Genomic DNA, 72,089 nt, shown 5'->3' on the forward strand with positions numbered 1-72,089 from the left:
TTGTGAGTACTTTTTGTTAAATATAGGAAATAAGTACTTAGTATCCCACTTTTGTGTACTTAATAACCTTTCCATTTCAATTTCAGGTAAAATAAGCAAGTTTGTGGAAGTGCTAATTTTGAGCCGCTCGCTAAGCCAATTATCTGGCTTAGCGAGCCATCCGCTAAGTGTAACATCCCAATTTTCGTCAACTAGATTAAAAAAGATTATTATTTATAAATAAATAGAGTTTAAAAAAATGATGAGATTTTATAAATAAATAAATAAAGAGATATAATTATTAATTAAAATAATGATTTGAGAGAAAATAAAAAGGATATTTTATTTATTTGTTTGATAGAGAATAAAATAAAGTTTGTTTTTATAAAATAATAAATAAATAAATAAATAGAGTAAACCTAGCTATAAATAGCGTTAGGTCAGTTTTCACACTGACGGTGTCTCTTCTTTCCCTCATTTTCGTTTTCTCTCTTCTCTTCTCCAAAACCCTTTCTTTTTCCCGCAGCCCACAAAACCTGTCTTAGAAAAACAATAATCTCAGACTCATTCACCGTTGGATCATCGTGAAATTTGAGTACCACGTTCGCAGCCCAATTTCGAGCATCCTAACCGTTGGGAATTGCAAAAACATATCAGAGCTAAGAGAAATACCCTTCGATCCCGGTTTCTTTAACCGTTGGATTTTCATGAAATTTGGATATGTTGTTCGAAATTCAATTGCGCACACTTTCACCGTTGGGATATGCGAGATAATATTTATAGAGGGAGAAAAAGGAATCGCATGAAGACAGTACAAGTGGAGGCTTCAATCTCTTCTTCGTCTCTCTGATGTTTGAGAATTCTATCGGAGCAGTCAGAGGAATAACTGAAGGAATCTCAAGGAACCGCTAGAGATGTTACTATTGCTAGCTGAAGACACGTGAGTCCGCTCAGAGGTAAGGGATGAGTTTATCGCAATTGGGGGTTAGAATGAACATGTGTTGGAATCCTTAGAGAACTAAATTTGGGTTTATTTTGGGATGTTTATTGAATTATAATTTTTCTTTATGATTATGAATACAATATTATTGTGTTCTATGTACCAATTGATGTCCTGATGAGAATTGATTGATAAACTTGAGTGCTCTTGATGTCTTTGTGTTAACCTATGATTTTGATTAATTGATTTTGATACAATTGTGAGGAACTATTTCAGAGGTTTTACATTCCATGTTGTGATAAAATCTTTTGTATAAATTGTTATGTTGAGGTTATGAAATGATGATTCAAACTGTGAGTATGTGATAAATTGAACATGTGACGGATGATGAAATACATGTGTATTGAGATGAGATGTGTGTATTGAGTTGTGAATTATGAACTGTGCAATCACACAATTGTAAGACCCTTTAAGGGCGACGAGTATTGTGATGGGATCCACTGTGGTAACCCGACGAGTTAAAATGATTTTGAAAACAATTGAGTAGATGCGTGTATTGCATAGTTCATAGGTAAAGTGTATATGATTCATGAGGTGTGATAACATGTTAAATTGAGATTATACCATTGTGATTGGGATTAAGTGTATGTGATAAATTGAGTATGTATATGATTGAGATATATATGTGCATTGAGTTGTGAACTATGAATTGTACAATCAAACGATCATAAGTCCCTTCAAGGGCGACGAGTTAATGCTAAGTCCCTTATAGGGTGACGAGTTGATGTTAAGTCCCTTTTAGGGCGACGAGTTGATGCTAAGTCCCTTTTTGGGCGACGAGTTAATGTTAAGTCTATTTAAGGGCGATGAGTTAATGATAAGACCCTTAAAGGGCGACGGGTTAAAATTATTTTGAGAACAATTGAGGAGTTGTGTGTTTTGTATAGTTCATAGATAGAGTCTGTGTGCTAAAATGTTTTCTGGGTTGGACCTGAATCAGGAGGGAGAGGCCCTGACGGACTCTTCGGAGTGTAGGCCTTGGGGGTCACACGGTTTGAGTGCTCCTTTAAGCCTAGGTTGATCCCATATGGTTGGAGCATTCTCGCAAAACACTGTGACTCTGACTGGTCTCCCTATGATATTACCTAGTGAGAGTGACTTGACTTGCTGGTGTGTGGTTTGTCTTGTCATGTACTCCTAGGCGCTCGACGAGGTTTTTCACTGACATGGTACCACATTGCATATAGGCTTGAGTCTTAGCATAACTGTTGCATACGCTTGCTAATTGTTTATTATGAAATTGATGTGTTATTATGTCTTGATCGAAGTGTGTGATTCTTGTGTATTGTGATTGATGATTGAAAAGTGAATTTTGAATGACAAAGTGATGAAATAATGTGAGATATGCTAAGTAAATTGTATTTGGCTACTATATGTTGTCTTGTTTCTCTCTAGTAGTTAGGAATGTGATAACTCACTCCTGGTTTGTTGTTTGTGTTTGGATCCTGTGATGATCTTGAACTTTGTGTTCGGGGGAGCAGATGGATAGGTGAATGACTATGAAGAACCTCATGCTAGAGGACACGGGAACACAACCCTCTGATAGGATGTGACATTAGGATATAGGTTCTATATTAATTGTATGAAGCTTAGACGACCTTGTTTGAGCCGAGATGACTTTATTATTTATTTGGTCAAGTTTGAATATGATGTTGAAGAAAGTGAATGTGAGCCTTTTGTCCCTTTGAAAGACTTGTATTTAAAAATGTTTTAAAAATACTTTTAATTAATATTTGAATTTTTATTAGTATATATGTGAGGGGTAGAGGGTGCCACACTAAGCACAACAGTTCATGGCTAAGCGCGTAGAAGATCCTGGAAGCAGATGAGTTGTCATGATGCGCTCAGCGAGAATCAGTTAGGTAAGCGCACCGCTTGAACCTCCAAGCTAAGCGAGCATGATTGGCGTTATGCCAGAAGTCACTTACATGCGCTAAGCGAGCCTATCTTCCGCTAAGTGCGCGCCTCTCAATGGACTTGCCTATTTAAAGCTGAATCTCAAAATGGAGGGGGTTGTTGAGTTTTTTAAAAAGTTCTGGATGTGGAAGAGATCGGAGAGAACCGAGCTTGAAGAGAAAGCTATTTTGCAGAGCATTGGAGGAGATTTAAAGTGATTGTGAAGTTTTTAGAGGTGGAGGAGACATCCCCACTACCTGTAATTCTTCGATCTTTCATTTTCTCTTCTCTTTGTTGTAAAAGAAGCCTCCCTGCTATGGAGAGCTAAATCCTCAGTTGGTTCTTCCTACGGGGCACTTGATGTAAATACTCTTATATCTATCTAATGATGTTGCATGTGTTCTCTGTGCTATCAGTATTTCATTTTTAGTATGCTTTTGCCTTGATCACGTAGATGCATGCTCAGTTAGGATCATTCAACATTTGGAAATGGTTTGATCCTAAGAACTTGATAGGACGGGGCTAGATTATTGTATTTTCACGAGGGAATGGGGTACGGTAACTTAGTTGTTGGTATGTATGTCTTAATGCAGTTCTGGTCAAGTTTAGTCCAACAAGAGGGATCTAAGGACAATGCTTGATTAGGATTAAGCTAAACATGCACGAGACATCAGGGTTTAGCAGTCTAGGAGACAACATAGAACACAGAAACATTGTTAGGTAGAGAACATCTTTGATAACATCAATCATCCAATAGGAAGATCAACACGTTCTTTATCTGTCTTCACACACCATTACTCACGTGATTTTCTGTTGAATAGTTTAGTTTACATACTTGTCCATACTACGCACCAAACTTTCATCCAAAGGCACTTATTTACTGAACCACAACTTCACCAAGTAAAACAAGTTCCCCAAGAGTTTGATACTCGGTTCTTACAATTTTATACTACTTGTGCGATCCGGTGCACTTGTCGGCCGTCGAACAGTCCTTCAACACAAGATTCCTTAAAGCAATTCACCTAGTCATCTGCTCCCCTAAACACAAAGTTCAAGATCATCATAGGATCCAAACACAAACAACACACAAGGAGTGAGTTATCACATTACTAACTAATAGATAAACAAGACAACTAGATATACATATCATATAAATGAGATACAACTTACTTAAAAATAACTCACGTAATTTCACCACTTTGTCATTTAAAATTCACTTTTTAATCATCAATCACATTACACATGAATCACACACTCCGATCAAAACATAATAACACACCAATTTCATAATAAACAATTAGCAAGCGTATGCAACAGTTATGCTAAGACTCAAGCCTATATGCAATGTGGTATCATGACAGTGAAAAATCACTCTGGGGCGCTTAGGAGTACATAACAAGACACACCACAACATGGACATGTCAGGTTACTCTCACTAAGTGAAATCATAGGGAGACCACTCAGGGTCACGCTGTTTTGCGAGAATGCTCCAACCATATGGGATCAACATAGGCTTAAAGGAGCACTCAAACCGGGTGTATTTACCCCCAAGGCCTACACTCTGAAGAGCCCGTCAGGGACTCTCCCTCCTGATTCAGGTCCAACCCCTAAAATAATTTTTTTTTGCATGCATACACTGCTCATGAATTATACAATACCAACGATCTCACACTCGTGTTTTAAACACGTTTAACACATTGCACTACAATTTAACACTGGTTCCTAAATAGAAAACCTACACTTTCTCTTTAACACTGGTTCCTAAATAGGAAACCTACATTTTTTCTTTAACACTGCGCATCAACACTTTTCTCAAGATAACATTGGTCAGATTATTGTATAATTCGTAGCTCAAAACACAAGTAATGTCACATCAAGTGTTAACCACACACTTATTCACAACTAAAACTTATTCATAATTTCACATCTCATAATGTCACAATCCACCATCCATTATTTACATGTATATCACAGATTAACACATATTTAACTTTGCACTTATACTCAATCTCAATAATAATATTATAATCTCAAAGCAACATGTTATTCCATAATTCATCACAAATCCAATTTATAGACACTGCTCATGAATTATACAATACCCACGACCTCACACTCGTGTTTTAAACACGTTCAACACATTGCACTACAATTTAACACTGGTTCCTAAATAAGAAACCTACATTTTCTCTTTAACACTGCGCACAAACATTTTCTCAATATCAACACTGGTTTGGCTATTGTATAATTCATAGCTCATAACATAATTATTGTCACATAGGTGTTAAAGACACACACTTATTCACAACCAAATATCATGCCCACAATTTAACATCTCATAATGTCACAATCAATCATCTCATGGTTACATGTATCTCGCAAATTGACACATTCCACTTTGTACTACTAAATCTCCATAATAATATTATAATGTCATTATAATAATTTATTACACCTCATAACTCATATACACAACACACAATAATCATATTTGCATGACACAAAACATATATATATATATATATATATATATATATATATATATATATATATATATATATATATATATATATATATATATATATATATATATATATATATATATATATATATATATATATATATATATATATATATATATATATATATATATATATATATATATATATATATATATATATATATATATATATATATATAGTAAATCAAGCTACATTATTTTTTCATCAAAATAGTTTTTATAACAATTAATTTAATATTACATCAAAAGAAATTACCACTAGGCGTTAACCTTACAACTTTCTTTAGTTTATTATTTTAGTATTACAATAAATATATACACATAACATGTTGATCATTGTCGTGGAAAAATTAGAACAAGAATAATAATTTGTATAAAATAAGTCATTGAATAATGTTATTTAGAATATAATTCATGTTAATAAAAAGAGCTCAATTTTTTTAAGGGTTCACACTCAACACAAGAACACATCAATTTCACAACAATTTCTCATTGGGACATCAACTGGTTCATCAAATATATATAATTCACAGTTATAATTATAAGGATAAAATAAAAAAATTGCGGAAACACCCCAAAACTCATTCTTATTGATACTCTAAGGATCCCTACACATGTTCACACTAATCCCCAATTGTGAATAACTCATCCCTTACCTCAATGTAGTTGCTCAAGTGTTCTCCGTTATCAATTGTGGCATTTCTGGTGCTCTCTAGAGCTCCTCCTCCGGCTGCTCTGTTAGGGTTCCCAAATGTTAGAGAGAATGAGAAGGGATTGAAGCCTCCATTTCATGGTCCTACGTTCGATGCATCTTTCTCCCACCATAGACATTATTTTGCAAATCCCAATGGTGAAGACGTGCGGAAATGAATTTCCAACCAAATATCAAAATTTCACGACAATCCAACAATTAACGAGTTTGGGATCATAGTTTTACCGAGACAACTCTGGGTTTTTGTGGGAAAAGAAAAGTTACAACGCGAAAGGTATTTCTCTCAATGCTAACATGATTTTGTAATTCCCAACAGTGAAAGTATTAGGGAAAGTTCCAAACTTGGTGATCAAATTTCACGATGATTCAACGGTGAATGAGTCCGAAATTGTCATTTTTCTGGGATATGTTTGGTGGTATGCAGGAAAAGAGAGGGTTTTGGGAGGAAGAGAAGGGAAAACGAAATTGAGAGGAAGAGGAGGTTAAGAAGCTATCGTCAATCTGAAAACTGACCTAACATGTCGCTATTTATAGCTAGAGTACTGACAACCTATCATTTACTCTATTTATTTTTTTAATACTAAAAAGCCTTTTTTAATTTATTTACGAAAAAATAGGATGTTACACTCACAATGAAGTCCAAATGTGCGCTTAGCGCGAAAGCTCGCACAAAGTGCAAATTCAGCTTGAAAATTAAGTTACCTTGAGCCTATATGAGGAAGAAGCAGAAGGAAAAGACACACCAAGTCTCAGAGCTACCCAAAGCTTGGGCCTATCCCTTAGGGGAAACCCTATCTCTTTTAGTCATTTCCCTTTTCTTGTTATTAGTCATCCAACCCTTTCTTCCATTAGTCCCTGAAGTGTAAAGTCTTTCATGGCTATGAGAGGCTAAACCCCTTTTGTTGGAAATCTGGAGGCCAAACTCTTGTAATGTAATTCTTCACTATTAACTATTTAATGCAAAATCTTGTTTCTATTATTTTTCATTGTGCTTTTCTGTTGTTATGGCCTAATCACGCATATAATGTTTAGAGGGTAATGCATTGAAAAATGGTTATTTTCTAAAGAACTAGGGAAGGGTATCTGAATAAATTCATTGCTAGAAATAGATTGACATTTATTTTGCCCAAGAATTTTTGCATCTCTTATCTTAATGCGGTTTGTTATCTTATCTCTGCAAAGAAAATTAGGGGAAAAGGATAAATAAACTAGGTCATTTGTGCGGGAAACCAAAGATAAGATAATTCAATAGATGCAGGTGGAAACAAAGATTTCATTAATCAGAGAAAATCTACTACAATACAATATAAGTAGTTTTAGCATACTAGGCCCCAACATCATCACATTCTGATTTCATCTTTTTGCATTGAATTGTTGTTTATTTTTCCTGTTATCTTTTCTTTGCCTTACTCTAAATTTCACACTTACAAATCTTTATCTCTCTTCTTCTCTTACTTCTTATTGCTTAATAATTGAGTTTGCATTACTTCAGTACAACCAAAATCCCTGTAGATGCGACACTTGGACTTCCATTTTAATCTTTACTACTTGTGATAAAACTAGTACACTTGCCAATTAGTTAACAGTGACTCAAGCTTTGTCATTTTTCCAAAAATTCCCACAACATTCCAATGATTCCCCACATGACATGAAAGAGATTCTAACTCAATTTCGGATTTTGAAAGCTTAGAATGAAGAAAATGACAACATAATTTTTGAACTTGAGTATCGATTGAAAATCTTTGAAGATCATGTTAGAGGCCAAACAAGAAAGTCTAACAAAGAATGTGAGGGACTAATTACAAGCACACCAAGAATTGTTGTTCAACAAGTTATGAATGACAAGTCATTCATCAGTGATGCAAAATCTTGTTGTAAGTTGTATTCATTCTACACAATCACCTAGGGGGAGTGACTATAAATGGTACATGTGTATAAATATTTATAAATTTATAAATTATATTTTATATTTTATTATTCAATTAAGACTCATGCATTTGTACTTGTTTTTGTGTATTGTTTTAGTGGAGGTGTATGGGAAAATGTCGACTTGGGAAAACCTGCACACCATGAAGCCAAGGTATTGGTTGGAGAACTTAGTTATTATTTGGTAGAACTAATGTCTCAATTACGTATATTGAAATTCATAACCATGATGCTTTTGGCTTTAATATTTTCATTTTCATCAACTTTGTTAGGTCATGTTGTATGTTACTAGTGTAATGATGTTTGATTAGATTAATGGGGTTGGTGGGTTTGATGGTACCTTACAATGTTTCTTCTTCAATCCTTTATTTGCAGTGAGTAAAAAGTATACTTGTTAAATTCATGACTTATCTTTGTAACCTTATATGATAATGTAATTTTTTTTAATAATTTTATTATTATAGAGTGATGTCATTAAATATAAGCAACCCAAAGGTAAACATGGTCCTTGGCTGAAAAGAAACTATTCACAATATTTCCCCAAATAAGTTACTATACTAAAAAAATTTGTTCTTATGAATTCATGAGTACATCATTCCAATACTTGTATTTTACACTTAAAACTTCTTTGTTTGACACACCCACTTCATTATCTAATGAAAATGATGCAAATAATTAGTTCATTTTATATATTTTTTTCACCTACAATAGATAATGAACATTGGTGGTGCTATGTGCTTAATGTTAAGGAGAAGGAATTGTTTGTTTTGGACTCCTTAAATCATTTTGTTGAAGAATGCAAAGAGGTGGATCAAACAATGATAAATTTTCTATTACATGGTTCAATTACATATTTGATGATAAGGGCGATGTAATTAATAATAATAATAAATACTATCAGGAGTTTGTGTAGTTGGTCTTTTTGAGGATTTAATTTCTTTGTTAGATGGAACATTAGACAAAAATAGAAATCAGTTGACACTTATCGTTGATAATTGTTCAAAGCAACCCAAAAAGTTAATAGTATATTAAACCCACTTTATTAGTGCTTTCTTTTTCTTTGTTTTTTCACATTTAGTGGATCACCTAACATTCATGGAATGAAATAATGAAAATTTTTGTGCAGTTTTGATCGTGGAATATTTACATTGAAATATATGAAGTTGTGGGACGATGTTAAGAAATATTATGGGAAAACAATATCCTTTTACACATTGGTAAAATTCAATGGCTAATAGTTTTCCTTACTTTTTTGGACTTTATGTTGACTTAGTATTAGTAGAGGTCTTCAAGATATTCTTATATGCATCCATTAATTGTCATATAATAAGATGGGGTTTTGAAAGATGTAGGTGTTTCCATCAACTTTGGAGAATGAAGGTAGTATTTCATTACTTGATGGTTAATCAATTAAGTTGGCTTCCTTTCAATTGTACATTTTACTTTAACATTAATGTGTTTTAATCATTGTATGTTTGTAGATTTCTACAAAGTATAAGAACATTTTAATTTTTAAATTGTTACATGCAGATGTCATGGTATCATTATTGACAACTAACATGCAAATTGAGTAGTGTTGTTTAGGATCTTGTTTTTGTCTTGCAATTTGCATTGGATGTTCCATTGGTTGTATCTACCATGATAGATGCAAATTTGGTCAATTTTATTTACCTTTAGTAGACTGTTATTTGTTTGGTCCATGCAAAGTAGTTGTATTTATGTACAAAATAATATAATTAGTAAAATGAGACCTTGTTGACAATTATGTATCAAAATTGTCACATTAATTTTTTGTTATTGATGTGGTGTAATTTTCCAAAGTATACATGAACTGTTAAACCATTTAGACTGGTGATAAGAAGAAACAAGGGTAGTGTCTTTCTTGCCTAATTTATCATAGATTTATTGCCTACAAAGTTCATGATGTAAATACTTCTTCAAGTAGCAATTTCTACAACCTTTAGCAGGGAGGTTTGCTAAGATAATGGATTGCACTTTCTTTTCTATTTTGTATGGTTTAGTAGTTTAGGAGCTTTATTTTTACATTATGATGTATTCATTCTTTTGGTATTATCGGTTATGGTATGGACTCTAAGAAATTCCATTTTACTTTTGATTTGATCATTGTCAAAGGACTAGGGATGATAACAACAACATGAAGAAAAAAAATCTCAATATGTGAAGTTGAGTGTGTTGCAAAAAGAACTAGGGAGAGACTCTCAAATGCCAGTCATAAATTCAGTCTTTCAAATCATGATACTCACTCAATAAACCAAACCTTTATTTATTGATTCACATTAAATTAATTAATATGGTTTTGACTTTGAATTGTCATTTTGAATTTTTTTTATATTTTTGGCTAAAGCTAAAAATGTGGACTGCATTTTGTGTATTACTAGTGGTGTTCATAAGTTGTATCAATACATGTAATAATTGTGACAAAATAATATGCTTGCAAGTTTGTTGCTTTGTACAAATCTAAATTTCATGAATTCTCATTCCTAGCATGTATCATTTAGGATAAGAATAATACAATCATAAGTTGTTAGATTTAGGACTTTAGGTTGAAAATCTACACTAAGAGTCTGTTACTGTTATTATATTAATATATCAAAAGAAGTATAAAATATGCTATATTAGAATCTAACAAGAACTTAAAATAAAATAGAAGAGCACAATGCAAATTTTTAGTGTTTCTTTGATTTTTTTTCCCATGGGAAATTAAATCAAATAAATAGTTACACAGTTTTTGTCCAAAGAAATTTTAATGTTATACCTTTGAAAAAAGTAATGAAGTTGTATTCATCTCAAGATAATTAAATATATCTTATCAGTAACATACATTGAGATAGATATAGTACCATAAAAAAACACAACATAAAAGGATATTATTTGAAGAATTTTTTCCCATATTTCTCTTACATTTTATTATCAAAGAAAGTATCTTAATTGATCAAAATTTGTGGAATAAAATGTTGTTTATGTACTTTGATCCTTTTGAATGAAAGTTATATGAAAAATTAATATCCTTAAACAAGTAGTTTTATAGGGGGAGTCACACTTAAGGGAGGGAGTTCTAATAATTTTTAAGCAATTCTGAAAATTTAAATATGTTCCTTGAATGTGAAATTGACAAAAAATATATTCCCTTATTTGAATGAACCATTTCTTTAAACAAAATAAAATGTCATTTTTTCTTCCAATTGTTTTAGCTAAAGTAATTTATTTCTTTATAACTTGCAATGTGGATGGCAACATATTGCCTATCATTTACATGCACAATTATTGAACTTATATTCATAATTAATTGATAACAAATTGTTTGTTTCACTTTTTAAAAACTCTACAAGGTGGCAAGATAAAAATTACTTCAATTTGGGCATAATTCAAAGATTTATGAATTTTTACCTCTTCCAAAACCAAAAAAGACTTATAATTTTTACAGTGTGAAGCTAACAAAATCCTCTTTTCATCAAGGTAAAAATCACACCAAAATTTGTACTATGTAGCTCCCAATAAAATTTTCTTTCTAACCTTTTTCATTTACATTCATTACCGAAAAATAGTTTTGATCGACATCGGACAAGAAAACCCTAGTCGATCTTGACCGAAAAATAGTCATGGCCAACATCAATATAAAAAATACCCTAGCTTGATGTCGAAAAAAAATGGCTGATGTCATCCAAAAAAAAAGATTTCACTGATATTGAACAAAAAAGCCAGGGTTAACATTGGTCGAAAAAATCCAGGTCAACGTTGACTAAAATTAAACCTAGCTAACATCTGCCAAATAACAGTCTTGACTAAGTCAAATGAAAAAACTATGTTCGGCATTAGTTGAAAAAAAACCTGACCAATGTCGGCAAAAAAAAAACTCGATTGAAAATAGTATTGGTTTATGTTTGCCGAAAATTACCATCGGTAGAGGTCAACTTAAAACAACCTCGACTGACATCGGTTGAACTTGTTATTATTTTAGAAAGTATTATGAATTTTTAAAAATATAATTTTTTAAATTAAAAATAATTAAGTTTCAATTTTTTTGGGATGGATATTCATCAATGAAGAAAATGTTAATGGATGGATCATATTTTTAAATAAGTTTTTAATGGATTAATGGGTTACCCCTAAAATGATCTCAAGTTGGCGAGGCTAAAATGGTAGAGTAGAAAGCTTGTAAAATAGGAGAGAACTTCCATAGAAATATTTGTAGAGAGAAATAACACAAGAAGGAGGCTTAAATTGTGTTTTTAGAAAGTGTAATCTTTTCTTCTAACAAAAACACATGTTATTGTCTAATACGACTTTTACTAAAACCAGATAAAAGATTTTGAGAAAAGCTTGATCAAACTTTGAGGAAATGTTTTTCTTAACACATCAAAATCATATATAAGATCTAAAAACAAATCCAAACCCTTTGTCAGTTAAACACGAAGGAAAGAAATAAAAAAGAACACACAAGGTTTTATACCGGTTTGTCTCTAACACTAAGACTACGTCCAGTTCTTGACAACCTACTATCGCAACCTACCTCACGACGGGATGGGGAAAGCAAAAAGATAAGCCAAAGTACGTTCATCTCCAAGGGAGAAAACGAGCGGAGTTGCCATCAACGTTTATTCGAGTAAAACGTCAGAAAAACCAAAAAGAGGTCTGCAAATTTTGAAAAGAAGAGTTAGGAAATTGTTTACGCATAGGGAAGCTACTAGCACCTCACGCATCCATCACAAGGGATGACAGCCTTTAATCGAGTGTGCAAAAATGTGACTTTAATATTATTTATTTTCCCTTTTTATATTTTTCTATTTTTTGGAGTCGACAAGGGTGTTGCCCTTGCTCCTGTATATCCTCAGGTGCGATGAGGAATTTAGATATACATAGTTCTTTAAGTCTGAATGTTTGTGTATTAAATTGATTTTTATGTTTTTGAAAGATTCATTTTAATTGAGAATAAAAAGTCGTTTAAGGCGTTGGACCTTGAAACGATGTTTTAAATTTTGAAAAGCGGAGAGAATCGTTAATGCATTGGACCTTGAAACGATCTCAATTGAAATTTGATAAAAAGAAGTTAGTTATGAGTTGGTTTTATCTTGGTTTTGTTTATTAACTTTCAATCTCTTTAAATACAACTTTACAACACTAGGGATCGGTTAAGATTGAACTTTACAAAGAAAAATGAGATCGTCGATGATAGATGGAGAAGATAAATGTGCACATAATAACAAGGGGGACCCCTAAGGGTACATAGATCACATTCAATCCTTAAAAACAAAACTAATCGATGGTCGCACGAATAACACAGAAGAAGAAAACAACATAAGGAATGATAGCGATCGCGATTCAGTAGCGCCTTGGCTTCGTTTCCTTTTCTTTCTTCTTCTTCTTTCTTAGTTCTCTCAATTTCCTCCACTTCTGAACCTTGGAACCCTTTAAAACACCCCTAGGATGCCTATTTATAGGCAAAAGGCCACCTTGGGGCGGTTGCAGCTTCCCTAGGCGAGCTGAAACTTAACCCTAAAGCAGTGAGCTCACCCAGGCGAGCTAGTCCCTTAGCCTTGAAGTTATTTGGTGGCCCAGGCGAGCCAAATGCTGGCCTGGGCGGGCTGGGGCCCAGGAAAAACAAGGAAAAGACCCTTTTGCCCTTCTTTCTTGGTATCTTTTGTCTTCCTGATCGAAACACCAAATGGTTCCTTGCTTTGCACTGTAATTGACGTTCAACACCATAAGTCGACTAGCAAGGATCAAAAGATCAACGAACGATAGTTCCCGGACGAAATTAGGGTATGGCACCTACCAAGTTCCACTAACTTATCAAAAGTTACAAGTATTATTCACTATCACTTTTGACTATTATAAAGAGAAGCTCTACTCCAAGGTTGAATTCTTTGTGCTACCAAGTCACAACTGACTCTAAACAAATCAACAAGATTTGTTGTGTAAGATTTATCAATGACTAAAAGATGATTGTCTTACAGAAGAATATCACAACATAAAGCTTTATAAGAAAGAATGAAAAAATATTTCATGCAAGATGATTCGTGATTTGTTCTTCAAAGCTTATTCTATTTTTAGCCTTTATTTTCAAGTGTTTGTTGTCTCTTAATAGATTGATTCTTCACTCAAGTTCTTCGTCTGATGAATTGTGGTCATTGGGACATTTAATGCTTGCATTAAAAGCACATCCCTTCATCATGCAAAGAGTCCATGCTGATAGGTTTGCGTGACAAGCACTTCAGTAGAAAAGTCATCTCTTCCATTATAGTGGGTCTACTCAATTGAGCACACCTTTTGATGAAGATAAGCACTTTCAGACCTTGGACTTCATTTATTCTTCTAGGAGAATGTTTATGTAAAATAAAATCTCAAACCCAGAGTATTAAATGAATGTCCTAAATTCAAAACTTAAATGCTATGCCAGATCATGTTTTTGAGAGATATCATCTAAAACATCAGATGCAAAAATACAAATCATGATATGATAGCACATCAGACACCACTTTTATCATTTGTATTTATTTGCATTTAATCAAAATAATTAGGAGTCATGATTTGTCTTTAAGGCACAAATGTATTTTGACTTAACAATATCACATTAAATTTGAGATGAATGACATCAAATGATTTTGAGCCAATCATTAAAGCAATCAATTCAGTAGTCACTATCATCACATGATTCCCATAATAATGAGATGAATGTCGAAATGGAAATTGATCTAGAAATAATTGTAGGTGACAAAAAGAAGCGCCTCCACCCATTCAACCTTCTCCTGATATCACAAACCCTAACCCTACTCCATAACTACTCATAGCCACTAACACTTTGACCACTATTTTATGTCCAATATGGCGTCGAAGGAATAATAAGGTGTGGCATGATATCAATATCACTCCAACAATCTAGGTTTCCCTCGCTTACCAAAGTTTGTTTGAATGGAAGCAAGCTCGCTTCATCAAACCAACATCAAATCAACAAAGGAATCAATAGAACTTATGGAATTCTCCTTCACCAAGCATTTAAAATGTAACATTGATGTTGCATTGTTCGAAGAGCATAACTAGTTTGGTTTGTGCCTTTGTATTAGGAACGAGTGGGGACACTTTGAAGTTGCCAAAACAACCTACATGTTTGGATCCTAGAGCTAGTTGAAGTGGAGGCTTGGAGTTTATTGCATGCTCTATCGTGGCTAAAAGACTGAAATTTTCAACATGTGGGTATTGATATGGATGTTGTCAAGGCTTTATACAACAATTCTTATATGGAGTCTCAGATTTCCAAATTCTAATAAATAAATGTAAAAATTTTCTTTCTTTTTTTTCCAAACTCAGTTGTGAGTTTTGTAAAACAACAAACAAATTATGTGACTCATAACCTAGCTCGAGTGTCAAGAATTAAGATTAATCATGTTTTTCATCAAGTAGCTCACTCTATCTCCTCTTTGATTATTAATGAAATTGCATAAGTATCTTTTATTAAAAAAATGAAAAAAAAAATTGTAGATCCTATATAATATTAAATGATTATCTCTCCCATTTTTGCATTTTTTTTAAAAAAATGTTAACTAATTTAAAAGAATATGTTTAAAGAATTGTGTTAAAGAGTTAACAATTCTCTTTGGAGATATCTTGGTATCAAAGAATAAAAATTGATTTGTCAGATTTTTATTTTGTGGGAAGATGTGTTGGTAGAATCCTTTGACTCAGATGAAGAGTTGATTGGAGGGGTCATTTCACTTCACAATGCAAGTCCTCTGCATTTTCTTTCAGAATAGATAGATAGGTACCGATAAGTGAGATTTATTTTTTGGATCGAGTGTACTGGTATAAATGGCCATAAATGCTCACCATTTTCACAATTTCGGTCCAAACAATTAATTCAACATTAATACCCCATGTAATAATAGTTGGCTGCAGCCAGTCTGATGCCTAGATATTTATATGAACTCCAGCTATAAGGCATAATAAAACTTGCACCAAAATCTTAGAGACTTAGACCAACAGTGGGTAGGGCTTTGAAGAAAATCAAAAGTTTTTCAGTAGATCAATGGTACCGTAGAAATGTGACAGACAAACAGTTGTAAATAATTATTATGACAGACAAATTTAAACCTTATAAATAAAAATAGATAAAAATATTATATACTAAAATAATAAAAGATTAGTCCCGCTAAATGAAATCGGTAATATATAAACCATACAATGAGATTTGATTCTATTAAAAACTAAATTTTCAACGATATTATTCATAATATTCCCTTCTGACAAAGTAAAATACACAAAATTATATGGTTTCATTATTGTAGCCCCCGAAAAATCCATATTATCAATTAATAAACGAGTGGTTAAATCAAATTTTTTAATAATAGAATTAGTTAAGAGGATGACAATCATATTATTTCTTAGACACTATTGGCATAATGCTCCAACATTTATGGTCGGTAAAATTACTGTCGCTCCTAACTCACGAGTCTTTGTAAAATTCTATTATTAATTATTAAAGACTCTAAAGACACGCATGTCAAGTTTTGTTAACTTTATAAAAATTTATAAATAATTTAAAAATGAGGAATTTTTTAGTAAATTAAAATATATGTTAATTTTATTTTATATAAAAACTTTAATTATTTTATATATTTCTTTTCTGTTCTTTTCATCTAAATCTTTATTAAAGAAGTTTGTTTCAACTTTCAATGATGTATATGAGTTCAAATTGTCTTTGGCTTCTGAAATGAACTTGATGCCAATGGTGGTGTACTATTGCAATTTCATTTCCATCTTGGTTCATCGATCAATTGTGTCTTGAGTGGAAAAACAGTTGTTCCACCAATTTTCGACACTATTTCATGCAACAAATTCACAGGAGTAATTATATTCGTGACTTAACTGTACTTTTAGTTTTCAGTATCATAATTACACAATTTTAGATTCTAAGTTTTTTTTTTGTTGGTAATTAGGTCTTATCTAGGATTTTTTGAGTATTAGCCTAGAAGCATTCAAGTGTGTAGTGTAACCCGACGTCTTAGGTTTACCCCAGGGTTCTTATCTTTGCAGGCCTCCTCCCCTATCTCATAATGACAATATAAGCCTTTAACTCTTCATTAGTTACAATTTCAAGGTAAATCAAAATTCCCAAGGATTGGGGGCATTACAAGGGAGTTGGTGTTCGATAACCAACCATGAGATTGGAGGTCGATTGACAGATGACTAATGAGGTACACAGTCTCTCATACTCAAGTGTGTGAGCACGAAGAGACTTGAATTGGATGGTTAGTTGGTGGACAACCGATGAGGTACATAGTCCCTCAGCCTTGAATGTATGAGCATGAAAAGACTTAAAGTGAGAGCTCAATCAACAAGTGACCGATTAGGTATACAATTCTTTAGTCTTGAGTTTGTGAGCATAAAAAAGCTTGAAGTGGGAGTTTGATTGGTAAGTGATCATTGAGGTACACAACCCCTCAACCTCGAGTGCACGAGTATGAAAAGATTGGTGAGAGTTTGGTTAGTAGGTGACTGATTAGATACAAATTTCTTCAATCTGGAGTGCATTAGAACAAATAGGCTTGAAGTGAGAGTTCAGTCCATAGGTGGTCGATTTGGTGTATTTTTAATTGTGTAAATTAAGTCTTCTACTCATCATAATTGTATAATTTTAATCTCTATTTTTATTGTATTTCATTAAATATTCAACATATTTTATTGACATGATACTAGATGATAATATGCCAATGACATGTTGCATTACACATATACTAACATTCTTGATTACATTTTATGAATTATTTGGTATAACAATCATGAGGGATCACAAATGTAATTAAGCCACTTCAATAAATGAATCAAATAACATGAGTGGTGGCACACCATCATTTAGGGTCAAACCAACAATTTTTTTTAATATATTTAACGAAAGACTAACAAAGAAAACAAAATCTCATACTTGGATAAATCAATTTGTGCAATTGAAACTTTGAGATTAAAATCACATAATTATAATATTTAGAGAGACCAAAAGTACAATTAAATCTATGTTCACACACTCAACTTCTCCTAAAACTCACTTTCATCTCATTTTTCTTGATACTTCTCTCTTTATTCTTCAACCACATGGATCAGTTTCTCACTCTTCTTTTATTTTTCTCTCTATCTCTCTCTTGGTTCCATTCACACCCAAAAAATGAGGTGTACGTTAGTTTCAATTCATAGCAGCTTAGGAAGACCGATCGAGACCAACGATTGACAAATTAGTTGTTCATTCCGAGTCATTTACATAATATTAACTCTCCTTAATTTCCCACTATTTTCTCACACGCATTGCTATTAAATAAGGTGGGTTCAGGGCAGGTGCATCCTAATTAACTAGGAGCTTGAACCTTCAAAACTTGATCTTTTGATCATTTGGACCTTCTGATTGATTATGCTAGCCAGGCAGGTAGTAGGTTGCCAAATTGATTTTCCTTCAATAACTTCCTTTTTTCCGTGGGCCCCCTGGCGCGTCTTACCCACTTTACGCCCACTTTAACAGGTCCCTGTCGCAATCCAACGTAACATGGTCGAGCACCATAAACATAGCCGCAGATTTTGATCCCTGTTCATTTCATTTTAATTAATATACAGCAAGCTTTAACTAATATCTTTTTCTAAAGCTCCCAAAAATCTTTATCAGTATTTGATTCCAAGTAAGCTATTTGTGAATAACTTTTTCAAATCATATAATATAACCTTCAGTATCCATATCCGTGCATGTCTTTCGGAAAAGAGAAATAATATGCGCGCGGACACATTCATATATGAATAAATCGTCAACTTTGTCCCCGTGTGAAATATCGACGAATTAGTTCTAAATTTTAAATTTAATTATTAAATATGAAAAATGTAATAAATTAATTTTACAGGTCATTTAATGATAAATTAATCTGGTTAAATTAATCTTAAAAAATATTACTTATTCTCAAATTGGTCTTTAAATATTATAACAAAATAATAAAATTATCTAAAAAATTTAACAATAAAATTAATTTTACAAGTCATTAAATTAATCTATTAATTTTACAATTTAACATTAAATTGATCTTAAAAAATATTACTTATTCTCAAATTGATCTTTAAATATTATAACATAATGATAAAATGATCTAAAAAATTTAACAATAAAATAAATTTATTATATTTTTACACATTTAAAAACTAAATTTATATTTTTCATTTACGAATTAATTTATTATCATTTCACACTTTTAAAAACAAATTTGTTCATTTATCCTTGGTATATTTTTTCATATATTTATATTTCATCAACACCTATTTTTTTTTTTCCTATCAAATTATACCACTTATTATACCTGTGTTCCTCTCAAATCCTTCTTTCACTTAAACAAAGACCGGCGTCTACCGATCTTTTTTCTTTGGGAAAATGTCAAAAACTCCCACATATTCTTGGTGATTGTCACTCCGCGTCTCAACCACCATCGAAACTCCATTAAAAGGAAATAAAACGAATAAATAAACAATAAATTAGAAAGGAGGAACAATAAAAATCAAATTTAATAGCCATTTACCCGCCACATTTATGCATTGGCTCTCTCAAGTCTTTAACTCTCCACCACCTCACCCTTTCCCTTATAAATCATCCCAACACCCATATATCAAACCTCAACGTAAAAACTAGCCAATATATAGCTTTAGCTTATATTATACACGCACCACACTCATTGTTCTTCATCATAAACCATGGACTGGTTCTCCTGGCTATCCAGGACCAGCCTAGAGCCATCCCTCATCTACGAATACGGCCTCGCCTTCGCGCGCAACGAGCTCCAGCTGGAGGATGCCATCTACTTCAACCACGAGTTTCTCCAGAGCATGGGAGTTTCCATAGCAAAACACAGGCTGGAAATCATCAAGCTCGCAAAGAAAGAAGTTGGTGGCGGTGGGGCGGTGATGATGATGAGGAGCAGCAGCAGCATCAAGTTTTCTATCAAGAAGTGCCTGAGGAAGTGCTTCAGCAAGCTCGTTTCGCGTGAAGATCACCACGAAGCGATGATGGCGACAACAGCGATGATGGCGACCGAGCCGAATTGGTACCAAGGGAAGTGGAGGAGGGCAAGGCACAATGGGAACAATGAGGATCTCAAGGGAGATAATAATAATAATAATAATAATAACAATAAGGGAGTTCAAAGAAGTAGAACTATTGCATTATCAGGGCCTTTGGATGGGAATGGAAGAATAATTCACGAGAAGATGATGAACAACAACAAGGTGATGAAACTATCTGGTCCTCTTGATGGGAAAATGAATGGTGGTAACAATGAGAGAGTGAATATGTATGCAAGTGCAAATAGAAGTCCATTGATGAGTGCTAATACCCCTACTAGGCCTCTTGATGGTAGGTTCATGGGCTCAGTAAAGAGCCCTAGGCTTTCTGGGCCACTTGATGCAAGACCAACCATGGTTAATAGTAGAAGCCCAAGGTTAACTAGGCCTTTAGATGATAGGACTGAGAGCCCAATGGGTTATAGTCCCTACAATAAGGTCAGAGCTGATGCTGCTGATTATGATGATGATTATGCAATGTGGCCTACATTGTTTGAGGATCTTAAACCAACTTAGATTATTATTATTATTTTGTATTTGTTTTCTCATGGCTTATTATTATATTATTACACCTTGATGGCGAGTGACAGCAACGTTTTTTGGTACAATAATGATTAGTAGCTTGTGAAAATGAAATGTGATGTTTACTGCAACTTTTTGTTTGTTTCTTTTATAACCTTGTCCACTTGAGTGTTCTGTGTTTGAAGTTTCAACAACCTTTCGCATGACGTGGTACATGGATTCAAGGATATTTAGTACAAGCTGCAAGTTGTATATCCCCACAATGAGATCACACCATTTATTGATAATTACACTGATTTCTCTAGATGTTAGCCCTTGCTACAGTTCTTATTTGAAAAATTGCACTTATTCTCAATTACTATTGTTATTTTTAAGAAAGCTTTGTATAATCCGTGGATGAAACAGGGAATATATTTGACTTCTTTGAAGAAAAAAATCGTTAGGGCGTTACATGAATTAAATATTTAAAAAAAAAATGTTAAGAGTATAATTTTCCCAAGGATATCTCTATAATTAACCCCAACTTCATGAAAATTTTATACAATTTTCCTTATTATTTAATAAGTGCAAGGAATGCTGATTTTCTAGAGAGATAACGTATATTGCATGGTACACGAATATGCAACTTCAAAGTTATTATTGATTTCTTTAAAGTTGTGATTTAAATTTTCTAAGTATCTGATACAAGTGCATTAAGAAAAAAGTATCTGATACTAGTATACGATGAATATATCGTTAATTTATTTATAAGTATCCATGCATCAATTCGGGTAACTTCTTAGTGCAGAGCTTAATTCTGCTATTCTAAAAGCTCTGTTTTCTGATATGGGTATTTTATAAATATTTACAGTTTGCGACCACAAATAAAGGACAACAGCTTACACTTTTAACTTTTTTGCTCAGTAGACATCAACCAAGTCTTAAAAAAAACATTTTGATGTGAAGTTGATATCAGAAATTGGACCATCCACCGAGGTGCTTATAATTTCAAGTCTAGGTTGCCAAAAGTTTTGAACCATAAAATCAAACAAAGTGCATAAACACATCCCAAATCATTTATAGCAAATTTCAACTTTTCACATTAGACTAAGCAATGATAGTACATATATATAAATCTCAGTAACTATATCATCATTAAAACATGTGTATATTAAATTAATTGGTCTCTATACTTAGGTAGACGGATAATCTTTAGCCTAACACGCAAAAAAAAAAAAAAAAAAAAGACAGGCATTTTCCATGTGAGATACCAAAATTTTGATCTTCATAATTGATGCCCAGCTACATATAAATCGCAGTAATGGCAGACCAAAAAGTAATACCAGCACAACTGGTACAGAACAGAACTAGGAATCTCAGTTTTATTCATTGTTCAAACTACTTTCAGTGATTTGAAGATGTTTGAGGTAGCCTAAAAGAGCCTCCAGCATAAAGCATTTGGTAAACGGGCTTAATTCTCAAAGTCAGAATAATGCTCAAGACGATGCCGGCAGCACACACTCCAGAAAGAATGAAAAAGGTAAGCTTAAAGCAATTTGGACCAATGCAGGAAACGCCAGAATCGAGAAGAAGGCCTATACCATGCTGCTTTGCTGCCTCATTGTCATATATGTTCCCTGCTAGCAGTGCTGAAAAGAGGAATGCACCAATCGGATTCCCCAACGACATGAAGCTGCTCAACACGCCAAAGTGCTTCAAACCAAAAAGCTCGGAAACAGTTGGGAGCATCACGGAAACTTGCACACCATAGCAGACACCAAGAAATGCAATTGCAGGATAAAGGGTTCCATTGATAGCATAGGCAAACAGAAGGTAAACAACGAGCATAAGAGTCTGGGTGCATGTCATCCAGACGGTCCTTGGGATCGTTTTTGTCCTGAAAAAGTGTCAAAAGCAAGAATTACATTCTGTTGAATCAATTAACTAAAGAGAAAGCCGCTAGTTCCTTGGCACCCTATATCACACTGCTAACATTCAGTAATCAGTTCAAAGACAGTTTTGTGGCTCTGCAACTAGTTCAATGTGGGTTCAGAAGTTGAATTTACAGTTCCAAAAAAGACCCAAATTAACAACGCTCAGTTAGATGCAAAAAGTTTATTTTTCTATTAACTTCATGTATTGCTCTAAAGCCATGTTTGCACAACGATGATTTGTGATTGTCAACAGCTTTTACCTATCTGATACAGTAATACAGTTGTTCTAATAATATATAAGATGTGAATCATATGATACTTGTAAGATGCATGTCTAGATAAGTATAAAATTCATAGTACAGGATAAATGTATAATTGCAATTCTACAAATCTAAGTTATAATTCTTGAACATTACTAAAAAACAAATTAAAAATTACTAACCCCATCCCTAAATATAAGGCTCTTTTCAATTTTGTTTGTCTATTTTTATAAGATTCTTTTCAAGTTGTCTTTTGCATTAATTTATTTTATCCAAATACCCTTAGTTACTTTATAATAAATGTTATGTATTAAAAAGATAAATGTATTATCTCTCTTATAAAGATTGAAATAAAAGACTAGCACACATTAATTAATTATGCATGAAAGTAATTAAGTGGAACGAAAGAGATCATGAGTCCCAAAAAAATATTTAAGGATAATTTGGACAAAATAATACAAATTGTTAACAAATTTAATACGACTAATTATATTAATCAACTTTCTTAAAAGGTGCGAATTAGTTTTAAAAAAGTCTTATATTCCGGGACGGGGAGGTAGTATATATCATTTTCATCATAAATCACTTTCCATTGTCTACAAATAGAAATAATATAAATTTCATTACCTTTTTGAAATCATCTATAAAGAGGTCACTTTCCCCTTTTCGTTCATCAAGGAACAATGCTTCTATGTTTCTATATTATACATGATTCTATATCGCATATGTAGAGCTATATTTGATTTTCATAACTTTTTCTAAAAGCTTGAATACTTCAGAAGTCCATATCAACAAAGTATCCACGTCTCCACAAGTATCAGTATCAGGCACATATCAATACGGATACATGAAGCAAGTATCATAAATATGGAGCTCAAAATTATATCTTAAATTTACTCAGCATAAGTAAATGTCACTCACCTGACAAAATGTTCAGAAACAACTCCTCCACCAAGCCGCCCCACAAAGTTGCAAAAACTGAAAATTGACAGCAAGGTAGTGGTGTCTTCCTCCCCTTGAGCAATACCTATTTGAGCAAGATTATTAAGAACAGTAACCCCAGTGCCAACACCAACAAAGAAGACAAAAAATAGCAGCCAAAAATCAGCCTTCACTATAGCCTCAGTGAACTTAAAATCTTCCCCACGTTTCGGCCTTCTCTTCTTCTGCTTCACTGCTCCCTCACCCAAAGCAAGAAGTTCGGCCACCTCAGACAAATCATCCTGATCATCAAAACTCCCAAGGGCTCCTGCCGACGAAGACGCCAGCAGTGGTTCAGCATTCTCATCTTTGCCCTCAGAAGACCCAACTTGTTGCTCTGGCGAGTCTGATTTAGAACCATTCCTAGGAAACAATGTCATCTTCAAAGGGACAGCAAGTGGAGCAATGAGTAGCAGAATCATCACAGCCACCAAAACATACGAAACAGCACCACTAAATGGAATAATATTGCCCACTACCGTAGTCGCAAGAAGGTACACACCCAAGACCACGCTGGAACCTTGGACAAACAGAAAATGATAAGGCTCTACAGGGTCGTCACCGGTGGCCGGAGTACAAGGCCTAACGAGAAACATCATGCTGAAGCAAACAACAGGAATACCAACAGCAATAAACAACAGGAACTTGGAAGAAGAATTATGAAGCACAATGCTGTAAATCTCGGTAAAAACCGCAGCACTAAGCCCCCCATAACCTTTCAGAATCCCAGCAACAGAGCCTCTGCTAGCAGGGAAGTTTCTCATGTTGGTCACGAGAACGGCAGTGGTTAACCACGCACTACTGTTAGCAGCAACAACTAGAGCAAACCATAGCTGCAACATCACATACCAGTAAATTACAGTTAGCCCTGTCATGTTAGTAATAGAAACTAAGAAAATTAAAAATAAAAAGTAAAAAATAGAGCCTCTGAATGTATAATAGTCTAACATTTACATCTAACGTCTGTAATTTAACTAATACTAACATTTACATATGGATCAAAATGCCAGTAAATGGTTTAATTTAGGGACAGCCGGAAATTTCAAGAACTTATAACTTATTTACAATTTCCTTAATTTCAAGGACCATATGACAGTGCATTCACTCATTTTTTGTATAAACTAAACTACTCTTTTAGTCTCTTTGATAATAAAATGTTCAATTTAGTCTCATAATTTTCAAAATCAAGTCACCGTTGTTGTCATTTCCGTCCAATTGATCGTAACAATATTGGTGGACAACGGAAACTTCACAAAGCGTGAAAATAACACGTCCAATTTCGCTAATGCGCTACGGTTAATGCTCATTTAGTTGGTTAATGACCAGTAAAAGTGAATTGTTGTAAAAATAAAATACAGTATTTCGCTAATCCCGCTAAGTTTACTGCTAATTTAGTTGGTTGACCATTAGGCGTGAATTGTTATAAATTCCTCGCTAGTAGTTTTTTATTTTTACGGATAAAAAAAAAAGATGGAAAGAATAACACAATTTAAAATTAAGAAATCAAATTGAACCACGATATAAATTCTAGTTCATTTTCTGGTGCAGAACTGAAACTAAAAACTTAAAATTAGTATGTGTTTGTGAAGCAGTTGAATCCAAGACCAACGGATTTTCAAATGAAAGTTACAACACATAGTTGCTTTAAAATTTTGCATTGGAACGCGCAATTTCTCCGTTCAACAAACACAGAGCATTAGAAAGTGAGAGACACGAACCGTTATGTAAGGGAGGGAGTGAAGAGTTTCGGAGATGGCGAGGAAGAGGAGGCCGTAGCCGAGGAAGGCGGCGAGGGAGCCGACGGCGAGGAGAAGCCAAGGGGGGAACTTGTTGCAGGCGAGGCCGGGGAGGAGGCCGAGGTTTTCGCCGATGTCGACGGCGACGCCGAGGAGCGTGACGTGGCGCTGGTCGAAGCCGAGAACTGATTTCAAAGAGTGAGAGTAGAGTGGGAAGGTGAATGTGTTCCCCGACGCGATCTGGACCCAAACGGCGGCACCGAGCCCCACCCACGGCGGCCTGCTCCCTCCCTTCACTCTCAACATTGATGATACTTTTGGAGAATTCAAATTCACAGTTAGCAACTTATAGCAGCAGAGCACCTCTGCGGTGTTTTGTTTTGTATTGTTGGGTGTGTTGCTTAGTGGTTTGGGAGGTGTGGGGAGTGAAGTGGACACGAGGTTTGTGCTTGTGCTGTGTCTGATTGTGGTGTTGTTATAGAGAGAGAAAGGGAGAGTGAATGATTGATTGGGTTTGTTTGGAGAGTGAATGATTGACGTGGAAATGAACGGATTCTCGTGTCGTGATGCCTGCCAAGTGCCAAGATCCAGATGTTTCTGTTTCTGGTACGGTTGTGTTATGCTATGTTACCCATTACTGTCACCATCTATACCACCAGCCTAAGATTAAGGGAGTGTATTGGATTAAGATTTCAAAGGATTTTAAAAGATTTTTTTATGATTAAAAAGTCTTGTGGTATTCAATCAAGACTTTTATAAAATATAAACAAATCTTGTGGTATTCAATTAAGACAATAAAGATTTTTTTTTCATGGCAACAAAATCTGTTGGTATTCAATTGAGATTTCTTACCACTTTTAAAATGTCTTTTGGTATTCAAAAGTAAATAGATTTTGATGGATTCTTTTGTGGAATGAATTTTGAGAGACTTTTTAGTTAGAAATACACATAAAATACTCCTCCAACAATCTCACCCAAACCCTTGAGACTTTTCATAATTTTCCAAAGACTTTTTCTTCTCCTGCCGAACAAGACACAAACCACTACCAGGTTCATTCTCTTACAACTTTTCAATCAATTTTACCTATTTTTTTAATGGCAATCGATAGTTAATATTGTTCATACTATATGTATATTACGCAAATCAAAAGAAAAGGGTGCTGTATATGCTTCAAGATTTCGTATTCATATTGTTTTCAACGTCCAGGCAATGAATATGCATCAAAAGAATGACAATTGATATGCATCAAGATTTCATATTGCTTTTTTTTAGTACTGTATATGCAAATCAAAATAAAAAACTCTTTTTTTTTTTTTTCTGTTTCTTCAACTTGTTTTTTTACAACGTCCATTATTATTATTATTATTTTCTTGTGTTATTATTAAAATGTTAATTATTAATGTGTTATTATTATTTTTTTGACAGCGTGTTATTATTATTATTATTGTGTTAATAATTTTTTAATTGTTATTGTGTTATTATTATTGTTATTTTGTTAATAGTTTTTTGGAGACAAAGGAAAGAGTAGAGACAAAGATAATTATGTATCTTGGACTATGGAGGATACCAATGAGTTGTTGCACCTCTTGGTGGATGCTATGAATAGGGGATTGCGTGATGCCAATGGGTCACTTAGCAAACAAAATGTAGAACGAATAATACTTCCTCAATTCAATGCAAAAACTAAATTCCCTAAAACTTATAGTCATTATTTGAGTCGGATGAAGTGGTTTCGAAACCAGTATAACATGATGTCAACCCTTATGCGCAACAACTCTGGCTTTGGATGGGACCCAATTGGAAAAACTTTCACTGCTCATGAGGATGTATGGAAAGATTACTTAAAGGTGAGCTAAGGAATGTGATTGAGAGGATATTTGGTATTTTTAAATCGCGGTTCACAATTTTTAAGTCAACACCTCCATTTCTATTTAAAACACAAGCAGAGCTTGTGTTGGCATGTGCAGCACTTCATAATTTTCTTCGCAAAGAATGTCGTTCTGATGAATTTCCCGTGGAACCTACTGACGAGTCTTCATCTTCATCTTTAGTGTTACCAAATTACGAAGACAATGATCATGAACCCATTGTTCAAACACAAGAGCAGGAACGAGAAGATGCTAATATATGGAGGACTAATATAGGTTCAGATATGTGGAGAAATGCTAATAATTAGGCGAACATGAAGTGAGAATCACTTTGTTATTATTTTTTTAGGCAATAATGACTTTGTTATTAAAAGGTTTAAAATTTCTATCGTTTTTATTTTCTTTATTCAAACATTATAATTTATTTATCATCTTTTTCATTCACTTTTGTAACTTCCGTTATTTTTTTGTTTAAAATGTATTAATCTTTCAAAATCTTAAAAATCCATAAAGTACTTTGAAATCTTAAAAATCTGTGTTAGAAATCCATTAAAATCTTGGGTTAAGAATCCTGATTGTAAAAAGTCTTTTAAAAAAAATCTTTTAAAATCCCACAAAATCAATACAATCCCACATAATCTTTTAAAATTTTCAAGATTGTTTTTGTCAAAATATTCTCTCAAAATCCCAATCCAATACACCCCCCTTTAAGTCATTATTAATCGGGATTTTCAGTAAATATCAAGTTTGGTTGTTCACATTGTGACGTTATAATAAATTAGTTTATGGGGATGAAATTTTAAATTTAATTTCTAATGATAATAAATTATTTTATCAAGATGAAAATTAAATCTATTTTTTAAATATGTAAAAGTATTGTGAATAATTTAACGATAATTTGGTTATTAAATTTTATAATTTAATTTCAAAATTAATCTTTAAAAATATAATTTATTATTAAATTTGTCTTTAAATATTACAATTTAATAATAAATTTGTCTAAAAAATTTAACAGCATGTCATGACCAATGTGTTTCACTTCTTTCACATGTGGGCAATTAAATTTGATTTTTTCATCTATGAGAAACTAATTTGTCATTGTCTCATAGGGACCAAAATAGATATTTATTCTTTTAAATTGTTAAATTATAATTTTGATCGCTAATTCATTTAAATTCATGGTTGATCTTCTTGGAATTTTAATTGTAACATGTTCTCCTAATTTTATAAATTAGTGATTTATAATTGTGATTAATATATAGTATAGTTATAAAATTAATTGTAAATTACATTTTAATAATTAATGATTTTTGATTCATTTATAATTAAATTTGGTAAAAAAAGTATTTTATAATTAATCTATTAACTATACTAATCATAATTATTATTTAATAATTTACCAGATAAATCAAAATAGTCAATTTGTAAAACTAAAGAACCAAATGTTATAATTAAAAATTAGGGACACCAAAATGGGAATTTAGAAAATTAAGAGTACAAAATTATAATTTAATCTTTTTAAATTGATATCTGAGGTTGAGCTTTTTTCTTTTCTATTTTAAATGTAGATACTCATTATTATATTTTAAGGTAAAGGGGCATTGTATGTAGTATTTATATTATATTATATTATATTATATTATATATATATATATATATATATATATATATATATATATATATATATATATATATATATATATATATATATTATACATGTTCCAAAAGAATATATCTTTTATGTTATCTTTTGATCATTATGTATCATGATTTATAAAATTATTAATTTTTATAATAACTATTTTACAAAATTATATCTAACATATTTTTTAATTAATTGATGGAGTAAATTTTTTATATTAACAGAGTAAAAAATTAAACTTGTGAGGAAGTCAGACATATTTGGTTTGCCTTCCCCTTTGGAGGTATGATTTATGCCCTAGAAGGGGTTCGTTTTGAGGATTGGTTCCAACTTTGCTTGCACTTTGATGAATCGGAATTGGTAGGGAAATTTCTAACTTACTTTGGTTATATGGAAGACATAAACCTATGGGCTTTTAACAAGAAGCGTAATCCTATTTGGGTTACCTTGGACATGGTACAAAGTCTCTGTTTGTTGATAATCTCAGTACCAATTTGTTGCTCCTATGTAGCAATGGAATAGACCAGCTGAGGGGATTATAAAGATTAAATTTGATGCTTGTCATGGGAGGAAAAGGATTTGGGCTTGGTCTCATATGATGCATTGCTTCTAAGGAGGGGACCCATCACGAGAGTCATGGCTAGGAGACTCCCAGAAGATTGAGCCAAAGATGCAAGAGAAGACTCTAGGATTCTCATGAGCCTTAGGGTAGATTTTGGGTCCATGAGCTAAGTATGAACCCAACTAACTTTTCACATATTAGATTAGTGTTTCATTATTTTTGGGCCTTATATTTAGGGCTTCATGGTGTAAAGAGGGTACGCTAATAATGTAGGATTTTTCAGCCCTTGTATTTTAAGACACCTAGACTAGTTTTTGTATTAGAGATAATTTTGTAATTTCACATGCATTAAGTGCACTATTTGTGTTGGATCAAGTGGCCTCAGAATAATTAAGAAGGGGGGGTTGAATTAATTATTACTGAACCTTTACTAATTAAAAATCTACCTTTTTGGCTTTTACTATGTTGTTAAGAAAATAAAGAATAGAAATAAAAACTTAACCAAAAGTAAAACCAATAATTAAAGTGCACAGCGAAAATTAAAAAGTGTAGGGAAGAAGAAGACAAACACAAGAGTTTTATACTGGTTCGGCAACAACCCGTGCCTACATCCAGTCCCCAAGCGACCTGCGGTCCTTGAGATTTCTTTTCAACCTTGTAAAGTCCTTTACAAGCAAAGATCCACAAGGGACGTACCCTCCCTTGTTCTCTTTGAAAAACCTAGTGAATGTACCCTCCACTAAAACTGATCCACAAGAGATGTACCCTCTCTTGTTCTCAGTCACAACAACCCAAGTAGATGTACCCTCTACTAGTACCACAAAGGATGTACCCTCTACTAGTACCACAAAGGATGTACCCTCCAATGTGTTAAGACAAAGTTCTCAGGCGGTTAGTCCTTCGAAACTTTGTGAAGGGGGAAACAAAAGAATTCTCAGGCAGTTAGTCCTTTGAAATCTTTTGTTTATGGGAAAGGGAAGAATCAAAAGAATTCTCAAACTGTGTCGTTTTGAATTCTTTGACAAGGGAGAAGGGAGACACCAAAGAATTCAGACGGTTAGTCCTTTGTTCTTTTGGAAAAGGGAGAAGAGAGACACAAAAATAATTCAGGTGGTTAGTTCTTGGCGAATTCTTTTTGGCAAAGGGAGAAGAGAAAGAAAAAGATGAATAGCACACTTTTGTTTTCAAGGTTTGGAAAACCAGAAAACTTTTGAAAGCTTTTGCAAAGAAGAAAGGAAGAAGAAGAAGATCAAGAAGATGTTCAAAGAGATTCAAAGAATATGTGGAAAAGTTGTTTGTAAAGGTTGTCAAAGATTGTAATGAATTGTTCTTAAAAATGCAAGTTAAGGGCTTGCTTTTATAGACTCTTCATGTCTAGTCAAGAAAACTATTAGAAGAGTTATAACCTTTAAAAACTTGAAAACCATTGGAAGAGTTACATCTTTTGATTTTTGTTCAAAACTTATCACTGGTAATCGATTACCAAATTATTGTAATCGATTACACAAAATATTTTTGTGAAAGGATGTGACTCTTCATATTTGAATTTGAATTTCAACGTTCAAACACACTGGTAATCGATTACCAATATCTTGTAATCGATTACACCATTTTGAAATTAATTGGAACGTTGTAAATTCAGTTGAAAGCTTTTGAAAACAAAATTTGCCACTGGTAATCGATTACAGGAATCTGGTAATCGATTACCAGAGAGTAAAAACTCTGGTAACTTAGAAAATTTTGTGAAAACTTCTTTTGAAAAACAAAACTGTGCTATGTTTGTTTTTTGAAAAATCTTTTCAATACTTCCCTTGTGAAGTCTTCTTGATTTCTTCTCTTGAATCTTGAATTAATCTTTTCTTGAATCTTGAAATCAAATTTCTCTTGATTCTTGAATTGTTCTTGATTCAATCTTGAAATAATTCTCTTGGGCTTTTTGTCATCATCTTTGTTATCATCAAAACAACTTGAATCAATCTTGATTCAACATCATGAAGCTTTCTTCTACAATTTGATGTTTGTGTTGGGATAGAAATTTAATTGAATTCGGAAAAGCCCAATCCAATTAAATTTAGGACCAGCTTAAGGGGAGGTGAGCATTTGCTTGCTACACCCCATTACCACATCATATAGTCACACTTTGTGCATGTCCTTCATCTTTTACTTGTCTCATGACACCTAAGCACACTTGGTGGAGAATCTTGGACTTGATCTTGGATTAGTGAACCCATAGCTGAAATTCACTAATCATAATCATAATTAATGAAATTTTGGCTCCAAATTTGGCTCCACAAATTCAAATTCAAGGGAAATTTGAATATCTAATTTTGTGTGACACTTAGGTTATAAATAGAGGTCTTGTGTGTGTATTTTTTTAACTTTGATCATTTGAGAAATTACACTTCAAAGTTCAGACCTCATTTGAGACATAAATTTTATGCCACTTCTCTCTCTTTCCCTCCACTCATCTTCTCCTACCTCAAACTCTTATCCATGACTTCCTATGGTGGTGAGCTTGTTCTTGACTCATCTTCTCCTGGAAGTAGTGTCTTCAATCACATTTTCTCCTTCTCTATTTCGTTGTCATTGATCTTCAAGAAGCAAAAGACTCCATTGATGAAAAAGATCCAAGGCCTACAAGCTCCACATGGAGCTACATCAAGCTCATATGACCTAGTGAACTTGTCACTACATAAATTATTGCATGCGGTGCCTATAGAGAAAGACTATGCTTCCATTAGGAGATCAAGAACTTGCCTAACCCACACCACCAACCATGGTGTCTATACCACCACCTCATTTGCCTTACTAGAGAGTGGCTACACCACCTCCTACTAACATCACACTCCCATGTCCTTCTGTAGGCCTCACAATGATCCCCACTCCTGCCTTTAGGGTAGCTTGACTTGTTAAAGTGAACTCATCTTCATAATTTCTTTATTAAGAGAAGGAAATACCTCAATAGCACAAGGAAAAGGTACCTCAATAGGACATCAGTATACCTCATTAGGATGATTGTGATACGCTTCATCGGGGTTAGAGACAGATGCAAATGAATGTTGATGAAAGGTCATCATATGTCCTATTATTCATGGGTCAATTACAATTTTTATTTACATGGAAATCACTAAATTTGATTTTTGATATTGACTTTTGATTCTTTTCAAGTGAACTCTATCAAATTCAATTACTAGGGGTAATTAGGTGTGCTATCACAACATAGTTTTGAGGTTCGTACCATTGATAATTTGAGACCCTGAGAATATTAGGGATGATTGGTAGCACAGACTTGCGATAATTTGTATTGTGTGTATTCATTCATCCTTATTTTATAGATAATTATTTCACTTACTTGCCAACTACCTATTTCATAATCATTATGCATAACAAAATTTTGTGGGATCTTCATCATGAACAAATTGTTTGTGATACTTTTATAAGTAACATTGCTTAAAAAAACATCTTATCAATATTCTTGCCTATTTAGATGTGGATGAGGCTTGGGTTGGTCTTGTTTCTTATTAGAATAGTCCAACCTTTTAGAGGTTCTTAGCCCAAAACAAGGTCAATCAAGCTCTAGCAAAAGGTAATATGCAATCCATATTACAAGTCACAAGTCTCATCTTGAGGTGGTGTTTGGTCATTGACAAGCATACTAATTTGTACAAGTAGACAAGTGACAAGTTGAGTATTGTTCACATGAGGACTTGTATAATATTGGAAAAATTTCACAAAATTACTAGGCTAAAGAGTATCACTAAAGCGTTAAAACACATATTTTGGCTGATGTCTGGAGCTTAATAATAAAACAAGTAAAGAAACATAGTTTAAATGTTTTTTTTCCTGTCATTTTGTAGTTAAAACGAAGTTAAAAACAACAACTTTTTTCCAAATAAGGGTGAATTGACGAGGTTAGACTTCACCAGATCACTCATTTTTTACTTAAACGTGTAATGAGATATAAGTAACACACTAGAAGGGGGTTGAATAGTATGTTAGATAAAACTTAAGCTTTTTTTGCAAGATGAAAATTTTCACAAAGCAAGTTTAAGTACAAATTCCAAATGGATGCTCTGCATAGGAGCCCCTAATAACTTAAAATAGGTTCTCACAAATGATTTTTTTTTTTTACAAAGCTTGTGCATCCAAAGCAAGATAGAAGCAATTTAAGACAAAAACAAGTTATAATAGAAGCTAGAGTAAATACACAAGGTTTATATATACTGGTTCACTCAAAATCTTGAACTATGTTCATTTCTCCTACAACTCCTTGAAGGGTTCCACTGATCACAAACTAATAATAAACAAGTTTTTATCCTACCACTTCTGGCTACAACAAATATTCTCTAGGCTACTTCTGACTCACCCTTAATCTCCCCTTGAGATTAACAAACGCTCAAATATTCTTTGATTACTAAGTCACTCCTGGCTTTTCAAATTGTTTGAATGAATACAATATTCAAAATTCTCACAAAGGGGATATACAATTAAGTTTGAATATAAATAGATAACTTTGCAAAGCAAAGCATAAACGTTCTAAGTTCTGGTGTTTGAGCATGCAACATTTTGATAGAGTTTCAACACTTGATTAAATTGATTGATGTGTGGTATCTTGTGCTGAACTTTGAGACTTCTTTTATAGACTTCATTAAAGATATAAGTTATGAGATTAGAGCCTTCATTTAAAAAGACCGTTGTCTCACCAATGTCATTCTTGCTACGTGGTAGTGTAGAGAGGACAAAGAAAGGGGACAAAAGGTACAATGCTTTCTCTTCAGGCACGTTCTCTACTTTCACTACTTGTACTATTGTAGCTTTTGCAGATAATTCTTCTTTTTTGTCTATAAGAGCATACAACTTGAAATTCAAATGTAAATAGAATTTCAAATAAATTATCATGAGGGAAAAACATATAATAGAACATTCTTGTACAAGAATCAATCTCGAGATGCTTCCACGTACAAGACAATCATATGAATGTTAACTAACATAATATAAGGCTTTTATGAAAGTTAGTTATTTTCCTTGTAGACGCACAAAAACATACAATACTTTGGTACTGGTTTTCACAATATGTTTGGACGCTTGTTTCATTACATTATATTGGATGTTGGTTATATCTATGATTAAAACAAGTTCCAATTATATGGGCATTAAGATAATGTTAACCCATAAGCTTAAAGTGTTACCAAATAAACATTGGATGGTATATCCATGTAATACATAAACAATTCCCTTAGTCTAAACAAAATTTAGTACTTATGTTATCATCAAGAACCTTAGGAACTGAGGGATCTAACATTGTCCAATGTCTCAGGTTCTAACATGCAATAGAGGAAATTAGTTACTCATAGCCATGAGGAGCATCAAAAGATACAAGCGAGTTTAAGTTTGGCTACATCTAACCCCCATTAATGGGGGAAATTAGCTACTCAAAGTCATGAGTAACACTGAATACATGAGAATGGATGAAGATGCTAAAATTGAGCCAAAAGGACACTTCTACACTCAATCAAACAATGTCCATTGTGCAAAAGTACAAAATATCTCATAAATGACAATCAACCCCTTTATAAACATGAGTAGAGTTTCTATTTTTAGTGACTATTTGGTAAGTAAGCTACTGACACTGGCTAGTGTCAACTACCAAAGAGCAAACACATGGTTGGCATTAAAGTCAAATTTAGTGTAAGCTTTTCGACAACACTAGTGATGAATTTTGTTATAGTGAGAGTACTTATCCTATAGTGAGAGTACTTATCCTTTCATAAATAGTTGCAATGATTCTTTCATGTCTTTTTGTGTAAAGTCATATTTATGCAAACCATATTAATTCGAGGAAGGCTACCATGAACCACTTGTGTAAGTGGTTTATTGATGACCATATTTATAAACCGTCAAATTCATCTAACTCACATAGCCATATGATGCACCCTCTTCACTAGATTATTTTTCTTTCTTTCTCCCTCTACCTCCTCCTTTTTCCGATAGGTGACCACGTCCTCTATTTTCCAATCTATGCAAAAAAAAAAAAAAAACTCGCCACTGCTCATCATTGTTAGAGGAAATTTTCAGCAATAATGACCCCTCCACTTTTTTTCTTCTCTGTGCATCAATTTCAACTGTGTTTTTCTTCTTTTGTCTCTCACAATATTGTTCTTAGTAGGCATGGAAAATAACTGTAGCCATGGGTACCGCCCTGAACCCACCTCGACTTTGATGGGAAATACTTGCTTTAATTGGGTAGGAGTACAAATATTACTCAAATTTCTTAAACAAGGATGAGGATGAGGATGAAACTATACTCATTCGTACCCACCATCATTATATTTTTTTATAATTTTTTTGTCACAATATATATATATATATATATATATATATATATATATATATAAGATTTTATTGTTATAATTTTTAAAAATATAAATTAATTATATTAATAGTTAAATAATTTAAATTAAAATAACAATTAAAAAACAAACTTAAAAAATACATTTAACTAAAAATATAACTTAATTCTTTATCTTTGATTTCTTTGTTATTGATTATATAAAACTTTGATTTCTTTTTTATTCATTATTTTTTATATTTTTTGAATTAAAATATAATTAATAACTTAATATATAATTTATTTAAAAATATATAAGTAAATTAAAATTATAAATAATAGTAAGACAGAGGAGGATTGCCACTGGTTGGAGAAAAGAGGAGCGAGCGGGAGAAAGAAATGAAGAAAAAAAATCTAGTAAAACGGGTGCACCATATGAATATTTGGGTGAAATGAATCCAATGATTTATAATGTGGTCCACAATAAACCACTAACATAAGCGGTTTATATTATATACATCCATAAGACGATCTAACATAATATTTAAGACCTTCATTTAATACTTTGTGTATGAGATTCTTTTATGTAGAAAATTTTCTCGATCTCTCAAAGTCCTAGAAGAATAAATGGAGTCCACAGTTTGAAAGATGTTGATCCTTTTTAAAAGGCGTGCTTTATTGTTGCAAACCTGCTATGATGAAAGGAGTGACTTCCTTGCTGAAGTACAAGACATACTAGCATATCAACATGGACTTTGTATGAAGAATGAATGTGGATTTAATGTAAGTATTAAATGCTCCAACGGGCTCAATACTTCAAACAAAGAATAGAGTGAATAATCCAACAATTGTGAGACAACATATACTTGAAGATGAAAACTATATATAGAAGAAGCTTTGAAGAAACAACATACAGACTTACGAATTATTCATTCATTCTTTCTTGTAAAAAACATTTTGTAAATTTTTGTATATATATTAAGCTCTCAAAACACCTTGTAAACCTTGAGAGAAAAGACTAAAGTGTTAAGTGATATATCTGTATGTAAGACAATCACATATTAGTCATTCTGCAAACTTCTTGTGTTATTCTTTACTACTTTATTTTGTGTTAATTGATAAAAGGTTTGAATTTATTTTTAGTTCTTATATCTATTAACAAAATTATTTTTCCATCGTCTAATAGAGCTTTTCTCAAAATATTTCTTTTCTCCAGTAAAATTTACATCAGACCATAAACATTTTTTTTTTTATCAAAGTTAAAAATTTCTAAAAACATAATTCAAGTCTTCTTCTTGTGTTATTTGTTTTTACAATAATCGTAAAAAAAAAATATATATATATTAATATTTTATTTCTTATATGTTTCTATAATAATATAAAATGAGAGTTATCTTATGCTTCTTCCTTTTTTGGTATATGAAAAAGTTCAAGTGAGTTAGGTCTGTTCATCCGATTTAGGTCAGACCTCAAGGCTTAATGAGTATATTAAGAGGTACTTATAAATTACCCACCAGCAAGGTAATCACATTAGCAGTGGGAATAAAACTCATGTCCTTGTGAGATATATATAAGTCTATTCTTTATCAACTAGATCATTGTTTGTTGATAACTATCTTATGCTTCAAGGATTCAATATAAATTTCACAAATTATGCAAGAAAGATATGTTTGAATAATTCTCACATCTTTTTTTTTTCAAACAGATATTAATTATGAGAAAGCTAGAGTTATCATATGCCTGAGTTTTGGTGTAAATTCCCCCTCACTTCATGTTTAAGGAGCTTGCATTTTTCCCTCTCCACCCATTTGTAGCATCTATAGCAATAAATAGATTCATAAAGTTAGATTGTTTGGCATCAAATACATTGAAGATGTACTGATAAAAAAAGAACATCGAAGATAAAGACAAAGATCAAGAACTGAACAAATCTCCGGGTTGAGCAGGTCGTGTCCACGAAACATAAAGCACGATTTTAGTGACAGGTGTCCCACCATATCCAATTTGAAAAAGAAAGCATTTTGTTTTTGGATGAAAACAAAAACACGACATGCAACCTGACCTATTTTCGCAGAATGCGCGCAACATGAGATATGGTCTAAGTATGGGTGTGTTATATCGTTCTAGAATTGACGAAAAGGACTTAAAGGAAATCAAATAAAACAGATTGATGTTAGTTGCTATTATTTAGATTTTTTTATATAAAAAGATGTATTTAGATATTATATTAGATATTATTTATTTTTACTAAGGAATGATTAATTATTAGGATACAACAGATTTTGTCACCTAATTTATGTGTTTAGAGTTTAGACTGTTTAAAATATTAAAATATATATGATATATAATGCATTCACGTTTTTTGGAATCATTTGTTCTTTTCAAATTTAAAAATAGAATTGATTAATTTATTCTTTAATTTCTTTACTAGTTACTATTTCGTTTATTTACATAATGAAATCAAACAAGTATAATAATTCTATTGTATTTATTTAGTATTTAATTTCATTCTTTCTCATTTCATATTATTTTATTTATTATTAAATACCTTAACATTTTATAGTATTTTTAAGCTATGTTTGGTAGGGGGAGAAAAAATAGACGGAAGGAAAGTAGAGAGGTGAGAAAACAAAAGAAATATGATAAAAATATAGATTGTTCAGTTGAAAAGAAATAGAGTATAAATGAAGAGAAAAAAATTGAATTAAAATTGTTGAGAAGGTAAGAAAAGATAAATAATAAATAATATAAATAAAAATACTTCTTTTACCCTTTGGTTTGTATCTATTTTTTTTAATATTTTTTGTCTTAGACCAGAGAATATAGGTGTTCCTCGACTCATAATGTCAGAGACTAATCCTGCTCAGGGTTCATGGTTGTCGCTGATCCTAGAAAATTTTGCACATGATGGGAATCAAACACATGTTCTTCCATTAAATAGATAATTTTCACTCATGTGAGCACAACATGCCTTATACCACTACATAAACTCTTTGGAACTCTCTTGAGTCATCCCTTGAGAAATGGGCCTCATCATTACATTTTTTAATGCCAAAAAACCGCTCATAACCACCCTCCCACCCTATGCAACCAAAGATTGCTCCTCCTAGGAAAAGTCCAAGGAAGCTAGTGGAACAAAATATTTTTAACCAAACACTGAGAGACTTGAGCAAGATAGACGATGATGCTCCTCTTGTCTTCAGGAAGCACAAGGGTGAGCACAACCTACACCTGTTGTCCATAAAAAGCAAAAGATTGTAAAAAAAGGGAAGAAAAAGGAACCCATCATTCTTGCCGAAGTTCACAGAAAGTAGAAGACTAGAGTAACTCGAGCCAACAAAGCTTTTGTTGGTAAGCCTATACCTTCACCTTCCCACCACACATCTCTAGCAACTCTGAACACAATGACATATCACGTGGCTCACTTGCTCATTCATAATCTTTGCCACGAGCACGTTGTCCACCATCGCCCATCAATCTTGAGAAGTTATGGCGACCAAAAAGTTGTCATCATGGAGACCCTTGATGCCTCTCACTAAGGCTGAACAATAGAAGAAGTTCCCAGTTGCATTCTTCTCCAAAAACAAACAAGATTATTGCAAAAGGAAGGAGATCATCTAGAGGGTGATACAATAGCCCATCCAGCGCTAGTTCATCATTGTGTCGCCTACTTCATGGATGAGGTACGATTATGTTTACAAGCCCTCTACTTCTTATAAAGCACTTCCGACAAATGTAATCGTGTCTTTAGAAATCCTAACAAGGAGACGACCAGTGTATCCCAACCTGGTTTGTATGGAGCCTCATTGGATGTTAAATAGGACTTAATAGACCACTCATCCATCCTCTGAGGGAAGAAAAAAGCCAAAGAAGAAGTCAACCAGAAGTGATGATCCATTTTCCAAAGCGCCAAAGGAATCACATATTCCTATCAGGAGGGATCCATCATAGGAGAACCTAACTCCTCAGGTTTTAAGGTATAAAAATGTTAACATCTGGACCCCCGTCACGAAGTTTCTCTCTCACAACCCTGTTGATCTCATGTCCTCAAAGGAGGAGTAGGAGATGATAGGAGATCTTCTCAAAAAAATGTACATTTCAAACTAAGCAGACACTTATCCACCAGTCTAGCACGTAAGAAGATCAACTAATATAAAGTTGGTTCCTAATAGAACCTGTCCTTAGTTTCTTGTCTATGATGAAGGCAGAAAAAAGAGTTTCAAACTCTATTTCAATGAAGAGATGCCTAACATAAGACAATAGGTGAAAATCACCAACTACTCAAGGGACTGAAGGACCTTGTTTAGTAACAATAGATTGAGGAGGGAGTTGGACAACCATGATGCATACACTTCATGGAATCAAACTATGTGGTTTGACTCATTAAGTGCATCCACTTCCAAATCTACAGATTAGCCAACAGAGGATGATCATAAGGACTTTATTCAATTGTTGTGTCCAACCAAGGTATATCACTTCAACGATGTCTCTACCTATTTTGTTAAGAACCCTAAAGATGGTTTCATAAAGTAACTGCTCAAGCTTTCTATCATCTTCAACAACACTGTCTTTGATCTAAACCAGATCGACGAAAACGAGTTCTTTGCTCGCGTCATGCACATCTTTAAAAAACTTAAGCTTGAAAAGGCTAAGTGGGAGAAGTATATCCAAGCCAAGATCGTTGTTGAAATGGATGGAAAAGAAAAAGGAAAAGCAAGTTGGAGCTACCAACATCATCCAACAGGTTTGTTGTGCAAAGTATCACAGAAAAATGATACACATAAAAAATCAAAATTTCTTTCTAAGGATGAGTTTTAGATTACAAAGAGTTTTTTAGAGAGAATTGAAAAAGAATCACCCTCAATCTTAACAATAGTTGAGTTAATTATATTGGTTTTTACAAATGGACAACTCACTTGTTTTAGTAGTTTGTTACAACTGTTTTAACTACTAGCTAAGTTTGTTACAACCATTTTAACTACCATCTTAAATTTGTTAGTTATGTGGACCAACTTATCAACAAATCTCCACCTTGGTTACATAACTAAACAAGGATCAAAGTGGCTGCTCCCTTTTTGACATCAAACTAGCTAACGTTACTTCAAATTTATAAGGTCCAGGCAGTAGAAAAACTTGCTGGCTGGTAGAACTTTAGTGATCATATCAGAGGGATTATGCTCAGTGGAGATTTTCTTCACCAACACAACTCCTTCAACAATAGTCTCTCTCAGAAAGTGTAGCTTCACATCTACATGCTTTGTCTTTTCGTGATAAACCTAGTTCTTTGAAAGGTGAATAACACTTTGGTTATCACAATGGACAGTGATAGCATGATCTTGCAGCTTCAGCTCTCGAGCTATTCCCCTTAACCATAGTGCTTCTTTTACTGCTTCTGTCAAAGCAATATACTCTGCTTCAGTACTGAACAATGCAACCACCTTCTGAAGACCAGCTTTCCAACTAATTGTAGTTCCAAATGTTGTAAAGATATATCCTGTGATTGATTTCCTGGTATCAAGGCAGCCAACATAATCAGAGTCCACAAACCCTTCTATGGCAACTGGACTATAACTGTTCTCATAAGCTCCACCATAAACCAGACCCTTCCCAAGTGAACCTTTGATGTATCTCAGAATCCACTTCAAGGCTTGCCAATGCACCTTCCCTGGATTTGACATGAACCTACTCACCAAACTCACCGAGTATGCTATATGAGGTCGAGTACACACCATGGAATACATCAAAGAGCCCACTGCATTTGCATAAGGAATTTTAGCCATAAATTCCTTGTCCCCTTCTGAACTAGGTGCTTGATCATTGCTCAGTTTGAATTGTTAGGATATAGCTAAGGTTATTGGCTTAACTCCAGACATTCCAAACCTCTCCAACATTTTTTTTGAAGTATGACTCTTGAGATAGGAACAAGTACTTCTTGTTTCTGTCCCTTTTTATCTCAATTCCCAAAATCTTACTGGCAACACCTAAATCTTTCATTTTAAACTCCCTTTTAAGTTCAACCTTTACCTTTGTTAACTCACTCTTATCATTGCTTGTTAGCAAGATATCATCAACATACAACAGTAAGAAAACAAAGGTATTAGGTGTGATGAATTTGAAGTAAACATAGTTGTCATACTTACTTCTGTTGAACTTAATTCTTGACATGAAATAATCAAATATCTCATTCCATTGTCTGGGAGATTGTTTCAGACCATACAAGGATTTTTTTTCACCTTATAGACATGATCTTCCTTGCCTTTTGCTTCATATCCTTCAGGTTGTCTCATGTAGATAACCTCTTCCAGCTCTCCATACAAAAAAGTTGTCTTCACATCCATTTGTTCTAGCTCCTAGTCAAACTTTGCAACCATAGCTAGGAGTATCCTTATAGACTTGTGCTTTACAACTGGTGAGAAAACATCATTGTAATTAATGCCTTCTCTTTGTGTGAAGTCTCTAGCAACTACCCTTGCCTTAAATCTGCTCTGTTCAACTCCTGGAATCCCCTGTTTCATCTTGTAGACCCATTTACAACTTACTAACTTGGCACCAACTGGTTTCTTCACTAACTCCTATGTGTGGTTATCATGGAGTGATTTCATTTCCTCATCCATGGCTTTTCCCTATTTCAATTTTTCCTTACTCGACATTGCAGCCTTGTAGCTTTTTGGCTCATCATCCCAAACTTCACTAGCAGCTACAAGGGAGAAAGCCATCAGATCAGCATAACCAAATTTTTCTGGTGGTTTGATCTGTCTCCTGGTCCTATATCGAGCCAAACAAGTAATCATTTGTCTCATCTTCAACATCAGGTTAAGTTCCTTCTAGACACTCTTCCTCAGGTGGTATGTTGTCATCTTGTTTACTCTGAGGTGTATCAGTAGGCTCCACCTCAAACATTGCTTTTTCTAGAGCTGGATCCAATTGTCCCTTGTTAGTATTTGATGTTGTTTTATAGGACATTTCAGACTCATTGAACACCACATCTCTACTTATAATGCCTTTCTTATGTCCATCTTCCAAACACCACAGCTTATAGCCTTTGACACCTTCTGGATACCCTATAAACATACACTTTAAGGCCCTGAGTTCCAACTTGTCTTGCCTTATGTGTGCATAGGCAACACAACCAAACACTCTAAGTCTGTCATAGGTTAGAGGATGAACAGACCAGACTTCTTCTGGTGTTTTCATGTTTAAGGTTGTAGATGAACATCTATTTATCACGAAACAAGCTGTTGTCACAGCTTCTGCCCAAAAAATCTTTGGGACAACTGCACTTGAGAGTATGCATCTAACCCTCTCAAGTACGATTCTATTAAACCTTTTTGCTAGGCCATTTTCCTGGGTGTTCTAGAAACTGATTTATGCCTAGCAATTCCCATCTTCTTGCAATAATCATTGAAAAAATCAGAACAAAATTCAAGACCATTATCTGCATGGAACCTCTTGATTTTCCTTTTAGTCTGATTCTCAATCATTGTTTTCCAATTCTTGAAAGTCTCATAAACCTCATCCTTATTTTTTAGAATGTGAATCCATAACTTCCTTGAGAAATCATTTACACAAGTTAGGAAGTATCTTGCACCAGAATGAGATAGAGTTCTAGAGGGTCCCCATAGATCAACATGTATCAAATCCAAGGTGCCTTTAGTTCTTTGTTGACTAACTCCAAACTTTTCTCTACAGGCCTTACCATAAACACATGTTCAAAGAAATTTAGTTTCTCCACTTTGTCATCACATAGCAGACCTTGTTTACAAAGCTCCATCAGACCCCTTTCACTCACATGCCCCAACCTTCTATGCCACAACTCAATTCTTGACATGTCTCTTACAGAAACTGAAGCTACTGACCCAGCTACTACCCCTCCTTCCAATGAGTACAAGCCATGCTTCCTCACACCCCTCATGACAATCCTTGAGTCCTTCATAACCTCCAATGTGCCATTTTCATCTCTGAACAGATAACCTTTTCTGTCTAGTTCGCCAAGAGAAATTAGATTTCTCTTAAGATCAGGAACATATCTCACATCTTGGATAATCTTTTCAATCCCATCATGCAATTTTAATCTGATTGATCCAATACCTTGAATTTTACGTGGCTTATTGTTTCCAAGTAACACTGGCCCTCCCTATAGCTCAGTGAACTTTTCAAACCAGGGCTTATTTGGTGTCATATGGAATGAACACCCAGAATCTATAATCCATTCTCCATCAGATTTCACAGAGCCTACCATTAAAGCTTCGCAGATTCATAACCATCTTGGACTATCGTTGCATTTCCTTCTTCCTTTAATCTGAGAATTGTAATCATTCTGCCTTTTAGGATAGAATCTTCGAGTGTGACCTTCCTTTTTGCAGTGGTAACATCTTATATTAGGCACATTTCCACTATTTCCAGACTACAACTTTGATTTCTTCTTCTCAAGATGATTGTCTTTCTTGGTTCGTTTCCCTCAGACTATTAAACCTTCACCACTCACAGAAGCCTTTTGCTCATTTTTTTTCATTCAATTCCTTTGAGTTCAGGGCTGATTGAACCTCTACCAGGGACAAAGATTCTCTCCCATACAAGAGAGTTTCTTTAAAATGAGATAAAGACTTTGGTAAAGCACACAATAGTAATAGGGCCTGATCTTCGTCATCAATTGTCACATCTATATTTTCTAGATCAAGAATCAGTTTATTGAAGACATCCAATTGAGATTCCACAATTCTATCTTCTTGCATCTTGAATGAATATAAGGCTTGTTTAAGATAAAGACGATTTACCAGAGATTTGGTCATGTACAAACCTTCCAGGTTGGACCAAATTCCAGTTGTTGTCTTCTCCTTCGAGACTTGTCTTAGTACCTTGTCTCCAAGACTTAAGATGATTTCACTGTGAGCCTTATCCATCAAGATCTTCTTATCCCTTTCCTCTAGCTTTGCATTAAGAGCGGTTTCACCTTGCAAAGCTTCTTCAAGACCCTGATGAACAAGCAATGCTCTCATCTTCAATCGCCATAAGCCAAAATTATTTTGACCTGTGAATTTTTCAACCTCATACTTTGCAGATGCCATGGCTGATGATTCCATGTTCACCGCACCAATTTGTTGTGCAAAGTATCACAAAAAATGATACACAAAAAAATATGCAAAGAAGAAGAGTTTGTTGTGCAAAGTATCATAGAAAAATGATACACATAAAAAATTAGAATTTCTTTCTAAGGATGAGTTTCAAATTACAAAGAGTTTTCTAGAGAGAATTGAAAAAGAATCACCCTCAATCTTAACAATAGTTGAGCTAATTATACTGGTTTTTATAAATGGACAACTAACTAATTTTAGTAGTTTGTTACAACTATTTTAACTACTAACTAAGTTTGTTACAACTGTTTTAACTACCAGCTTAAATTTGTTAGTTATGTGGGCCAACTTATCAACAAGGTTATTCATGGCATTGATTCATCTGATGATCAATAAGACCAACAAATTCTTGTTGCATCCGTGCTGTAAAGGCTCATTAACAACCAACGTCCATCTAGCCAGAGAAGTCTAGTGAAGTTACTATAGCTCACCAGGAGTAATTGTATATTCTATCAGTTCCAGCATTCCTAAGGATAGGGCTGTCCAATTCAAACTAAAGAACCATGATAAATTGTTCTGAACTGCATTTGCAGTTCGCCCAAACGGAATTGAACTGTCAAACGATTTTGGCGAACAGAATCGAACTATTTTAGAGGCACATTGAATTAAAATGAACCAGTTTGAACCAAATTGCTCTCTGAACTACTCCAAACTAGTTTGAATTGCTTTGAATTGGTCCAAATTGTTTTTAAGGGTAATTTATTCAGATAAAAAACTTTTGATTTCCACTTTTAAGAATGATTTGACTGAATATTTCTTAAAGAAATGTTTTTAATTGTTTTTTTTAAAGAATAACTAAATAAAAAAAAGTGTTTCTCTCAATTTTGAGAGATCTTTCAAACTGTGCATATGTATTTCTTCAGGTAATACATGAATGAGAAAGGTAGGGTCTGCATTTGGTGTAGCAAATAAATCATGCATTTGGTGTAGCAAATAAATCAAACACTGTTGGATAAATATATAATCGTTGAAATATCGAATTTATGTTTGAAATCTAAGCCATTTGATTATCATCCAATGACTTCAATGTACCGAGGACACCAATGCACCTTTTTTACTATATTGATCGAATATAAATCCATAGGTCCAATGCTTATTTGATTGCATATTATTGGTTTTGATGTATCCTTGCAGGGGGAAGGAAACTAAAGCTGGCAAGCAGCACAACTTTCTTTTTATATCGTGTGCGGTGTGCGAGTCATGTCTCGTGGACTCTTGGTTTATTTAGAAGCAGTCAGTTATTTTTAGTTATCAGTTCAGTTAGCAGTTCTTTGAAAACTAAGTTGTGCAACAGTTCAAATCAGTTCTAATTAAAAATAGTTCAGTTATTTTATGCCAATTTAGTTTAGTTTAAGTTCAGTTCAATGCAATTGGTTTTTTTTGCCCACCTTTACCTAAGGATGTTGCTCCTATCAACTACTCTACTCCTGCTGTTGTAACTGAAGACTGGATTCAGGAGATCATGGCTTAAGCCATGTTGAAACAAAAGAGGAGACTCACAAGGAGTTGGTTAAACAGAGAGAAGAAACCAGACTAGAGCTGCAAGCCTTCGTTGAACAACAAAGGCTGGAGAATGAGCAGTATCGGCTATCTATCCAGAATGTAATTACTGATAAGTTCACCAGTCTCTCTCAGACGCTTTGCAATATCTACTGAAGCTCAAGTAAGTGTACTTGTAGCAGTTGTCAATTCTGTTGTCCACCCATCACCAGCTGTGACTCTACCTCAACCACCTCTTGTTACTCGACCTCCACAACCAAGTATTCCACCGCCACCTGTCCACTCAGTGCCACCTCCACCTGCTCAGTCTAAAGCACCACCACCACCAACCCAACCACAATTGCCACCTACTCAAGATTAATGATGTCCTTCAAAGATTCTTTCTTGCTTTGAATCCTGTCTTTTTTTTTTGTTAATGACAAAGGGGGGGATGACAGTCATAACGACGAGGTGACGATGATTGACGATGATGGTGATTAATTAATGGTAATTGAGATATTTTAGAACGTGATTTGTTTAAAATCTTTTACCAATGGTTATATTAGATTTTATTTTGAATTTTTAAATATTTTAATCTCAACCATTTATTATTTTTAATCATAATCTAATGATTGTTATTAATTATTTTCATGTTCTCACATAAGAAAGGATTCTCACATGAATCATATTCAATACCACAATATTTATATATATTTTTAAATTAACAAGTAAAAATAAAGTATATTTATCAAACTAAAATATGAATACCATTACTAAACTTGCATGTCTATAAATTTTCAACACAATTTCTTTAGCAACTTCTTTATTGAAATGTAAATAATAAAGTAATGATAAAAGAAAATCATATAGCCCAGTAGACAAACACATTTAGAGTTTGTAGTTTGTGGGAGAATCTGGATTCGATCCGTGTAGAATACACTCTTTCGGAGGAGTAAGAAACTTTAAGTGTAACTAAACTTCGACCAAAGAAATACCTTGATGTATCACTAGGAACCTAAGGCCCTAATTACGGTAAATGAATTTTATATTGGGCAATTGGTTAAAACTTAAATTTTTTTAGATAAAATAGGATTTACTTAAAAATTACTTTTGTTTTAGAAACACTTTTTCTAAATTTTTTAAGTTTAAATAAACCGGCCCATTATCAGTCCTATTTATGAGCATCTGGATATGGATAATGAATATTTAATAGGAATCATTAACTATTTAAAAAAAAAGTAAAACAAATATTTTAAATTATGTTAAAAGTAAAAAGAAATTATTTAATGATAATTATGTTTTATTCTTTAATCTATCTTTATATTATCAATCTTACTAACCTAAAGGATTGGTGCACTGGTGTAAACTCTCATTGTGTTCACACCAGTGAGAACAATCTATTTAATAAGAAATTCATGTTCGATTATAGTCTTGTGTAAAATTCTCTTGAGTTAACGGTAGTTACTTACTATGAGTAGTGAGTTGAAAGACACCTATGATTTTTGACCCAGAACAAATTTTTTTTTTATCAATCTCACTTTTCATTTTTTTATTATCTAAGAACATCTTTTATAGTATTTAATGTATTGATGAAAATTATAAATAAGGTGGTGTGGCCTATTGCCTAACTAGTGTTAAGTGCACGCTATGTCGAATTTATTGGTTTAATAAGTAAAGACTGGGCTTTGGCCTTTAATTTTAGAAGTAGAACAGACTTAGGTTTTGTAAAGTTTAATCTCTAACTTAGTCTATTTTCACTCTATTTTCCTCCTTGTAATCTTGTATGTGACTTTACCATTATACATATTTTACACGAAAAAAAATTAATTTATAATTTTTTTATTTCTCTTATTTTATATAATTTAAAATTTATTACTTTTTTACTTGTTTTATTTTATTTTATTTTTATCCCTGCTTCTTTCTTTATGTTTTATTTATAGTATTATAAAATTTGTCCAACTCTTGTCACATGTCATTATATGGTGTATTGTAGTTGTAAGCTTACATTTTTTTTCTCATTTATTTCACTTATTTATTTATTTCTACTTTTTTCTCTCTCCTGCTTTTACTTTTTTATACTTGCAAATTACTGGTGCTAATCTAGTTATTCTTACATCTAATTGTAAATATTAATTGTTAATTTTATTAGAATGTTAGTAGGAGAGATTTTTGCCTATGACTTTTTTTTTTCCATCTTCTTCCTTCAATAACAAAATTAACCTTATAACTCGATATTGTGGAGGTATTAACAAAGTATTTTATTAGGTTATTCAAGATTAAAGACAATGCAATTGGCTCCATAAATCTTTAATTCAAATTATATAATCAACTTGCCTCTGATTCCAAAACTAAACAAAGCAAGAGAGATTCTTCAAGTGTGCTAATTATGGTTTGATTGGCCACACAAAGAACGAATGCTATAAGCTACATGGTTTCCCATATGGCTACGAAAAGCAACCTTTCGTTGATCAGGCTCATTGTGTCAATCAGATTTCAGATTCTACTATTGCCAATCCCATTTTCTCGTATGATATTATCCATTAGGCCTTTAATGTCATTTCTCTTAATTCCTCTCATTGGACTATTGATTCTAATGCAAGCTCTCATATTGTTTGCTCTCTTAGCATGTTCACCTCTTATTCTTTCACAACAAATCGATATGTTTCTTTATCTAACAAGCTAAACATTTTAGTCATAGCCATTGGAACTGTCATATCACTCCGCAATCAGTACTTTTGCATGAAGTTCTTTATGTGCTTCTTTCCATTTTAATCTCTTGCTTGCTAGTGCTGTATTAAGGCATAATTCATTTTTCATTGTTTTTTATGTTGATCATTTTGTTATCCAAGATTGTTCCGTTTCCAGAATACTAGTAAGGGTAATCTTATAGGCGAATTATATGTCCTTTCCAGTCAAGAGAATTTACTCTCTTCACATTTGTTTCATTCTTGTAATACAAATTTAGTTGTTTCACATTGCAATGATGTTGAGTTGTGGCATAATCGATTTAATCTCTTACCAGATCCAGTTCCTAAATTTTATAGTAATATAATTTCTTTTTCTTTTTCCTCTACATGCTATTGTTTTGCTCCTTGTGGTATTTGTCCATTTGGCTAAATTAAGATGTTTTTTTTTCTTCCAATGATATTCTTGTTCTGCTTCTTTTGATTTACTTCAACGTGAATTTTGGGGACATTATGCATATGAGATACATTGGCCAAAGATACTTCTTGACTCTTGTGGATGATCATTCGAGATATACTTAGGTTTGTCTTCTTAAATCCAAATTTGAAGCCAGCATTATCATTATAAGATTTCTTAAACTGATTCTCACTAAATTTGGAGACATATTAAATTAAATGCATTTGCACTGATAATGCAATCCCTTGCTTAATTTCTTCAACAACATGGAACGTTGCATTAGTTTTCCTGTGTTGAAAGACAATAGCAACACTTTGTGGTTGAGAGGAAGCACTGGCATTTGTCTAATGATGCTTGAGTCTAACTCTTTCAATCCAAAGTTCTGCTTTCCTTTTTGAGGTGATTATATCTTCAAAAAGTTGCCATCTCCAATTCTTAAGAACCAATCTTTTTTGAATTATATTATATATAAGAAGCAACCTAATTACCAATCCTTCAAGACTTCTGGGTGCTTTTGCTATGTTTCAACATTGCAATCAAGGAGAAATAAGTTCATGCAGTCCTTGTGGATACCTTAAAGGATATAAGGCATACAAGCTATATGATTCGCATCACAAAATTTTCATTTCTAGGGATGTAACCTTCCATGAAAACTTATTTCCCTTCCACTCCATTCACGACTCACAAATCATTGATCCTGGTGATTCTTAGTTCCCTTCTAGTCCACCAAACCAAAATCAAGACAATAGAAAACTGGATCCGATCCTTTCTTGTAGTTGAGATATTCATAAGTTTTTCCTCGATTTATTCATTTATGATCTATTAAATCGAATAATTAAAGATTACTCTTCAATTTAACAAATTTGTAACTCCCAAATACAGAACTGAATTTATTAATTTTTTATATCGTATTCTATTTGACAATTAAGACAACAAACATTTTCAATATGCTTAATTATGCACTACTACAATTTTTACATATAACATCGGACCTTTAACATCGGTTATTCACAAAACCGATGTTAACAAAAGTGCGGTGGCATTTTTGTAAATAAGTAGACTTAGTTAACATCGGTTTTTCCGAAATCGATGTTAACTAGTCGATATTAACGTCGGTTATTTTAATAACTGATGTTACTATGGAGTAGTTAACATCGGTTTTGGAAAAACCGATGTTAGTATGCCGTTGTTAACATCGGTTTTGTAAAAACCGATGTTATCGAGTCGATGTTAACATCGGTTTTAAGAAAACCGATGTTACGTAGTTGATGTTAACATCAGTTATTTTTAAAAAACCGATGTTGTTATCATTATATATTAAACTTCTGAAATTGCACAACCCGCGCGCTTGAACCCTATCGTTCTTCTTCTTTCTCCTTCTTCCTGAGATCATCTTTGTGTCAAACTGGCCTGCGCTTCCGTGACTGCAACCACATTGTGGAGATCGTGTTTGTGGAGATCGTCTTCGCCACTTATCGATTGAGGTACGTCCTTTCGTTTTAACATTAGGCGTTCGTCGTTTTAACATTTGCTCACTTTCACAGGTCGAAGAAAACTAGGAAAGGAAAGAGTCCCGAAAAGGATACTCCCAGGGCGTTCTTGTTGTTTCTCCTTCTGCCTGAGTTCGTGTTTGTCGCAAACTGGGCTGCGCTTCCGTGACTGCAACCACATTGTCGAGTTCGCGTTTGTGGAGTTCGTGTCTGCGCTTCCATCGAAGGTATGTCTCTGTTGTATGTTAATGATGAAAATCCATTGTTCAATGGTCTGTCTCTGTTGTGATGTTTCGAAACCCTAGTTAGGCACAAAGGGTTAATCGTAACTGAATCTGTAGTGACTTAGCTTCTTTTTTTTTTATCAACAAAGATAATATAATATTATATATGAAATTGAGTACCAGAGGTACCAATACAAAGAGACCAGTAAGATGGTTCCCAAGGGCAGACTAGGGCAGTCTCGAATGGGAAATTAGGTGTGTGTGTGTACGTAACTGCCTTAAGCAGTTATTGCAGAATAAATTATGTGTGTTTTTAGGACCATATGTAACTGCCTTAAGCAGTTATTGCAGAATAAATTATGGAGTAACAGCAGGGGGGTTAGGCAGTTTTTAGTGGGTTTTCAGGAAGGGAGAGACCAGGCTCTCAAACATCTTGGGGGAAACCTATGAATTAACTGGTTTACTCAATTTCCTGTGTAATTTGTAATTTCTGTTGTATTTCTTTTGAATAAAATTCAGTCCTTATTCCCTTACCAGTTGGTATCTATCACATTGCTTTTTGGTTTTTACATTGGTTTTGATTGTGTTTTTGGGAATCAGTCTTTTAGATTAGGATCTTCTTCTCTGGTGCCTTAATTTGGTAAAAATCAGGCCCCGAGATATTACACAGAGGGTTTCAGGGGCAAAGCTTTGATTTACATATTGAATTTCATCCAAATTTTTGACAAGTCATTGTTACTTCCATCAATATTGATATTGTATCATGCTTAATTATAAGCATTTGCTTATTCTGATCATTGTATGTTGTGTGATTATTTCTTCCATGCAGGTACATGATTCCTATTTGTTGTGAGAGTGAAATGATGGGCAGCAACAAGTGAGGTGAGTTTATATTTCCTTTTTTTGTCTTTATCTTTGTTAGTTTGTTATATATTTTTTATTTTATATGTTTGAGTTTTAAATGTGTAAAAAATAGAAATAGAAAGGTCTGTTGATTGCTTATTAAATACAAAGTAGGATATTTTGGTTGTAGAGTTAAATTATCCCCCAGCCACACAATAGATAGGCTTCTTTGCTTCCATTTTGCCCCCCATAGATAGTAAATAGATAGGTAAGGCTGATAAAACTGAATTAATGAGAGTGATTCTGCCTCCCATAGATAGGCTTCTTTGCTTCCATTTTGCAAGTTTGGCTTCAAACTTCCTTATAATAGATCTCACTCTGTGATTTCGAGTGTTGGCTCTGATACCAATTGAAATTCTGATACCAGGGGACAGATGTCGTACAGGATGTCACGACATCACGCTTCAGAACATGCAGATTATATGTGTCCGTATGAACAGATTAAACAAGTAAATAACACAAGAGAATTGTTTACCCAGTTCGGTGCTACCTCACCTACATCTGGGGGCTACCAAGCCAGGGAGGAAATCCACTCTCAATAGTGTTAGTTCAAGGTCTAACAGCCCCTGTTTACAACCTTCTCACCTAACCACTACCCGTGCGATCTCTACCTAAGAGCCACTCTTAGATATGAGAACCTCCGCTCACTCCCTCTCACTCACACTCCTGTGTTTACAATTAAGTCAAAGACACACCAGAGATCAACTCTGAACAAAAGAGATCAACTCTACACACTAGAGATCAACTCTAGACACAAGAGATCAACTCTACACACATAGGTCCAACACTTGATGTTAGGGTACCATCAAGGTGGCTCACAAAAGACTCAAGTCCCAAAAACTCACAAACTAACTCTTCAATCCCGGACTTGGTACAGAACTCGTGCAGCCTCCATGATTATATAGCCGTGTATGATTCTGGGCTGCAAGTTCTTGATGCTGGAGGAGATCTATCTTCTTCTGAAAAATCTGCAGTTAAAGAACTAAAAGATAACTTTTGATCTTTTAGTTTGAATCTTTAATCTTTAATCTTTAATCCCTGAACGAACTCTTCTACTTTGAAATTCGAACTTTGATGATCTTTTAATTCGTTCCTAAAGATAGATCTTCTAATCTCTTGCTAACTGCACAATAATCTGTTAAAGATATAACAGATTTATATGTCCAGTATTATCGGGCCAGATGTCAGGACATCGTATCCGACATCTTGGATCCTGCAGCTTCAATGCTTCACTTGACTTTTATCTTGCATTGTACAGCACTTCCAGTATTCTCGAGCAGGATGTCAGGACATTGTATCCGACATCAACTCCAGCTTTCCTTCATTGTCTAAGTGCTTATGTTTTAACAAAATCTTAGCCAATCTTTTAAGGCTCAGTAGAGCTAAACACTAACAATGAAGATACCTTGAATAGCATTTTTTCTTCTTCTATGATTGATCAATCTATGGAAATAGGTAGAGTTGTTGTCCCCTTCTTTTAACCAGTTAACTCTAGCCTTTTGTCTCAACATAGATTCATATGCATAAGCTGCCTCCCACAATTAGACTTAAAGGGATTTTTTTCTTGAAGAGTTAAGTCATCCTCCCTCCATTTATCCTCTCAAATTATTGGTTAAGCTATTACTGTGCTGCTGTTGGAAAATAGATTTTAAGTCCTTCCACCAATTAGAGAAGCCTGTACAGTTTCTGCCATGGATCAAAGCATTCCATCCACCATATTTGGACATTAAAGTTCTTGCCCAAAGATGTTTCTGCGGATAGGATCCTTAGTATCTCTTTTCTCCTCTCTAGCCTCTTGTCTCATTTGAACTTAAAACTTAATGAAGACAAGAACATTTAATCTTTGTTGCTCTAAGCAATTTCTTTTCTTATTTCTTAATATGGACTTGATCAAATGTGCTCCAATTTCTTTCGCACCAGTAGCACTACAAATGAGACTCAAAACTCTCATTTCTTGCTTTTGTAACTCTTTGTCCTCTCCACCAAAACTTTCTCACAAAAGAGTTGCAGTGTCAAACTAAAAGACAACATAAAAATCAAAACTATATCTTGACTGTCATGAATCATGAAATTAATCTAAAGCTAACCAAGTTACTTCTTTTTTCTAGTGTTCAGTGTCATGTTCTTGCCAAAAAGTCCATTGGGTGTCTTGCATCTATAATTAACTAATCCATTGTTTGGGACCATTCTTTCAATGGTATGATAAACCAAATAAAAACTAAACTATTCGGATTAAAGTTTGCATCCTAGGAATGTAGGGTTGGGTATTGTGAAGTTTCACTCATTTGATGATCTGGTTGATCTTTACCCTCTTCATTTTAACCTGATTAATTTCAAGCTCATGCAGTGTGTTTTAGTTTTGGTGTCTTAGGGTGCAGACATTGAGTGTTGCATTATTACCCTCGTTGGTATGGGTGAGAAATTAGGGGAAAGTAAAAGCTTTGAACTAAAATAGACTTTGTACATTTTAATACTTTCTGAGGTGTTGATTAAAAACCATTTCAAGAGACTTGATTATCTCACAATGATAAAATATCTCTCCCCCTCAACCAGTCTTCCTATTTATAGGCAACACACTTTAATTTTTAACATCTTGGTGCTAGTAACTAGAGTATGTAGCTAACTAACTAAGTAATGGATATGTGTGAATACTCGTGATGATCATTTCAGAGTTCTGATTCTCATGCGTGGATTTTTCTATTGGTTGAAAGTAAGTATCTTATGGTATTTCAGCATCTCAATACATATGTTACTTAATTTCTACAGCCTTTCATGCACTGTTCAGTTGATAATGTCTATCTCTATATATATTGACATGAAAATATTTAGCCTTTGAGGCATTTCCAGATTTTTGTGTTGAGAAATATAGTTAAAGCGAGAGAGAATTGAGTGAAAGTAGAAAGGGTAACTAATTACATGTGTATCTAACTAATCTCCAATTAACCACGCGTGTTAATTATTGAGTATGTGATTTGCAGTTGCATTTTGATTTTCTTATGCTCCATAGACCTCTGTTGCCTCATTAATTGCTGGAAAGTGAATTGTGCTGAAGCCTCGAAGTCAGGTATTTATATGTTTTATTCGAAAACTACTGTCAAATTGTTTGTATGCATTACTGGTATACTTTTAGATCTGTTTGATATAGGATCACCAGTTGTTATTCCTGTACAGCATAAATTGCAATGCCATGAAAGTAGTATTTATTTAAAAAATTGGTAAGTAAATAACAAATAATGAATTTGCAAGCCCAATAACATTGTTTGGTAGATAAATTGCTGTATTTGTTTGACTAACTTATCTAACATCTAATGAGTATCTGTGAATAGTCCTCCCCTAAAGGTATCTTTGAAATGCAGGTTGTGTTGTTCACACACACACACACCCATAGACCCACAGACCCACACACACACACACACACAGCCACACACACATACACATACATAACCACAACCACACACACACACACAGACTGCGGCACACACACACACAGCGACACACACATACACATACATAACCATAGACACACACACACACACACACACAGCAGAAAGTTGAAAATACACAACAAAAATTTGAAGTTGAAAATACCTTCTGTCAAACCTTATTAATTTGAACTTGTGCTTGTACATAAGTTCAATTAATTTAATTTTAAAAGTTGTAGTGCTTATTTTTCCATCCACATACTACAGATGCTGCAAAATTTCTGCCTTAAATAAGCTGCAGTGCTTATTTTTGTAAATGCTGCAGTGCTTGTACATAACTTCAATTAATTTGAATATGCTCTACAAATGCTGCAGAATTTCTGCCTTAACCAAATTAGAATTTTCCACCCAGAAACCATCAATTTCTGCCTTTATGGAAATTGGTCTTTCAGGGGAATCCCATCCTCAGCCCAAGCATCTTCCGAGAACAGGATTTGGTCAGCCCTACCCATCTTCCACTTGTTCAGCCTATCCTCAAATTTCCTAATTATAGGATCCCACACCACCTTTCTTTTGGGATTGACTCCAATCGGAATACCTAAATAGCAGAAAGGAAATTGGAGCAAAGCACAATTGAGGTAGTTTGCAGCATGAAGACACCACTCCTCAGATTGACCAACAGCTCCAAATTTTCTCTTAGCAAAATTAATTCTCAATCCAGAAACCAGCTCAAAACTCCTGAGAGTAACCTTCACAGTTTTCACATTTGCCATAGATGCTTCTCCAAAGAATATCGTATCGTCAGCGTATTGAAGAACATCCACAGGCAGCTTATTGCTCCCTACCAAAAAGCTTGTAAAGCATTGATTTGATACTGCTTCCCTTATCATGTAGCTGATGATGTTTACAATTTAATGATCCTTTGCTACCCTGCAATGAGACACACACAGATACACAAACACACACACATAGAGACAAACACACGCAGACACAAACACAAACACAAACACACACACACACATAAAGATACACACACACACGCACACAGAGTCACACACACATAAAGAGACAAACAAACACACAAACACACTGAAGCCACAGACACACACAGAGACCCACACACAAAGACACACACACTGAGTCACAGACACATACACAAACACACTCACACACATAGACAGACACACACATTGAGTCACAGACACACACATACACAAACACACTCACACACATAGACAGACACACACACACACACACACACACATAAAGAGACAAACACAAACACACACATACACAAATACACTCACACACATAGACAGACACACACACACACACACACACATAAAGAGACAAACACCCTCACACACACAGATAAAGAGACAAACACACACACACACACACAACTGTTGATGTCCTTGTATGTTCTTGTACGTCATGAATGTTCTTGTATGTCATGAATGTTGTTATACGTGTTGAATGTAATTAGCTATATAAATAACTGTTGTTCATGCTGAGTGAACCGTAGATTCCCGTTTGAGACTGAATGCAATGATTCTTGCAGATAGTTTGCATTAGTCATTGTATTTAGTCTTGAATTGTCCGTTTGGACAGTTTGGGGAGACTGGTATTTTTATGTTAGACTCATTCGGTTAGGTTATTATTATTTTGATTAATTTGATGAAATTTCGGTTGAATGCATTTCAAGTTGTTCTCTGAGTGCATACTTGATTATCGTGAAATTCATTTCACCGATGTCATGTCGTGTACTTGGAGACCAATGCGAAATGCTGCCAAAATTTACTCAAATTGTTCAAAATAATGCTAACCATGACGTTTGAGGCTAACATAAAAGACAACCTTCCTAAATGGGATAGGGCCACACCTATAAATAAAAAAGTGAGATTTGCATGCATGGATTTGCTTAGATGGATCGAAGTTGGATCAATCAAAGTCGCATGAGCCCAGAATATGAGGATGGCGTCGAGCAGTTTTTGCAATTTGCTTTAGAAAGAGGTCGACCGAATGAAGAAGGAAAATATTATTGTCCTTGCATCAACTGTTTGAATGGAAGACGACAACTACTTGACGACATACGGGACCATCTATTGTGTGATGGGATGAAGAAGAATTACACGACGTGGATATGGCATGGTGAAGTGACTTACATGCAAAGTTAGTCCCAATCTGAACCGTTTGATGTAGAAATGGGAGATCGCTTGGAGGACATGATTCGTGACCTTGGACAAGAGTGTTTTCAAGAAGCACACGCCCTTGTATATGAAGGATTGCAGAGTGATTCAAAGAAGCCTTTGCATATGGGGTGCAAGAATTCCTTAACCCTGTTGTCTACGGTGTTAAGTCTGGTTAATGTGAAGGCCAGGTATGGGTGGAGTGACAAAAGTTTCACCTCACTGCTTGAGATAGTGCACAATCTGCTTCCAGAGGACAACACGCTGCCTAAAAGTTACTATAAGGCAAAGAAGATACTGTGTCCCATGGGTATGGAGTATCAGAAGATTCATGCTTGCCCCAATGATTGCATACTCTACATGCATGAATTCCAAGAAATGTCCAAATGCCCTGTGTGTGGGACTTCACGGTACAAAGTGAAGGATGACGAGGAAAGCAATTATGATGAAAAGTCATAGAAGGGCCCGCCAGCAAAGGTTTTGTGGTATCTGCCTATCATTCCAAGGTTTAAGCGTCCTTTTGCTAACGAGGACGATGCAAAAGACCTTACATGGCATGCAAATGGAAGGATTTCTGATGGAATGGTCCGTCATCCAGCTGATTGCTCCCAGTGGAAGAAGATTGATGGTTTGTATTCGGATTTCGAGAATGAGCCAAGAAATCTTAGACTTGGACTAGCCAGTGATGGAATGAATCTATATGGCACCTTAAGCACTCAACACAGTTCATGGCCTGTTCTGCTAGTAATTTACAATTTGCCTCCTTGGTTATGCATGAAGCGAAAATACATGATGTTGTCTATGATGATATTGGGTCCAAGACAGCCAGGAAATGACATTGATGTTTATTTAAGTCCGTTGGTTGAAGATCTGAGAAAGTTGTGGGATGAGGGGGTTGTAGTGTTTGATGCGTTTCGCAAGGAGACCTTTGAAATGTGTGCAATGCTTTTTTGTACCATTAATGACTTTCCGACATAAAGGAATCTCAGCGGTTACAGTGTTAAGGGTCATCATGCATGCCCCATCTATGAAGAAAATACAAGTTACATACAACTTAAACATGGGAGAAAAACAGTCTACAGTAGGCATCGCTGCTTTCTAACACCCAATCATCCTTACAGACGACTGAGAAAAGCTTTTAATGGAAGTCAATAGCATGATATTGCGCCGATACCATTGACTGGTGAGCAGGTATATCAGCGGGTTCAACACCTGAATACTGTATTTGGGAAGACCCAAAAGAAGGATAAAAGTCAGAGTTGCATATGGAAGAAGAGGTCCATTTTCTTTGATCTTCCGTACTGGTGTGATCTTGACGTTAGACATTGTATTGATGTTATGCATGTGGAGAAAAATGTTTGTGACAGTGTGATTGGGACGCTCCTTAACATTCAAGGCAAGACGAAGGATGGCTTGAATACCTGTCAAGATCTAGCTGATATGGGTATACGATCACAGTTGCATCCAAGGTCTGATGGGAAGAAAATTTACTTGCCCCCAGCCTGCCATACTTTGTCCAAGAAGGAAAAGATAAGTTTTTGTCAGTGTCTTCGTCGGGTGAAGGTTCCACAAGGATACTCTTCAAATATTAAGAGCCTTGTGCAGTTGAAGGAGCTTAAGCTTGTAGGGTTAAAGTCTCACGATTGTCACATGCTCATGCAACAATTGTTAGCCGTGGCTATACGAGACATCTTGCCAAACAAAGTCAGGTTAACGATAACTCGCCTATGTTTTTTCTTCCTTGCTATATGTAGCAAAGTCGTTGATCCAGTCATGTTTGATGAGTTGGAAAATGAGGCCGCAATTATACTGTGCCAGTTGCAGATGTATTTTCCCCCTGCTTTCTTTGACATCATGATTCACTTGATTGTGCATCTGGTCAGAGAAATCAAATGTTGTGGTCCTGTTTATCTACGGTGGATGTACCCGGTTGAGCGATACATGAAGATCTTAAAAGGGTATACAAAGAATCTATATCGTCCAGAAGCATTTATTGTTGAGAGGTACATTGCAGAAGAAGCCATTGAATTTTGTTCAGAATACTTAGAGAAGGCTAAACCTGTTGGGCTTCCTGAGTCTCGGCATGATGACAGAGTGGGTGGTAAGGGTTCAAGAGGACTGCATGCGATCACTCCAAGTGTAGAAGATTTGTTACAAGCTCACTTGTATGTCTTGAACAACAGTAATGAAGTTTTTCCATACATAGTTAAGCATGAAGCTTTAGTCAAACAGAATAATCCGAAAATGTCAAAGAATTGGGTGTTGAAAAAGCATAACAAGACTTTCTGTGATTGGTTTAAAGATACAATCTTTGCAGATGAGAATGCTTCAGAAACATTAAGAAAGCTAGTAGATGGGCCTAAAAGAAATGTTATAACCTGGCAAGGATACGACATAAACAGGTATTCATTTTACACAAAAGCACAAGATGACAAAAGTACAATGCAGAACAGCGGGGTCACCCTAAGGGCTGAATCTCAACGCTTTGCAAGTGTCAATGACGTCAATCCCTGTGTAGCTTCCATCCCTTACTTTGGGTTCATTGATGAAATTTGGAAGCTTAATTATGTGACATTTACAGTATGTGTTTTCAAATGTAAATGGGTTGACAGCAACACCGGTGTGCGCACCGATGATATAGGATTTACGCTGGTAGACCTAAAGAAACTTGGTTACCACAATGACCCTTTCATCATGGCAGAACAAGCTAGACAAGTATTTTACGTGCAAGACCCTTGTGATGAAGGTGGTGCGTGGTTCTACAGGGCAAAATAGTTGGTGTTAATGTAGAAGATGATGATTCATACATGGACACCTATGTTAGTCCTTTAACCGCTCAAATCACTCCTAACGTTGTCGGAGAAGAAGAAGTTGATGACGTTCATGCTAATCAAAATTATCATGATGAAGGAGAATTGATTAACATCGTCTAATGTAATTTTCTACAGGGACAGAGGTCACCAAAGCAAGTAAGTGACAACTACATTTTTCTCTGATTGAGGCATCAGTATTTTCTTTTAGATGGTATCCTTTGGACTTCATACAGCTCATGTTTGTCGCCAATTTCATCATCCACCACCCTTTTCTTCTGTGCTTTCTCACGTTTATTGTTGTTAAACCCATATTTATGCTTTCTTCCCTTCATGTCTTGTTTTATCACAACTTTAGCTGAATCTCCTATCTTCAGCATAGTTGAATCTCCTGTCTTATTCTCCAATGACACACTTTGATGGTCTGTATCTCTTTTCTTCGTATGTTCTAGTGCTTCAGCTTCAGAATGCATAAAGCAATTAGAATTTTCCAGTGATCACCAAAGGCTTCTGCATCAGCATTGACACTCTCCACCCTCTTTGGTTTATGCTTCTATGTTTTCTTTTGTGCTTCCTCGTTATAAATCTCAGCTTTATTTGAGGTTGCACTAAAACGATCAGCACCAATCTGTGCTTCTTCCTCGTCTACTAGCTCAATATCTTTCCTTTCAACTTTTGTTTTGTAAATTACAGTGTAGTTTACAAAAGCAAAGGTGAAACCAAAGATATTGAGCTGGTAGAGGAGGAACAGGCACAGATTGGTGCTGATCCTTCTAGTGAGACCTCCAATAAATCTGAGAATTATAAGGAGGAAGCACGGAATGCAACACAGAAGCATAAACCAAAGAAGGTAGAGAGTGTCAATGCTGATGCAGAAGCCTTTGGTGATCACTGGAAAATTCTTATTGCTCTATGCATTCTAAAGCTGAACCATTAGAACATACGAAGAAAAGAGATACAGGCCATCAAAGTGTGTCATTGGAGAATAAGACAGGAGATTCAACTATGCTGAAGATAGGAGATTCAGCTAAAGTTGTGATAAAACAAGACATGAAGGGAAGAAGACATAAATATGGGTTTAACAACAACAAACGTGAGAAGGCACAGAAGAAAAGGGTGGTGGATGATGAAACTGGCGACAAACATCAGTTGGATTAAGTCCTATGAAGATCCTCCTCATTCTCAAAGAGGGGAACGAGCAACAATTTGAAGGTTGTACATTCAGGAACTAAAGAATTCAAAATAGCTAGTAATAAGAGGGATTTGTTTTTGGGATTTTCCGAGCAGCAAGAGCGGCTACGCAAGAAGCTTGCACTTGAGGAGGAAAGTTGTTCATTAGCTGCAAATATCCTTCCCTCCTCAAGTGCAAGCTTCTTGCGTTGCCGCTCTTGGTGCTCAGAAAATCCCAAAAACAAATCCCTCTTATTTCCAGCTATTTTGAATTCTTTAGTTCCTGAATGTATAACCTTCAAATTGTCGCTCGTTCCCCTCTTTCTTTTCTGCAAAAAAGAAAATCAATATCAAAGAAAACATGGATGAAGTCCTAAGGATGCCATGTACATGTGTATTTTTGAAGATATAGTATTTATATTCCATCAAGCATACATTGACTGTTGATTACATGTAATAGACTTTTTATAACATGGTTGCCCCAAATCACAATTAAAAAGCACAACTACCAATCTTTCGGAGTCCTTTGGTTAATTTGTCTTGTCTCCTTATGTGGTGGGGTTTTGTTTAATAATATTATACTTTTGCCTTCCAAAAAAACTTATGACTGATCCTCTTTTCATTAATCATATTTTGTATGTTATTGTATAAAAGATCATGGGTTCTCCACCTGCCTCCACTCCTCCTCCTCCTCCTCCTTCTCCTCTTTCTGACAGGTGCGGCATGTACATAGAAGCAGATCCTGCCCGCCTGGTTGCCATGGGGAGAGTTTATGAGGGATCCACTATTGTTCATAACACTCCTTTGTTGCCTGGCCAAGTAAAGGTGAGTGTGGAGGAGGTTACAGATGCAGATACTCCAGTTCCCGTACCCACTGATGAGTTTCCTTAGTGGGGCAAGCACTTCACACCTTCCTTGCTTGGCCGACACATCTGGTCAAGTCTTTATCACAGCAGGTACTTATTGTCCTTACTATATGTTTCTTTTTTTAAAATTAATTCATTAAGCGTGCCTTAAATTAGGCTATTTATTTAACTTTGTTTCATGAACATGTAGTTGTGTCTCCGCCAAAACCACCTCCGAAGCTCGATCCGGAGGTCGATGATCCGCTTTATCTGATGACATTGACCATCCCAGAGCTTTTCTTGAGGCCTTGTCAGGTTAGATGGGATGTCACCGTGTTCGGGGTCGTTAATCCAGATTTCCCCCTGTACATAAAGCACGAAGACCTCTCCAAAATCGCACACGGTGGTCAATGTCTCAACATATCAGTGTTACAGTTGTTGATTATGTAAGTCTTTATATAAAAGGCTTTTAATTACCTAAGTTATGGCTTTCAATTCATAAATATTTAACTTTGACTTAACATAAACAGACATCTTACTGAAACATGTATGCGAGTGGGGAATTATGTTATCCACGGATTCCTTGAGTCACAGCCCATTCAGAGGTCTGCGCAATCACAGTTTGAATCTGAAAGTTACATAAATAGTTGGATGTAGAGTTCACTACGCGATGTCTATCTTGGAGCCTACCTAAATGGGTAAGTCACAAAATAACTAAATTTAATTAATGTTTACTAATGTACTAACCCATTTTAGGTTCCACTGCAGCGGACACTGGCAGATGGTGGTCATCCTGCCCAAGGAACACCTAGTTGTCTAGTTTTGTTCATTGCATAACAGGCCAGACAACTACCTTAAGGGGATTATTAATAGGTTAATGTTCTTTTCAATACATTTGCATTGTAATACCTCAAAGTACAACACCAGTTTTTAATTTTTACTCATATGGAACAGTGCTATCAAGGGTCTTGATGATGCTCCACATCCTAAATCAAAGGCTTCTGCTAGGTGGATTGTCGTCAAGGTACGTCATTTACATAAAACTTCCACTTATATATATTTCTTTATTTGTCTGTACACTAGTTGTTTAATTGATATCCAAATTTCATTATGTATTTAGTTTAATAGAAAAAAAGGAAGTACTGAGTGCGGCTACTATGTGATGCACTAGATGTCCACCATCATTTTAGGAACTTTTAGAAATAATTGGGAAGCGGTAAGTTTATTTCAAACAAAATCGATTTATTTATAATTTGTATTACATTATTAACTTATTATGATTTATTTCATCATGCAGTATTTTAATGATCCTAGACCATTGGAGCCAGAGAGATTAAAAGCATTGCGGATCCAGTGGGCACAATTTTATCTCCGAGTTAGAGATCAGGCCTAGGATTTAGGAACATTATCTTTAGCTTTAGTTTTTACTTTGGTTTAACATTTTTTACATTTTCTATGTAACATGAACATTGAATTCATTTGATGATTGTTCTTTATAATAAATCAATTATTTGATGTTTATTATCATTAAAACTGTTTGAAAGCAGAATAAAATGTTTATTTGCTGTGAATTGGGCCTCCTGAAATTGCATTTGACAAATACAATTTTGGGTTTACTGTAAAAATAGAAAGTATATATAAAAAAAATACTTGAAAACAACATCGGTTATTAACAAAAACCGATGTTAATATCATAACCAACATCGGTTACTTACAAAAACCGATGTCGATATGAACCTTAACATCAGTTGTAATAGAAAATCGATGTTAACATTTGTATATTAAAATCGGTTATTTGTGTATAACCGATGTCAGCGTTTGTATTTTAACATCGGTTATCTGTAGATAACCGATGTCAACTCTTGTACATTAACATCGATTAATTATAAATAACCGATGTGAACATTTGAATATTAACATCAGTTATGTACACATAACCGATGTTATACACAAAGAACTACACCAAATAAGTGTATGCATCATCAACGTTGACATCGGTTTTTTAGCAAAACCGATGTTAAGGGCATATATTAACATCGGTTTTCCATTAAAACCGATGTTAACATCGGTTTTTCTAAAAAACCGATGTTAAACTAACATATTAACATCGGTTTTATTGGAAAATCGATGTCAACGTTCATCATGCGTACACTTTTTTTGCTGTTGTTCATTGTGTTTAACATCGGGTATTTAGAGAACCGATGTTGTCATATACATGTTAACATCGGTTCTCCAAAACCGATGTTAACATTCATACATTCAACATCGGCACTTTCAACATCGGTTTTAGAACCGATATAGAATGTTCTAAATAACTGATGTTGAAAATGTATTTTCTAATAGTGATGCTTACTTGTCCAAAACTTGGTTAGTCACCCTGTACATTAGTATCATACCTATGCTATACTTATCTCTCCTACAAATATTTCAATATATAAAATTTCCTCTAACTATGAACCAACCTTTTTTCCACCAAGCTGTAAAGTACCTAAAGGGGAGGCAAGCCATGAAGGAAGAACTTACAGCATTAATTAGATGCCAATAGTACTTGGCCACTTGTTCCTTTCCTCCCAACAAACATTGCATTGGTTGAAGATGGGTCTAGAAGCTCAAACATAAAAAAAAAACCTGATGGCGCCATAAATCGATACAATGCTTGTTTTGTAGCCAAAGTTTATACACAACAAGTTGACATTGACTTTTCAGATAAATTTTCTTCAATAGCAAAGTTAACCTCAACAAGAGTGTTGTTCAAAGTTGCAAGAATGAAGAGATGCCACATGCATACTTACAAAAACCAATGTCGATATGAACCTTAACATCAGTTGTAATAGAAAATCGATGTTAACATTTGTATATTAAAATCGGTTATTTGTGTATAACCGATGTCAGCGTTTGTATTTTAACATCGGTTATCTGTAGATAACCGATGTCAACTCTTGTACATTAACATCGATTAATTATAAATAACCGATGTGAACATTTGAATATTAACATCAGTTATGTACACATAACCGATGTTATACACAAAGAACTACACCAAATAAGTGTATGCATCATCAACGTTGACATCGGTTTTTTAGCAAAACCGATGTTAAGGGCATATATTAACATCGGTTTTCCATTAAAACCGATGTTAACATCGGTTTTTCTAAAAAACCGATGTTAAACTAACATATTAACATCGGTTTTATTGGAAAATCGATGTCAACGTTCATCATGCGTACACTTTTTTTGCTGTTGTTCATTGTGTTTAACATCGGGTATTTAGAGAACCGATGTTGTCATATACATGTTAACATCGGTTCTCCAAAACCGATGTTAACATTCATACATTCAACATCGGCACTTTCAACATCGGTTTTAGAACCGATATAGAATGTTCTAAATAATTGATGTTGAAAATGTATTTTCTAATAGTGATGCTTACTTGTCCAAAACTTGGTTAGTCACCCTGTACATTAGTATCATACCTATGCTAGACTTATCTCTCCTACAAATATTTCAATATATAAAATTTCCTCTAACTATGAACCAACCTTTTTTCCACCAAGCTGTAAAGTACCTAAAGGGGAGGCAAGCCATGAAGGAAGAACTTACAGCATTAATTAGATGCCAATAGTACTTGGCCACTTGTTCCTTTCCTCCCAACAAACATTGCATTGGTTGAAGATGGGTCTAGAAGCTCAAACATAAAAAAAAAACCTGATGGCGCCATAAATCGATACAATGCTTGCTTAGTAGCCAAAGTTTATACACAACAAGTTGACATTGACTTTTCAGATAAATTTTCTTCAATAGCAAAGTTAACCTCAACAAGAGTGTTGTTCAAAGTTGCAAGAATGAAGAGATGCCACATGCATGCTTCAATTAGACATAATAATTAATTATGCATTCTTAAATAAGGAGTTATTTGAGAAAGAGTTCCATGGGTTTGCCCCTTGGATATAAAGCACCAACAATAGGTCTTGTTTGAAGATCTAACAAGTCCCTTGTGATTGGCCATGGGGATGCAAGTAGACAGTGGTTCTATAAATTTCCCACGATATTGCTTGCAACTAGCTTTACTCAATCAAAAAAATGACTATTCATTATGCTCAATTTTGGTTCTGGGTCTTTTTTGGTCACTTTACTTGTCTATGTTAATGACATAATAGTTGCAGGCTTTAATCTTAATTGCCCGCTTAAGGTGCAAGCTATGTAAGTTGCTAACAATTATTTAAATCGAAAAATCTAGGTGATCTGAAATTCTTTGTAAGTTTGGAGATTGTTAGGAGTAGGAAAATTTATGGCTTAATAGAACAATTTACTTATAAATTTTACATAAAACACCACTCCATAAGTTCCAATACTTATAAATTAGAAAAAAAGAATACATTTATGGTTCAATAGTCTGAAGGATTACAATTACATTTTACTCGCAGCAGAATTTTTCTTCATCACATCCAACTTTTAAACTAATTATAATACTTATTTAACTGAAATATTATAAAGTTATTTTTCCATGACCCATAGGTTTGGTACAATACTGACGGCTATAGTAAATTGCTTAAAAGAAACTCAGATCATAGGCGTGAATGTGTAATTAAATAATGGGAATGATAGATCTATAACTTACAGTAATTAGTTTCCAATGTAGAGTTTGAATCAAAATAATAAAGAAAGAGGATTATGATATTACCAAAATCTCAAGTTCATGCATAGACACATAGTTTACTCACAGAGAAATAATACGAAAGGGAAAGGGCTTGTGAGTTGAGGGTTGTGCTACTCTCTCAGTGCTTTTCAAATAAGGACGTGCCACATGAGATGAAAAAAAAACATAGAAAAGAGATTTTAAAAAGGTTAGGCCCATAGATATATATGACTAAATTTTCCTTTAAAAATATGACTAAATTTAAAAATTATGAATTAATTGTCAATATCCATTAACCAATATCCAAAATCAATAATCAATTATTGTAGTAAAACTGTCAAATAATGAGTATTAATAGTGATATTCTATCTAAATTGTGTTGTTTTTACTACGCATGCACACACCATTATGCTTTTTGAATTACTATTATTAATAGCGATTTGCAATTATTTATCAAAGAAACTACTAATTTACAATATATAATTGAAAAAATCAGGTCTGGCCCCCCTCTGCTACACATTCTTCCGTCCTTGCTTCTCCCTTCTTCTTACCTTTCTTCTTCTCAACCACCAAATCAATTTTATAATTTCTTATTCTAAAGACATAGTATGAACTTGTAGTATTTTTTTAACCAATCAACTTGTAGTATTGATCTATAGTAATCTGTGGAGGCAAATCCAACCTGTAATCATTAATATGTGATTTTTTTAATTAAAATGATAGACTATTCAATATATAACTTAAAAATCTATTATATCATCTTTTTGAAAATTCCTTTTTTTTAAATGCATAGGAAATAAAATACAGGTAGCATACACTCTAAGAGCACTATAAATAAAATATGTCACTAATATATCAAAAATATAAAATGATTTAAGGAACTCATTTCATCTTAGCTAACTTATCAACAACTTGATTTGCCTCTCAAAACCTTTTCTGAAAATTATTTCTATGACCATATTTTTTTCTTAGTATTGATTTCTATATGACAATACTTCTAGTTAAGATATATGTTAAAAAAATATTTTTAACTTTATTCAGTTGAGGCCTTCTTTTTTCATTAAAATGCTTCCTAATGTATCTTGAATATATAGTTTGGCTTACACACTACTGTAAACGGTGCATACAATGACGGTGGTAAAGAATATTCAAAGATGGTTCAAAACCTTTTTTGAAGCCAATGTCGTTGAATGTCAAAACTTTCGACGACGGTTTCATAAAAAATCGTCTTAGAAAATGATATTCTTCTAAAACGGTTCTTAACTAAAAATCATCTTAGAAGAATATATTTTCTAAGACGGTTCATCAGATAGTCTTTTTAAAAAAATAAAATAATGAAAATATTATTATTAAGAAATTATATATATATATATATATATATATATATATATTTAATTTCTTTATATTTTTTTAAACCAATAAATTTCATATTTCATGCACAGCAACATATAAAAATTTCATATTATTTTTAAATAAAAAATTTATACGAAACTGCAGAGTAAGGGAAGCAAGAATGAATTTGTGCATTTAATATACGAAACTGCTAAGGACAATAACAATATTACCACACGACAATATTATTCTTTTTTACATTAAAGCATTTAGCATACATGAAAAAAATAAAATAAAATAAAGTCATATTCCTCCCGCTTCATTTCCAATATCCAATCTTCAAATTCAAACTTTCCTTAGAAGTTTAGTTATCATAAGATCAGTTATGATTTTAACCAAATCATTGTATACTTCAAATAACTACATAATCACCCAAAAGAAATTGTGAATAAGTAAATAAGTGATGGATAAATAAATATTTAAAGCATTATAAGTTTCCAAATCAAGAAAGTAAATCATGTCTTCCACATAATGATCATCTGAAATTGTTGATAATTAAGTAAAGCAATCAGGATCAAGAGACATGATCTATGGAAATCAATCAAAATTAATGTGATCTGATTTGTGCAATTAATAATAGGATTTGATGTAATTAGAATTTATTGTATTTCCTTCTTTTAGTTTTTTGGCTATGGCATTTACAGGAATAATTATTTCCCTAATTTTTAGGCCTATATTAGTTTATAGAATTAATCTCCTATATTATAACTCCTGATTGTATCAGCTTCATATTAGTGAAATATATCCACTTTTCCAAAGAAACCTTAGAATTATCCAATGAAAAACTACTATTCTAGGAAAAGGGGGGAGGGGGGTGATATGTCCCTATTATATCTAATAAAAATTCATTTTGTGGTGATAAGACTATACACTTAACTTTTCCTAATCCATACTCCATATGTCATGGACATAAAAACATCATATCCAAAAGAATCTTCACCAAGACACTTTTTCAAACATCTGAACAAGAGCATTTTTTCAAATATCAAGGACAATGAACAAGAATATGACAATCAAATGCAATAATTTACTAGTTGCCAAACTAGGATTTGATCACTTGATGGCATCATATGGATATCAATTAAACTCAATTCATAAACCCTTGAAGCAATTTGCTAATTGTGTTTATGTCTAATCCATAATCTTGCATATCCTAAATATTTGTCCAATTCACCACTCAGAGACAGGAACTTGCACAAACACAGAGCAACAGAAGGGCAAGCGAAACATTTGCTATCAGAAATTGTGCCAAACTGGATAATTACGCGACAGGAGCTTATAAATCACTATATATTTAGGAATTCAAAATAAGTAGAAAATGCCAGGAACATGATAAATGTTAAAAGGTTCAATGCAAAGCCTAAAAAATAAGACTAATGTTATTCTTGATAATCAAACTGATATTTGGCAAGAACAAATACATGTTCCCCTTAAGCTTGAACCATACCTCAACACAATGAACATGTGCAATGCCTAGCTTGTCTTTACGCGGACAACCCAGCTGAATCAAATTTGCGCTTGCAGCACTATCAGAAGTGCCAACAGTTGTTGCATTCGATGATTGCTCAGAAGTCAAATGGCAAATCCTACAAATCCTTTCATCTTCAGAACTCTTGTAAATTTTTTTGCGGCTGCTGCACTTTATATCAATCACACATGAATTTTTATCAGTTTCAGACACCCCTTTTGGTGCTTTCATGGATACCAAGCTCAACCCTGATTCATCAACTTTTGCTTCCAATTTCGTATTATCTTCATTGACACATACTTGGTCTGAATATACTCAATTACAACCACAGTTTCTATCACTTCCTGATTAACCAAATTGTTTGAATTATAACTAGTCCCCTGATCAACCCCAGACAATTTATCACTAATATTTTCTTGATCATTCTTGGCTTGAACCTTTGCAAGATTTTCAAAATGTTCAATATTTTTCCTGCCAGGAAACAAAGTCAGCATTAAATAAGTTTTTCCCTAAATTAGGCATCATAAATGAACATCTATGACATGGGTTTTTCTGAAGCTTACAGGTATTTGTTCTTTTTAAAACTTAAAAACCTATCTTTCAAGTCATTAAATATATCATAGCCCGTCCTTTCTTTTTCTTCCTTTTCTTAGGATGAGGAGAACAATCATGAGTTAAAGATTCCATTTACCTATAAAAATACAAAGAGAGAGAAAAAAAAAGGTTAGCATCCATATAAAAGAAAGATGTACAAATAAAAGAAGTTATATATATATATATATATATATATATATATATATATATATATATATATATATATATATATATAACATAAAAAAACACAATAAATGTCTACAAGTAGTTTTTGAACAAAAAACTAAGGTAAATGCATGGCTACAAGTGTAAGATATAAACACAATCATGAAAATCTTCAAATTAACAGCACTAGAAACAACAAAGGATTACAAAGTATTTAGCCTACCTCAACTCAACTCCGAGCAAACCATGATTTTGTGTAAAATCTAAGTCCAAAAACAGTTGAAACACAATAAGTAATAAGTATATCCATCTCTACCAAAAATATAATAACGGTTGCACATGAGCTTTTACATTTAAGTGTGTCAATAGATATTAGTCTAGTACAAAGAAATGAAAGCAAAAATTGCGAAGGCATTGGATATCATATTGCATTAAGAAAGATCTTAAACTCAAGAAGGTAGTTGTGAAGATAAACTTAAATGGGTCTCATCTTGTGTTTAATTTGAGGTTTACGATAAGTTAAAAAAAATCATATTTCCTATCCAATTTGGAAATCAACACGCTTCAGCAACCTCTATAAATTCTGCATAATTATGCGGAATTTGCACTTTAACTTCACCATTTTACTAGTTTAAACTCATAGCATGGAATTGAGCACTAGGTTGGTCCACATCTACCAAAAATTGAGATCACCAAGGGCATGGGCCATAAAGCATCAATAGGAATCCTACAGGTTCTTATTAGTTATGCTAATGCTAGTCTTTTTTCAAGCTTAGTTATGATACTTAGTTTTTAGAGCTTATTGGTTTCTTAATTTTTGGGTTCACTGTTTATCTTCAAAATTTAGTGTAGGATCAGTGGATTTGTGAGTATAAACCATGGTAGTTAATAATTATCCTTATAACTACATGTTTTGTATATATCTGTAATTTTTATATGCTTGATTTGATTCTTTTTTTCGATTTAGTTCAGCGTGTGTAAGATTTGAAATCCATTCCTTAGTCATTTTTGAAAAAGGACAATTACAGGTCATTCCTAAAGCTAGAAGCAGTATTCAGTAAAAGATCTAGGAGAATTATTCAGTGACTCT

At 33.9% G+C, this 72,089-nt stretch overlaps 2 protein-coding genes across 2 annotated transcripts; one reads left to right on the top strand and one right to left on the bottom strand.

The window, feature by feature from the left end:
- Positions 1-19,598: 19,598 nt before the first annotated feature.
- On the top strand, positions 19,599-20,698 carry LOC100793487 (bromodomain and WD repeat-containing DDB_G0285837). The gene has a single exon (XM_003533811.5). The coding sequence runs from the start codon at positions 19,762-19,764 to the stop codon at positions 20,641-20,643; it is 882 nt and encodes a 293-aa protein (XP_003533859.1). The 5' UTR covers positions 19,599-19,761; the 3' UTR covers positions 20,644-20,698.
- Positions 20,699-21,896: 1,198 nt separating this feature from the next.
- LOC100794012 (protein NUCLEAR FUSION DEFECTIVE 4) lies at positions 21,897-26,174 on the bottom strand. The gene is made up of 3 exons (XM_003533812.5): positions 25,522-26,174; positions 23,744-24,636; positions 21,897-22,525 (listed from the first exon to the last, which is right to left on the bottom strand). Exons 1-3 carry the CDS (start codon positions 25,843-25,845, stop codon positions 22,033-22,035), a joined length of 1,710 nt encoding a protein of 569 aa, XP_003533860.1. The 5' UTR covers positions 25,846-26,174; the 3' UTR covers positions 21,897-22,032.
- Between the last annotated feature and the right edge of the window lie 45,915 nt (positions 26,175-72,089).

Source organism: Glycine max, chromosome 9 (genome assembly GCF_000004515.6).
Source record: "Glycine max cultivar Williams 82 chromosome 9, Glycine_max_v4.0, whole genome shotgun sequence".
NCBI lineage: Eukaryota > Viridiplantae > Streptophyta > Magnoliopsida > Fabales > Fabaceae > Glycine > Glycine max.

Excerpts from the sequence above, each read along its gene's own strand:
- LOC100793487 (XM_003533811.5), top strand. The coding sequence starts at position 19,762 with ATGGACTGGTTCTCCTGGCTATCCAGGACCAGCCTAGAGCCATCCCTC.
- LOC100794012 (XM_003533812.5), bottom strand. The coding sequence starts at position 25,845 with ATGTTGAGAGTGAAGGGAGGGAGCAGGCCGCCGTGGGTGGGGCTCGGT. Across the intron at positions 24,637-25,521 it reads ACTCCCTCCCTTACATAACG|CTATGGTTTGCTCTAGTTGT; the intron begins GTTCGTGTCTCT and ends GTGATGTTGCAG. Across the intron at positions 22,526-23,743 it reads GTTTCTGAACATTTTGTCAG|GACAAAAACGATCCCAAGGA; the intron begins GTGAGTGACATT and ends ACACTTTTTCAG.